Source organism: Medicago sativa, chromosome 8 (assembly GCF_051527215.1).
Source record: "Medicago sativa cultivar Bolivia chromosome 8, Bolivia_mono, whole genome shotgun sequence".
NCBI lineage: Eukaryota > Viridiplantae > Streptophyta > Magnoliopsida > Fabales > Fabaceae > Medicago > Medicago sativa.
In genome coordinates this window covers 61653903-61725991 of record NC_140756.1, presented here as the reverse complement: position 1 = coordinate 61725991, position 72089 = coordinate 61653903, and the positions used below count along the sequence as shown (strand labels likewise).

Below are 72089 nucleotides of genomic sequence, written 5' to 3'. Positions count from 1 at the left end.
TCCAGAAACAGAAATAGTACTTATTATGAATGCTTGACCAAAACTAATTTTGCTCAGCCTGGAAATCAATCAAATGCATAAAAATTTGTCAATTGTTGGAACATGAATTAGTTCAAAAATAGAACTACAAGACTGAACAAACAAGAGCTACAACTAGCAACAAAAATAGAATAAAAACTAGCAGAAGCAACAAAAATCAAAATAAAAGAAGGGAAAAAAAGCTGAAAATTTGCAGCAATGCTGGAGATTTTCGTCGAGTCCTTTTTATATGATTAAGTGACCTTGAAAGACGAATATAAAAAATGTTAAGGGGATGTGTGATTTATGTTACTCTAATTATACAATATGTATTTCTATATTGGAATATACGAATTAATTTGCTTTTTATGAACTATCGTAAGTCCTTACAAAGTAAGGAGGAGCTATGTTTTGTGTTGTTGGTTTGAACTGTATCTCGTGACCATGCATCCTTGAGTTATGCGTCTCTAATTTTATTCATGTATGTGATAAATTCTGCTAAGACTTGGAAAGTCTGTGTAACTAAGTTCTTTGTTGGAAATATCTCTTTTACTGAGCAGTGACTCGAGTCCAACGAAAGGAGATAGACGGTATTAGGACCAGTGATCCTTTTTAGAGAACCAAGCTTTAGTAATTTTCGGTCTTCCATTGAAGAGTGATACACGTTTGATTTGGAAGGGTGAATTTTAAATTATACTAGAATGAGATCCGCGCGTTGCGCGAGTGTAATATAGTTAAATCGTAAATGTTCAAATGAATGAGATGCTAATATTATCTTAAAAGATGAAAATAGTGTATTAAGGGAATATTAACATTCTTCTTTATATATAAAAGTTTGTATTCTAAATTAACTTTAACAAAGTTATTTTATTTCAAACATTACCTTTTTTAGAACTAACTTAGAAACTTAGATCTGCTGAAACAAACAACAAAACAACAATTAAATTCTTACTTTGAATCACATCATAAATTATCGATTCTTATCATGCTTGAATCAAATAACAATTTGTTGATTCGTATCATCTGAGTTCTCTGGTCTTGTGATTTACCTAAATGACTTTGATTTATATCAATCTTCATATGAAAACTTTTGAATCATATCAAATATTCTTGATTCGTATCAATCTTCATGCCAAAACTCATTTTTTCTATACCTTTAAATTGTATCAAATATTCTTGATTCGTATCAATCTTCATCTGGACACTTCTGAAACGTATCAAATATTCTTGATTCGTATCAATCTCACAACTTCAGATTTTTCCTTTTTCACGTGTCTGAATCGAATCATACTTAACATGATTAGAATAGTATAGTTGTTTTTGTCACAAAAATTGCATTTGTCACTCATGTCTATATTTAGCTATACCCATACATCTTCCAACTCATAGAATCAATTGCAAATAACATTCTAGAGTCTCCAAACCTCTCTCTCCACTTGTTCTTCCGATTAAACACTTTTTCTAAGTTTCTTTGTGGATTTTAAGTCATAGAGTGCTATAGGAATTGTACATTGGTTTCTTTTGAGAAATTTGATTGAGGATCAAGGGTCTAACGGAAAAGAGGGATTTCTTTCCACCATCGAGGGGAATTGTGGGGCTCTTTCTAACTTCTCAAGTTCAAGGGGATCCAAGCTTCAGACATAGAAAAGAAGAATTCAAGGAGAATTATTACAACAAGCTGTAGTAGACATGCATGGTGATGCTATGAAAGCTTTTGAGAAATTAATTGCTCAAAAGAAAATTATTCTAAAATTGGAAGTCGAGCTTTCAAATCGTAAAAAGACGAACATGCATCTCTAGTAAATGAAAAAATTGTAATTCCTCTCATTGACCCACCTAAAGCAAATTCATCCAAGTATGGTTCAAATTGGATGGATTTTGCATGTTTTGAAACTTGTCCTAATTTACATGAAGATATATCAAATCTTTATCACGTAAACTAGAACAAGCCCCCAAAGTTATTTCTCATTCAGAAAGCTGAGTGTTCAAGTCAAGGCTCAAATATCAGAGTTTCAAGGCAGGATTTCTTCCTCCTCTTGTTCTCTCCAAGGTATATTTTTATATTGTTTTGTTATGATGTATGTTGCCATGGGCCGATAAACCTTTTGATTAGGGTTCCAAGATGAAATCCCTTCTTATTTGTTGGATTCTATTAATAAAGTTTTTATTAAGTTATACTTTTGTTGTGCCCGATTTAAATTAGTCAATGCTTGTTCATTAATGCTTTTTCAAAAGAGATCCCTGCATCGTAATCTTGAAAATTGATATGTATATAAAAGTAGGATTGACAACCCAAAATTATTATCCGTTCATTAGCTGTTCTAGTTACTTATTTCATAATTATGTTAATGAAATTCAAGTTTGAAATATAACTGTTTCTACTCTCTTCTTTGGACAATGCCGCAACATAACCTAGGTTAGTACGAAATATATGTTGTTGTGAGAAGCTTTGTATGAGTTTTTAACCGTTGATTTCAGTAAATCATGAGTAGGCAACTCATAGTTGTTTGATTCCTAAGTTAATTCCAATAAAGACGAATGAGGATTCAAGGATTCCCTAATTGTCGTTAATAAATTGAATCACAAACCTAATCTCACATTGGGCAGGACAATTTAACCGTACAAATCTATTCAAATCTATTTTATTTTCACTCTTTGAGATAAGTTTTACTAATTAGTAAGTTGATTGACAATCCATGTGGAGAATGATAAACTTACTACTTTATTACTTGTTACGATTTGGGCACTTGTCAATTTCGTCCATCAACCACTCCTAGAACATCATCCTAGAAGCATTGAGAAGAAAGGAGTAAGTTCTTGGTATTCGATGAGTAATTTATATAAAAGGTCGAAATATATTTTGGCTCATTATGAGAAATGAGGTATATGTCTTATTTCTCCACTCATTCCCATGTTTTATCTTCATGTGAATTATTAATTTGATTATTGCCACGTGCTTGTTTGATTATTTCACTTCACCATAAGTTTTGGTTCTTAGAAGTGCATTTACTTACCTTTGGATGCGCTGTTATGTTATTATGCATCACAAAAGTTCTATATGTGTAAAATCCTTTTAGTTATAATTGTTGCATTCCTTAATTTCAGTTTTAGGCATGTGTTTCATGTGTATGTATGTTTCTTGTTGCATGCTTTCTCATATCCAAAGCGCTTATATTGCATGCTTACTTGTATTCAATTGTGATTGCATACTTGTATATATTCCTACTCTCTTCAACTATCCTTTGTCAAATGTTTACATAGTCATTTACCTCCTTTTGATGTTGTCAAAGGGGGAGAAATTATGTTGATCTACATATAACTAAATAACTAACCTAAGTTCCTTAAAAAAAAAAAAAACTAACCTAAGTTGTTGGCCTAAGTGTTGCCCACTTATATGATATGATTTGCATATGCATATGTAGCTATTTTTGCTTTTTTGCCTCTTTGCTTGTATGCCAAGTTTCAGGGAGAGCTAAGTGCTAACATCATCAACATTAGGTTGACATAATCAAAAGGGGGCAGAATGAAGTATCCCTTGATGTTGGAGTTGTTTTGATGATGTTTGATTAAGACTAGGTATTAAGTGTTTACATGTTCATAATAGTATATGTTAAAGCACCTAGCCATCCATAATATCAAGTTTCTTCAAAGTGTCTTATGTGTCAAGTTTCATTATGTGGCAAAACTCCTTTTTCTATACCTTTGAATCATATCACAAATTGTTGATTCGTATCATGCTTGAATCGAATCACAATCTGTTAATTTGTATAATTTGAGTTCTCTGGTCATGTGATTTGCCTTAATGAATCGTATTAGTGTTCTTTGATTCGTATCAATCTTCATATGAAAACTTTTGAATCGTATCAAATATTCTTGATTCGTATCACACTTCATGGCAAAACTCACTTTTTCTATACCTTTGAATCATATAAAATATTCTTGATTTGTATCAATTTCATCTGATTTTTTTTGAATCGTATCAAATATTCTTGATTCGTATCAATCTCACGGCTTTAGATTTTCCTTTTTCACGTGTCTGAATCGAATCATACTTAACATGATTCGAATCATATAGTTGTTTTTGCCACAAAATTGCACTTGTCACTCATGTCTATATGTAGCTATACCTATACACCTTCCAACTCATAAAATCAATTGCAAATAACATTCTAGAGTGTCCAAACTTCTCTCTTCATTTTCTCTTTAGATTAAACACTTTTTCTAAGATTTTTTGTGGATTTTGATTCATAGATTGCTAGAGTGCTACAAGAATTGTACATTGGTTTCTTACAGGAAACTTGATTGAGGATCAAGGGTCTAAACGAAAAGAGGGATTTCTTTCCACCACCAACGGGAATTGTGGGGGTCTTTCTAACTTCTCAAGTTTAAGGGGATCCAAGCTTCAGACATAGAAAAGAAGAATTCAAGGTGAAGGAATTTCAACAATTCCATGGGAGCTTAAGTTTCGAAGACTTAGAGAATCTTTAATTTAAAGAGTTCTTGAAGATTGGTGGTGTTTGGGTTGCTTAGGATTGAAGATTAGGGTTATCAAGGGAATCTTTTGTAATCACAACAATTTGTAAACATTTTTCAACAATAGTGGAAGTCCTTGATAAAGGCGTTTTCTATCAAGAATGGTGGAGGTACCCCGAAGCAAGGACGAAAAGGGGAACCACTATAAATTCTGGTGTTCTTCTCTTCCATATCCTTTTAGATTTTCGTATTGCTAATTGTATATGAATTTTATGTTTGAAACCATTTGATTTGATTGTGATTACTTTTACTACACTTAACCTAATCTTAATTACTTGAATTAAGATTCTTTCCAATTCCATTTTATCACAATCAAGCTTCAATTTAGCTTCAAACTATTAATTTATATACATTGTGTTTATTAGTGTTGGTGTGATTTATTGCAAATAGGTTTGGTTTGAGATTGTTTAGTTTTAAAATTTGTTTGCTTGAATATTGATATTTGATGTTCTTAATAAGATTCAATATTTAAACCCCCCAATTCAACTTTAAATCTTAGTTATTACTCATTGTCTTAGAATTGTTGTCATTGTCTCGCACGAATCCGATAAGTCATAAGTTTTCAGTTCACGCTTTCACAAACTCTTGAAAATCGAAAAATGCTATTCACCCCCTCTAGCGCACCTTTTTTTTTTTCTTCATATAGACCAACAAGTGGCATCATGAGTTTGATCTCTTCTTTAACGGTTAACTACCGGATGAGTCGATAAGACGAACAAATAGCCTAAGAGGGTGTACAATAGAGCTCCAATTTTTGTGGGAGAAAACAATGACTATTGGAAAGAATGCATGAGCGTCCATATCCAATCGGTATACATGGAAGTTTGGGACCAACAAGTTTCCGGACCTTCCACTGACAGAAACTTGTTTGTAGTTAATTAAATTACATATAGTTGAGTATATTTGACGTATTTTAACTAATATTTAAAATAAAATTACTGGAAGGGTGAAACTAATAATAATTAAAATGACACTGACGGTCATTTTACAACTAATTCCAAGAGGATTTAAACTTTATCTCTTGAGGTTACAAAGTCAACCCATTACCACTGAGGTAGCACCTCATGGACCAGAATTCATTTTTTTCTTCCGCAAATCCGCTTCATATGAACATTGTTTTAAAAGTCAAACTTTAACCTATGATTTAATACGCAAGAAAAGCATGCCGAAAATCAGGAGAATAAATGCATCTTTAAAACGAGTCTAAAACATTAAAATTATTTTAGTAATTTGATATATAATTTCTAATATATTTTAAATTTATATCACTGTGACTTTTTTCTTTTAACATTAATGCACCGTTTTTTATTTAAGAAAAGTCCTTAGAAAAACCGTGACAATTGAGGCTGAAGAGAGTGAGAAGTGATCGTTGGTGTACAAGACATGTTAATGAGCAGTTCTTAAGACGTTTTTTTATGAAAATTAACATATGAATGAATCAAAATCACATCAGAATGGTTACTAGAGTTATAACAATTAATTAATTAATATTACATATACCAACAAAATGCATCTTCTTTCGTTAGCCCTTTTAATAAAAGCTTTATAGTTATGATTGGTTGATTGGATTAATTTTGGGATGTGTGACATTTAGAAAAGTACCCTGAAAAGTGGATGTGAATGAGTACAAAACACGTTGAAAAAACTTACGTTGGTTTTTAGGGTTAATCGATAATACTTTAATTCCTTTGGGGAGTTACAAGTGGTATTAGAGCAGACCTCTCCCAGTACGATATAGTTTAGGGACAAACCAAACTGAAGCTGGTGGACATGTAATGTTCGAGATTGACAAGAGCAAGAAGTGGTCTCCAGTGCGCAAGACATTACAATGAGTGGCTCATGACACCTCTTAGGCGTACCAAATTTACATCAAAATGAGAGGGATCCTTAGATCGAGTAGGTATGACACTGCATGATTGAAAGAAGTCTTGTAAGAATTGATACTATCTATACCGACAAGATGCATCTTCTTTTTGGTATCCCATTCTATAATTCCACAGTTAAATATGTCCGACTTTGAGCAATTATGAAATTACCTTATGGGGAGTTTCCTATAAAGCTTGTGAGTGAGGACAAAACATGCTGAAAAGACCCGTGTTGATTTGTTTGGTCAGTCGGCAATACTTAAAGTCACATGGGGCGTTACAATGTGGTTGAAGGATGACTTATGATAATTGATTGGTATTACCTTTATCCAAAAATTGCATCTTCTTTTCAATAGTCTATACCATAAGAATTTCATAATTAAGCATGTTTGTTTTAGAGAAACTTTGGGATGAATGATCCTTTGGGAGCTACTCAAAAAGCGTGTGAGGATAAACTAGGCTGAACAAACTGTTATTGATTAGTAGGGACACTCGTCAATACTTGAAGTAGTTTGAGAAGTTACAAAAACTGCATCGCTAAACTATCTTAAAAAGTGATAGAAAAAATAAATCTTGTATGAACAATTATTTTAAATGACATGGTTAAGTAGTGGAAAAAGCAGGAAAAATGACAAAAACAATTCTTCAAAGTGAGTCTATCCTTCTCCATAAATGAAAAGCAATTTAAAATCTCGTTAGTGAATATAACATCTTATTTTAATATGTATAAAATTTGTAGGTAGTAAAATAAAATAAAAGACCAAAAGGGATATATTTGAAAAGACTAAAATTAAACAATTATGTCTCCGTGAGCATAGCTGAGTTGCCAGGGACATGCATTGTTATATGCAGGGGTCGGGGTTCGAACCTTGGATACCCCAATTATTCATCTTGAAAAAAGGGTGATCTCTAGCCACTAGGTTACCTAGAAGAAAAAAAAAATTAAACAATTATTTTTAGAGTAAATTACTCTCCCCTCCCCCAAGTGAAGCTTAAATTTTACTTTCCTCCCCTCCCCTACCCTCATGTTATAATATACACTTCCCTTTTTTGAAAGTAAAAACCTAAAATAAATTATACTCTTCTCCCCTAATTAAGAGATGTTTGGATTATAATTCTCTCCCTTAAGAATTATTTATGTAATTCATTTTAATCCATTTTTACATCCTTCAAAATAATACATAAATAAATATTTTAATTATATCTACAAATTTTGATTTGCTATTAAAAAAAATAATTCATTTTATTTTTAATTTAAATGTCAATAATAATAACAATTTGATTATTTTATCATTAACAAAATGATTTAGAATATAATATACATTTTTTATTACACATTATGTCATTAGTTTTATTAATTTATTTTGTATTGTATCACATTTTATAATAATTTTTGAAACTATATCTTAATGATATTGTATATCAAAAATAGAGAAAAATATGATTTGAATTTTTATTATAATAAAATGGATTCGCACCCTTTTTTACCGTTCCGTGTGTATTATAAGTGTAGATTTTAACGTGGGGGGGGGGGGGGGGGGGAGTGTAATTTTTTCCAATATGTTTTGCTTAAAAGGGGAGGGGAATGTATACTTTGACATAAGAGGGAAGAGTAATGTAATTTAAGCATCTGATCTCATGAGAGGGGAGGATGATTTACTCTTATTTTTATAGGAAGTTGAATCAAAACTCTTAATAATTGTAGGGATCATTATCATATTTAAGTCTATGTTTAGCATTCAACTTTATACTAACAATTTGAAATATTTTCAAATAGGGATATGAATACAGAGAAATGACCAATTCGCCTTAACAAATGAGCGTATAAATCCTCCTATATGTATTACTACTTTAAACACATTTGTTAGTATTTTCTTATTAAAAATTATGGTGAAATTAGTCTCTAAATAAAACCATTCATGTTTAGCTCTCAATTTATCAACCAAATTGAATGCAAAATATCAACAAAAATATTTTTACGAACTAAATCTAATAATATGGTATTTTAATCCAATTAAAATTATATTTAACCATACTGCTACATTTGATATTCACCAATGATATTTTAACCAATAAAATTTAACATAATACCTTCGTGCCTATATATAAGACCCTCCAGAGAATTTCCTTTGTTGATTTTTATAAGATCTCTCTCAAATTTTTAAGTGTTATAATTAATTCTTTACAAACATACCCTAACCGTGTTACATCGTTATCTACAATATGTAACAAAATACTCTAATATAAACACTGACTAATTATCTCTTCTAAAGAGTAAACTTGTAAAATTTTACAAATTGTCAATAAATTTATGACTACAGTATATTTTCTTGATTATTGACTCAAGGGGCTCCTATAAGACTACAATATGGATAAAGACGTATGGAAAACATATGGATAATCCTGAGATTAAATGGAGTTTGAAAATTTGATCTTTGCTTTCTCTAAATATTAAAGGGGTAAATATGTTTTTGATGTTTATAAATATTTTAACTTTTTATTTTAGACTCCTAAAGTTTTTCTTTGACTTTTAGTCTCCCGAAGTTTTTTATCACAACTTTTAGTCCATGATTTTAAGTCAACTCAAGTGTATTAGTCAAAATTTTGGTTTTTTTTTTCGCAGCCATGTTTAGTACATTATATAATTCTCTATTGCAAAAGTTTATTTTTTTTTAACAAATGATGAATAAAATATGAATTTCTATGTTCTTGGCGCTTAAAATGTCATGTTTATTTCATGTTTTGTTGAAAAAAAATCAATTTTTATGGAGAGATTATTATAATATTCTAAATATTTATGCAAAAATTCAATATAAAATCAGAAGGGTACACATGAACTTACTTAAAAACAGGGATCAAAATTGTAGACAGAAAACTTTTGAAGGACTAAAAGTCAATTGTTTTTAAGGGGACTAAATAAAAGGTCAAAATATTTATATGAAACAAAACCATATTTAACCCAATATTAAAAATCATTTTAGTATTTTGATATTATGATTCCTACATCATTATTTTTCACAAGTTTAATTTGTATACTTTAGCTAATCTTTTGAGACGATCCATAGGTTAAATTTCAATACCTCTCTTAGTCTAGATTCAAACATTGGTTCACCATATATAGAAAGTGTAGCCCCTGCTGTTAATTTTTTTTATATATTTCTTTTAGCAACAAAATAATAGTGAAAAAGAAATCACTTTTTTATGGTAAAAGTTAATAAATTAAGTTATATTTAATCCAAAAACTAAGTAATGACGTATTACATATTAATCACTTACTCTTAAAGCTTATTAGGTCTAGCTAATCACTTAACCTAATTTTTTCCCTCTAAATGCATGTCATTAATTGCTAATTGCTAATCACTTTAACCCTAAAAATTTGAATTTCAAATTTTGCCTTGCCATTTGTTACTGCTTTCCACCTCGGCAATCTAAGTTCAATTTTTAGTAATTTCCCACCCACAACCGATGCATGTATCTCAAGAGGCTGAAGGATGACATTTAATATACCTTGACCTCATTTCTATGTTTCCAACGTGATTGTTATTGTTCTCAATGCACTTATTATTCTACTCTCTTTCCCATGCCCATGTACACCATGTGTTATATATACTGTGTGTTCTGCTATAAATTACTCTGATTTCTTTTTCTCCCCATTTTTTGCCTCTCTCATATTTCTCATATTTCTATCTCAATTCTCTTTCCTGATAATTTGTTCTTCTCCCACGGTTCATCCATGATTTTCCCTAAACCCGTTTGCACGTTTGCAGGAGGTTTTCAGGTTGTTGCTTCATGTCGTCTATTTCGGATAACCAGGAATGCTGGCAGGAGTAGGTTTGTGCGTTTTCAGTTTTTTGTAGCCTGTATATATATGTTGGTTTTTCTTCCCTTGGCTATGAGCAGGCCTTTAGATTATTTTGTAGAGTTATTTTCTGGTTTTGTTGAAGCAAACTTCTGTTATGCTGCTAATTTTATGCTTTTAGTGTGTTTTGGATGCAGAAGAAAGTTTTGATTTGCTGCTATGTTGTTTGTTTAAGTTCCTTGGTGTCCATGTTTCTTTTAAGGTTCATGTTATTGGTGAGTTAGCAACCTGTTTTTGGACTGTGTATACACTGAACTTTTGTTCGTTCTTAATTTTATTTATTTTGCACCAATTGTTTCAAAATTTTATTAGTCCTTCCGTTTATTGATTACAGAGACAGGAGCTGTTAAAACTTCATTCTATATTTTGTTGATACAAATTGGGTTTATATACGCATCATGTATAAGGTATTAGTAATGTACATGCTTCTTCTTATGTAAAATATTTTATTGACTGTTTCGTGAAACAAAATAATATGAACCATCAAATATGTAGATATAAAATGTAAATGGGAAAATAGCCTTGCAATTCAAAATTTTGCTGAATCTTTTGGACTATTTTTATTCAATTGCTTTAAACACTTTGATAATTAAGGAGATCCGGTGACACGGAGATGATGGAATCGATATATTTCCCCCTCAGAATGTTGTGTTTCAAATGTCATTAAGAAATAACTTACATCATGAATAATATACTTTTTCATATTCATAGAGAACTTCCATTTCTTACATCTTTCTTTTTTTTTTAACAGCCAAACTTTATTAACACACTGCCTAACCTACTCAAGGCGAGAAGGATCAGCAGCAAAGCAAACAAAAGCACTAGCATGTAGGCAAAAGTGCTGAACAGCCAACTGAGGAACAAAAAACCAAGAAACTAGCCAAGGTTACACAGAGGGTTATACCAGAAGAAAAAAACACCTAAATAACCAACCCGGAAAGCTAAGTCACATAGAAACATCAATTCTATGTAATTTGAAACATTTGGTGGTCCTTATGTGCAGTTTTTATTTGAGCAGCTTTATGTTTGGAATATCTTCCATTATTGAATATTTATTTGTTTTGTTGTTGGGATGCATGCATGATTTGGTGTTTTTAGTTTTTGATCTTTAGATGTTGACCCTTTTGTACCATATTCGTAGATAACCTAATATTTACCAAAATAATACATTGTACAATATCTCTTCTTTTATTATATTCTATGATATATGCAGGCTTGATAAGCAAGTATTTTGGTTGGAAACATTTGTAAATATTAAAGTATATATTCTTTTGATGTCGTATGTGTTCTTTAGAAACTCTATTAATTGAAGTGACTTTGTACTTTGTTTTTCTTTTTCATGGTAGTAGAAATTTAAAACAATTATTACAAGTTAAACTGTGATATTCCACCGTTAACGCAGTAAATTAAATTGACCTGTGCAACAACGTAATACTATATTCTTTTTTCTTTATAATTAAGAAAATGAGAGTGTTCTTTTTTAATTATGAAGAAAAAAAGAGAATAATTGTCCCAATACTTATATTGTGATTAAATAAATAAATAGTCTTTAATATATTAATGTTTTCTCTATCAAATGACATTAAGGACATGTTGAGACGAATTTGATTGCGATATTTGATCTCTAATAATTTAATTTGTGTTTATTGATAGATGCATGCGTATCTTACGTGTCAAAGATCATTTATCAATTTCTATTACGGTCGATAGGACCCGTGCGATGCACGGGTCAAGAGTCTAGTTACATAAAATAGAATTATGGAGTCAAAAGAGAAGTAGTAACTACACCCTAAACACAAATAGATTAAATACATGCATCTCTTTGCACTATATTAATTAGCACCGACATTTAATTTTTCTTACATGACAATAAATTGTTTGACTATGAACAATTTAAGTCTCTTTTAAGTAAAATTTGAAGATATATTTTTTCTTATGTGACAATTATTTAAAGCGGTGGATGGAGCTAGAACAAATTATGAGAAAACATAGTAACAAAAATTAGAAAAACATATCATAGTGTTACTCTTCCAACAGAGAGTCATGTTTACTTCGATCCCATTGTTTGTTATCTTTTCAAGTCTTTGCCTGTTCATTAATCAAATGGAAACAAAAGAAAATGAGGAAGACGTAGTGATGGCTAATGACAGTGATCCAACTAGTTACGTTGAAACAATTAAAACCTCGAATCATCATGATGAAGAAGCTCTAATGAATTCTCAAAGCAATAACTTCGAAGGAAAGTTCAAAGAGTGTAGAAAGAATCACGCTTCCAGCATTGGAGGCTACGCTCTTGATGGCTGTGGCGAGTTTTTACCCGCTGGAATTGAAGGAACCATCGAATTTTTCAAATGTGCTGCGTGTAACTGTCACCGAAATTTTCATCGGAGAGAAAATGGTGTTGTTAATGAAGAGAATATTTCCCTTCCTTTTAACAACCCCCGTTTCCCTCAGCCGACTCCCTTCTCGACGGTTTTTCAAACTCCGACCGGTTACCAGCATGTGACTGGGACTTCTAGGGGGACAACTACTTCTATTCCTTCTTCAGTTGTTCATGATGAGGCCCACTTTCCAAGGGGTGATCTTGGAGAAGGTGTTGTTGAGCCAATCTATCATGGTGATACTTATAGTGGTGGAGAAGGGTCGTCAAAATCAAAGAGGTTCAGATCCAAGTTCACTCATTATCAAAAGGAAAGGATGCTTGGTTTTGCTATGAAATCGGGTTGGAAGATTCCTAAGCAAGATGAAAATGTAGTTGAACAATTTTGTAATGAGATTGGTGTAAAGTGTAAAACTTTTAGGGTGTGGATGTATAACAACAAACACACCCTTGGAAATAAGCATTAGAAAATAGTAAACAATAATAATAACAACAACAATAATATGTATTGTTATATGTTCTAATTTCAACTTATATTTCATAATAATAACAACAACAATAATATGTATTGTTATATGTTCTAATTTCAACTTATATTTCATAAATTTAGATGATATGTGAATGCTTAAAGTGCTAGTTGATGTGAGGAAATATATTTTTCCTTTTCGTTGTGTTCATGTTTCATTTGAACTTCAAGAAATATTATTAATGAACTATAGTTGAAATTATATGTTTTACTTTTTTACATTTATTTTTATCTAGTATTTGTATTTATAAATTTGTGTTTGATCAATATTCTTGCGGAACATGGATGATATAAGTTGGAACAATGAGGGATCAATTGGTTTATAGTTCAATTGTGTGTGCATGTGTGTGTTGAGTTTTGTTTATTTAGGATAAAGTTAAAAATAAATATGTTCATTTTGTTATGCAAAAATTGGCATAAATTGTATCAAGTATGCTTGATGCTGAGAGAATTTTGTTTGTGGATGAAGAAGCTTTAACTTCTCTGTACCATCAATGTATTAATTTTTCTCCTCTCCTCATTCTCCATTTTTCATGTCTTTCTGTTTAAGCTTGTCTTTGGAATTTTTCTTTCTTGATCTTAAGTTTAAAGGGAAAACCTTTACTCGCACTCCAACTCATTGAAAAAAAAGTTCGGGAATATTTGAGTTCTAATGACTATTTTGGTCATCTCCTTCATGCATCTTAGTTTTCCTGGAATCAAATTGACTTCATTATTTCTATCAATATTGTTTGCTTTATAGATTTTCTTGTCTTTCCTTCTTGTTCATATAAAAGAAACTAAGAAATTATCAATTGATTAGTATATTATCAGATTTTTCAAGTCTATATGTGAATTAGTTGACCAAAATTGAGAGGTGTTTGTTTAGATTTTTTGGTTGGTCAATCAAAACCAGTTATAAAAAAATTGAAATTGTGATTACGTCATGATTTTTCATGTAGTTAATAAATATAAATAAATGTGTTGACTTAATCTCAATTGCGGTTGTAGAAATTACAAAATATTTAACGATATGATCCTGTTTACACGGACTACAGTTATCACCCATTAATAGGTTTCTTGATCTTTCCAAGGCCTTCACAAGTCTTCAGGTGTCTTGCTTTGCCGTTTTGCATGATTTCTTCGTGAATTACATCAAAACATCATAGAATTGCTATGTTTCGGGAAGAATAAAATTACATGACTCAAATATAGAAAACATTATAAATGTCCCGAAATCATAAGCAATGTTTCTAATACTCCTTTATTCTGGATATAAAACCTACTGAAAATGATTGATGAACATACTAAGAATAATGTAAGATGACCTATCATCAATAACATATGGTTACTTAGGGTTTAAGAGAAGAAAACTAGGCTTTATGCACTGATCCAGCTTGGAAAACAAGCAAAATCCACTTTATGCCCGCATGTGGGCGCCTAGAGTTACACGCAGGGGGCCTGAGGCAGCAACCCAGGCGCAGGAGCACATGGGGTAGGTACGTGGGCGCTTGAGGCAGCCCCTCATGTCCTTTTTATTGCGTTTTCGTCCCGTTTTCGTATATAGATCCTGCTCATGGATTAACGAAAATATGCAAAAGTTCTATTTGCCTCTGCCATTCTATGAGTCTCTTCCTTTTTACGTATGGCATCGCCACTCCCTTTGGCAGCATCCACTAATTCGGAACTTAATTTGAAAGCCATATTTTGACCCGGACGTTTTCGGGATGTGCCTAATAACCAACGAATGGCAAGTGCTTTTCCTTGTGAGGATCCTATTTCAACGGGACCTTGATGAGTTGTTCGTTCTTTAGTCTGAAAACTCCTAGGAACTTAAAATGAATTTTATTCACTTTGTATTGTCTTCAATAACCTTCTAAGAACCATTGGTCTTTAATTTAATATCATTGATCCTTTCATGTGATGTCTTGATTTGTCGATTTACATGATTTCTCACTACTAAACACTCAAACCACCTATGGAGTTGCATGATATAGGATAAAAGTGAATTACAACGACTCGAATGAAAACAATACAATATGTTTCTCAAACCATTAACAACTTCTCTATCTATCATCTTATTTGCCTACAAATTCAAAGAAAAGTACTAAAAAAACATAGCTAAAATTGCATATGATGATCTACCATCATACCTCATAACAATGGTTGTGACAAAGTTCTTCAAAGTATTTCAAATAGGGAATCCTTATGATCTAACTCCAAAGTGTTTGATAACCTACTTTCCCAAATATATCCATCCTTAACGTCGACCACGTTATAACCTTGAAAATACCTCTATATGTGTGTGTGATGATATATACCTTGAATGTCTATTTAGAATGCTTCAATCTCGTAGCAAGGTACAATCACATGACGGCAAAATTCCTTGTGTAACACCCCATTTTCCCAACATAAAAATTTCATCATAAATCAGAGTATTTTAAAATCATAACAGAGTGTCACATACTTCTTGAAAAATCATAAAATGGATAATAATAATTATCTCTCAAATTCAACATCAAATTCTAAAACCATGCAGCGGAAAATAATTCAGCATACTAAGTCTTGGCACGCAGGCCTTATCAAAAATCTCATAAAATGGTTCAATACTCAATCATAAAAGGGTTCATAAAAGACACGTAAGGAATAGATATGAAAGCAAGTCCCATCCAGTTACGTATCAGAGCACCTAGACACAAAGTGAGGAGTCCACTCACGAACACTTCTAGTCTTTATTACCTGCAAGTTACCCATACGAAGGGCAACATTTTCAAGCAGAAGGGGGTGAGATCTCACAGTCAATAAATTAAGCATGTAATTCAATAAAATGCATTTAACAACATAAAACATTATTAACATATCAAACATTTATCATTTAGCATATTATCATTTCATAATCAAATACCATCATCATATATCATCATCATTAAATATCATGTTTAACTTAACACTTGATTCGACTACACGTCTCAACTTGACAATGCAACCCTTATCAACTTAACAACTTAACAACTTTAAACCATCGTGAAACTTCTTGATATGCAAATGCATGTGGTACCAATCAGCAACTTAAATGAGCGTAATTAGGCTCTCGACATGTGAGTACAAAGGCTGTCGGGCCTAAAGCCCCCAACTTTAATGAGCACAAAGGCTGCCGGGCCTAAAGCCCCCAACTTTAATGAGCACCAAGGCTGCCGGGCCTAAAGCCCCCAACTTTAATGAGCACAAAGGCTGCCGGGCCTAAAACCCCCAACTTTAATGAGTATGTAATGGACTCAATCTTACAACAACTTAGTCAACAACGTGGACATCTTATACAACTCATAATCATGGACAACTTCTTAAATTCTGACAACTTAGACCGACTCATGCAACTTCAAGACATTAACAGTCAACAGCAGAAAACAGCAGCAAGATACAACATACAATAATACTTGAATGCATTAACACCATCTAAGGAATGAATTACATCAGCATAAATATCATAAAACATCATAATATCACTCATGCATCATCACTACTAATCTCAGTCACCTGAACAGACTTCTGGAACTTCTGGAAGTATCCTAAATAACCCTCTTTCTTACTTCTAAGGTCAACTCACGACTACACGTGCGAAAGGATCGCATCGGGACAATTTTGGGCAACTAACAGCCTAACTCGCAGTGGCGAGTAACTTTGCTCGCAATGGCGAGCAAAGCGTGCACTCTAGGATTCCTAAAGTCCTTGCTCGCAATGGCGAGCTATGCTGCTCGCAATGGCGAGCTTACAGGTCACTCGCAGTTGCGAGTTGTGTTGCTCGCAGTGGCGAGCTCTGGTTCCTAGCTCGCAGTTGCGAGTGTTCTTACCCGTAGTTGCGAGCGATGAATGTCAGTACGGCCAGAAACCTAAAAATTACAACGTTTCACCTATCTTCATGATTCTTTCATCCAAATAGCTTCTAATTATCATCTTAGGCAATATCTAAGGTCTGTACACTAATTTGGCATCAATCTAACATCTTTTCATGGTTCAATCATCAAAATCGGTCTTAAACCTAATTACCAATTCTCACCAAAACTCAACCTAATCATGCTAAACTCATTTTACAGAATTATATCCTTAATAATATTGAAAGTTAGTCTCACCCTTACCTGGTAATTGAAGAAAATCGACAGCCTCCTCTTGTTCTTCTCTCTTTCTGACTTTTTCTCCCTTTTCTCTAAAAAACGTACGTTCTGCCTAAAAACTTTTCTCAACCTAACTCCTTCTATTTATAACCTCACTCTAATTTCTCTTTACACCTCTAAAAATGCTCTTTTCACATCACAGCCTAAATTCTAATATTTTTATTTTATTTTCATATCTTATTTTATTTAATAATAAAATAAGTCATAACAACTTCACAACATCATATACTCCACATAATTTATTTATAAATCATATAAACCACTCAACTTCATGAATCATAAAATTCACACATATCAATCATGAAAATCACTTAAATCATATATATAAATATATTCCTAATTAATCAAATAATTAAGACGGGCGTTACACCTTGACCAGCCCCATTGGCTTTAGGAGATACGTATGTGTATCTTGGAATTGTATGTGATTGAAAGTAAGAGTATCTTCTCTAAGCTTGTTCCACTTGCATGGATGTGGTAAGCTAGTCAAGTCTGATAGTGAGAGGAATGACAATATGAGAAAATCTACAGAAAGATATGTTTCATTCTTTAAATTCATGTAAATTCTAACTTCTTGCTATTGTGTTTCTTGAGGACAAGCAACGATTTAAGTTTGTGGTTGTGATGACGGAACATCATATGACATTTTTGGCTATGCTTTTAGTACTTTTCTTTGCATTTGAAGACAAATAAGTTGAGAGATAGAGGAGTTGTCAATGGTTTGAGGAACAAATTGTATTGTTTTCACTCGAGTCGTTGTAATTCGCTTTTATCCTAGATAATGCAACTCCTTAGATGTTTTGTAGTGAGAAATCATGTACATCGACAAATCAAGACATCACATGAAGGATCAAGGATATGAAGATTGAATTCAATGGTTCTTCGAAGGTTTTTGAAGACAATAAAAAGTGAAGAAAATTCATTTCAAGTTCCTAGGAGTTTCTAGACGGAAGAACGATAAAAAATGGGAGAAAATAGCAAGAATTCGCACCTCAATGGATGCCTTAAGCTCCTGGCCATGCGCCATTTGTGCATGAGGTAGTGTTTCTACTGCCTCAGGTGTTATTAGCTCCCATGTAGGCGCCATCTGCGCCTGACTGCGGGCAAAAATTGCCTACAACTTGTTTTCCAACTTGGATCGGTGCAAAAAGCCCAGTTTTCTTCTCCTAAACCCTAGTTAATTATTTTCTTTAAATAGAGACCCTTGCACTCATTATTATGGATTTATAACACTAACGGTTCAAAGCAAAAGTCAAACATCAGAGCTTCAAGGCAGGATTTCTTCCTTCTCTTGTTCTCTCTAGGGTATGTTTTTCTATTGCTTTGTTATGATGTCTGTTGCCATGAGCAACTAAACCTCTTGATTGGGTTCCACGATGAACCCCTTCTTATTTGTTGGATATTATTAATAAAGTTTTTCATTCAGTTTATGCTTTTATTGTGTCCTATTTAAATTATTTTATGCATGTTCATATTGCTTTTTTCAATTGGTTAACCTAATTGTAATCTTGAAGAATGACCCGTAGGATAAAAGTAGGCACTAACAACCCGAAATTATATTAGTTCATTTACTTTCTAATTATTTGCATCTTAAAGAGGTTGAGAAATTCAAGTTTGAAATCTAACTGTTACTACTCCCTTCTTTAGACATTGTCGTACATAACCTAGGTTAGTCCGACACATAGTTGTTTTGAGAAGCTTCATGTGAGTTTTATCTGTTGGTTTTATTAAATCATAAGTAGGCACCACACATAGCTGTTTCTTTCTTAAAGTTTAATTCCAACAAAGGCGAAGGGGAGATTCAAGGATTCCCTAATCACCGTTAATAATCTGAATCACAAACCTAATCTTGCATTGGGTAGGGAAATTCAACCCTGCAATTCTATTCAATTTTATTATACTTTCACCCTGTGAAATAAGTTTTGTTAATTACTAAGTTGAACGACAATCCCTGTGGAGAACGATAAACTACTTTATTACTTGTTACGATTTGGTGCACTTGTCAATTTCGTTCATTTATCATCAAATGTATTAATTTTTCTCCTCTCCTCATTCTCCATTTTTCATGTATTTCTGTCTGAGCTTGTCTTTGGAATTTTTATTTCTTAATCTTAAATTTAAAGGAAAAACTTTACAAGCACTCCCACTTATTGAAAAAAAAAAGTTTAGGAATATTTGAGTTCTAATGGCTACTTTGGTCATCTCCTTCATGCATCTTAGTTTTCTTGGAATCAAATTGACTTCATTATTTTTAGGCTAAAATGCACTTTTGGCCCCCCAAGTTTCACAAACTTGCGATTTTGGCCTCTCAAGTTTGAAAATAGCACTTTTGCCCCTTTAAGTTTCACCCCTTTGCAAAACCATGGTCCCCGTTGGTTTTGACTCAGTCAAAACTGATGTGGATGACATGTCACATGCTAACTGTGTAATTTTAAATTTTAAAATAAAACAAAAGGCACATAATTATAAATGAAATAAAATAATTAGAAAATGAAAAGAAAACCCAAAAATCATCATATTAAACCCAGAAATACATATTCAAACTAGAAATACCAAAAGCAACAATAATAATTGGTATGAGTTTGGATATGAGTTATAAAGGTTGCGTTTGGTTAGGTTTGTTAGAATGATTTTGATTTTGAGGATGAAGATTAGGGTCGAAGATGAAGAAGATTTTTCCAATGTTTATTATAAGTTTTAATTTCATTTTCTATTTTTTTAAATTTTAATTAATTTCCATGTGTGCACACAATTGTCAATATTTTATATAAAAAAAGATCCACATCAGCTTTGACCGAGTCAAAATCAAGAAGGACCATGGTTTTGCAAAGGGGGTGAAACTTAAGGGGGCAAAAGTGTTGTTTTCAAACTTGGGGGGGGGGGGGGGGGGGGATCGCAAGTTTGTGAAACTTAGGGGGCCAAAAGTGCATTTTAGCTTTATTTTTATCAATATTATTTGCTTTATAGATTTTCTTGTCTTTCCTTCTTGTTCATATAAAAGAAACTAAGAAATTATCAATTGATTAGTATATTATCAGATGTTTCAAGTCTATATGTGAATTAATTGACCAAAATTGAGTGGTGTTTGTCTAGATTTTTTAGTTGGTCAATCAAACCTAGTTATAAAAAAAAAAAATGAAATTACATATAGACTTAATCTCACGTCATGATTTTTCATGTAGTTAATAAATATAAATAAATGTGTTGACTTAATCTCAATTGTGGTTGTAGAAATTACAAAATATTTAACGATATGATCCTCTTTACACGGACTACAGTTATCACCCATTAATAGGTTTCTTGATCTTTCGAAGGCCTTCACAAGTCTTCAGGTGTCTTGCTTTGGCGATTTGCATGATTTCTTCGTGAATTACATCAAAACATCATAGAATTGCTATGTTTCGGGAAGAATAGAATTACATGACTCAAATTTAGAAAACATTACAAATGTCCCGAAATCATACGCAATGTTTCTAATACTCCTTTATTCTGGATATAAAACCTACTGAAAATGATTGATGAACATACTAAGAATAATGTAAGATGATCTATCATCAATAACATATGGTTACTTAGGGTTTAAGAGAAGAAAACTAGGCTTTATGCACTGATCCAACTTGGAAAACAAGCAAAATCCACTTTATGCCCGCATGTGGGCGCCTAGAGTTATACGCAGGGGCGCCTGAGACAGCAACCAATGTTGTCCCAGGCGCAGGAGCACATGGGGTAGGTGCGTGGGCGCTTGAGGCAGCCCTTCATGTCCTTTTTCTTGCGTTTTCATTCCGTTTTCAATCGTTCTTTCGTCTGAAAACTCCTAGGAACTTAAAATGAATTTTATTCACTTTGTATTGTCTTCAATAACCTTCTAAGAACCATTGGTTAGTATATTATCAGATTTTTCAAGTCTATATGTGAATTAGTTGCCCTAAATTGATTAGTAAATTATCAATTTGTTTAGATTTTTCAGTTGGTCAATCAAAACCAGTTATGAAAAAATTGAAACTGTCATTACGTCATGATTTTTCATATAGTTAATAAATACAAATAAATGTCTTGACTTATTCTCAATTGCGGTTGTAGAAATTACAATATATTTAACGATATGACTCTGATTACACGGACTAGGGGTGGACAAGTTGGGCCGACCCGCCCGAAACCGGCCAACCCGTAAGCGAAAAAGGACAAACGGGCGGGCCGAACCGGTTTAGGCGGTTTGGGCGGGGGAAGAAAACGGGTTCTGCTGGGTAAAGATGGACGGTCGCGGAGGGTGTGGATAGCACCAATACAACCCGAGCCCGAACCGAATTTGTTACAATACAGCCCAATAGCCCAACAGCAACTTGGCCCACTTAACCTAGTAATACAGCACCAACCCATTTAACATCACAAACCCTAACATTTTCAACTTCATCTCTAGTTTCTCTTGGTGCGCAGTTGTAGTTGTGGCTTGTTGCTTCTTCAATTCTTCATGGCCCTATCTTTATCTCTCATCCCTCTCTTCATTTCTTCATCAACTCTTCTCTATTTTTGCCGTGTTTACCTGAGTTCATCCAAATTATTGTTGCTGTTATGAAATCCAAATCCATAACACTGGTTTTTGCGTGAAAATGAAACCTTACATCCAAAAAATTTCGATCTGTTAATTATTTTGAATCCAATTTTTTGTATACTGTTGAACCGGCACATACCGCCCGCTCGACCGTGAAAACCGGTAACCTGCCACCGCCGTAACCGAAGCTTTTAAATGGACGGTGGCAGATAGTAAATCTCAGACCGACGGTTTGGACGGTTCCGGATTTTGGGTCCGAACCCCGACCGGAACCGTCCGCTGTCCACCCCTAACACAGACTAAAGTTATCACCCATGAATTGAGTTGTTATTTTAGAAACTTGGTTTTCATTATACTTTTGAAGTAGCATTTGGAAGCAACAAAAACCAAGGAACTAAAAGCATCTAGAAATCATATTCTTCTCTCCATTGACAAATAACAACAACAAAAAAAGAAGAGATAAAAATGTGGGGCCCACGCAAAAACATTTTCTCCACAAATTGAACAAAAAACATATGAAAAATTATTGTTGATGCAATCACTATTGCAGTTGAAGAATTTTTTTTGTTGGCAAAAACAAAACGATATTTATTCATTCAAATTAATAGAGTACATCACATCAGATACAAACATCGCTAAAAAAGTTAAAGATAAATTTGCGAACAAACTCACAACACCCAAGTTAATAACATAGAACGACAAAATTGCTATAAATAATATGATAAAATCTATGTCACCGAAATTTCCATACTTTCGGATTTGCAACGTTGACGCCCTAATCATTAATTGAACTTGTAGTTGAATGATGTCGATCTTTCAATATGAACTAAACGAACACCGCGACAAGACGCGAAATCAAACGCCACACAAGATGATTAACAAGACAACGTCGCAATTAGACGACAAAATCACGAAAACACAAGAGGAAAAACTTGATCTATGTGAAAACCACTTATTTAGATCGAAAGAAAAGAGAAAAAAAGACGTAGAGAAGTGGTTTTTGGTCAAAAAATGACCTACAACCACCCCTCCTCGACGAATGAAGAAGAAAGAAAGTTTATAGAGAAGTTGAAGTTTCTCTCACTAAAAAACCAGGGCCGACTGTTGCTGGTGAAGAAATTGTAACACCTTGATTTCCACCCATGCATTTATAATTATGCGAGCAAGGTAATTTTGATCATGGGTTTGAATGTACTCCAGGTATTTTTTAATGATAGATGATTAGTGGAAAAGTGCTTCGATATAGATATATCCCACCAAAAATGGAGAAAACCAATTCTGGTGTTCCTTTCATATGCAAGAAGCACTTGGCCGAGCGAACCCAAAAGAGAAAGATTCATGTCATCAACTTTTTTCGCATATAAGAGAGATAAATCCCAACTAGGCGAGTGAAGTTAGAATGTGAACAACTCGATATTGGTTTGAAATTAAGTTAACCAAGCTTGTTGTGTTAATTCTTCAACTGCTTGATCTATATATTTATACACCATGCAATTGGTCTGTTGAGATGATATTCTCTTGTGATAAATATAATTATTGATTAGTTATCTTTGTACAATACAAACATTGTGATGATCTCTATGCAGATGATGACCATTTGACAAGGTCGTACCGTTGTTGCTGAAGTGCTAATTATAGCTTTTACATAATTACATGTACCGTTTGTCGTACTATTCTTATCTTCTCTGTACAAGGTGAGACAAATGTAAAGATTTCAAAATTGATGTTTGCAAGGGAAACTTGAAATTTCTTTCTTCAGAGAAGTTTAAGTCTTTGGATTAGATAGAAATTTAATCATTCAAAGACATTCCTTCGACCAGATAGTAGGATTGGTTCATGTGTACTGAAATGAAGTACTAACCAGATAATTATGGGTTGTGACTAAATGGTCTAATTGCTTTTATTCATCGATGACCAGATGATTCAATGTTGGTCGTCGATGATACGCTTCCTTCACCGGACGATGTAATGTTTTCCTTTTTCATTCATCAAATTATTTTTAAATTAGTCAAATTAGATCCGTAGGATGTCTTTCCTCCCCAAAGCCGTCCCTTAGTTAGGTAACGAAGAGAGGACTTATGTGTTATTTTATTTTACTTAAGGATCTAGCTATATATATATGTTCGTTCTAATTTCACGTAGGATATACATTAGAATTTTTCACGTTCAACAATAGTGTTATGAACGTGTATTCAAAGTTGTTATTCGAACGATAACGGTGGATGAACAAAAGCAAAGTTTAAGTTGTTTGCCCTGAGGGGTGAAGATCCCATGAGGAAGCTTCCATGCTTGATGATGATGTAGCACTTGGTAGATATCCCATGAGGAAGCTTCCATGCTTGATGATGACGTAGCACTTGGTAGATAACATACCAAGGATCAAGTAATTATGTCGAGTAGATTTTAGTTGTCATATAAAATTAGGTTTTGGATGTATAGACTAGCATTAAGGTTGTTGGAACAAAATTGGTTTGTACAATCCCCTCTAAGGTTTTGATGATAATAAAGTATTAAAGAATAATTGAATATGCTAATATATGTTCAAGGGTGAAGGACCATAGATTAAAATTCAACAAGGTCTGAACATGTATAAGAGCATCAAAAGCACACGAGAAGCTCAAAGACTATGGTAGGAGATATGAAGAAAGGTCAACCAAAAGTCATCTCCTTGGATCAGAAGTAAGGATGCTACTCATAAGCTGAAGATCTACATCAGACTCTGAAGACCACCAGACTCTCAAGTACAAAAGATCTTGAGGGACCCAGACACCATGTCAGATTCGTCCTCTTCGGTAGATGTCTCTATCAAAGTCTGATCGTACAATTCGTCCTCTTCTGAACATGTGTAGAAACAAACATGGAACTTCAAGAACAAAGAGAATGAACAGAAAATTCCAATTTCAACAAAGGAATTCCGAATGTCTAATCAACGACATTATCCATATCAGACAAAGAATGAGGATTCATTTGTGGTAGAATGAGGAACGATGCGATTGGCCCATAGTACTGTGTGTAACTCATTGACCTAGTTTCCCTTTATGTTGTCTACTCGTCGTCGTGATCCTCAGTCGATTATCTAATTCAGGCCGCGCACTGGTTTAGGGATGCTCGACAGAAGTGAAGTGATGTTTGATCTTCAAATCGTGAAGTGATGTTTGCTCCCATATCTTTAGCCAATCTTAGGCATTCTAAGAAAGCTTCATATTCAGCTGTATTATTGGTCATCCTGGAAATAGACCTAGGGAGTCTTTGACAATGAGGCCATCTTTGTTTTCGATGATTACCCATGTGCCGCTGCTATTTGAGTTCAATAATCCATCAACGAAGAGGGTACGAGTGGTTATTTTTTCATCCTCATTAGGTGAAGTTATCTCAACTTCAAAATCGGCGTGCACTTGTGCTTTAAGTGTTTTCATGGCTTCGAATTCCCGTGCTTTAAGCATTTTACTATTAAAATAACAAGTTGATTTAATAAAATGTAATTGTTTCTCTTAAAAAAAAGGAAAAAACAAAACACAAAAAGATAATAGATTGAATTCAATCTATAACGACAATATATCTATTCTATTATATTCTATAACAACATATATTAAAGGCTTAAATACATTTTTGACCCCCTATCTTTATCAAACTTGCGGATCCAAAACAAACACAGAGGGAGGCGAATGGAATGCAAATCCAGAACGAACACAGAGGGAGAAGAATCGAACGCGAATCCAGTCAGTACAGAGGGAGGCAAATCAATTTCAAATGGAAAAATCAATTTTTTATTCAAAGAGGGTGCTAATGGTTTATGAAGAATGACAAATGATATGTTTTCTGGGTTCTGAGTTATGGTTTTGAAATAGGATGGGTCAGATTTGATTATGATGGTGCAGAAGGAGTTGGATGTGTAACCGAGTTTGGATGTGGGTTAGATTAGAAAGAGAACAAAGAAGAAATTTAAGGATGATGACGAGGATGAACTTGTGAAGAGGAAAATGAAGGATGAATGGTGACAATGAAGAAAATAAAGGTGAAGGAGGAATGATTATAAAATCTCCTTTTATTTATTTATTTTATTTCAAATAATAATAATCTATAATAAGTTGGCTTTTTTATTTTTTTAATTAAAATTTACACACATGGCATCCTACTCGTTCAATTGAGTTGCCACATGTGCATTGACCGGGTTAAAATCAGAGTAAAGGGACAAAAGTTTAAAATGGGGTAAACTTAAAGGGCAAAATTGTTATTATTTTGTATAGAGGGTCAAAATCGCAAGTTTGAGAAATATAGGGGGATAAAAATGTATTTAAGTCTATATTAAAGGATACACCTTTTTGATCTGGGCACTTTCTTCCATATTTACCCTTCATTTAAACTATTTAATTATTTGAATTAATTGCACTTTTCCCCCTATCTTTTGTTAATTGTGCAATTTTGCACCCCCTCTTTTTTTTTGAGCGATTTTGCACCCCATAGTTTGCCAATTGTGTTTTGTTCAAAATCATCAACAAAAGAGGGGAAAAGGGGCAAAAGATGGGGTGCAAAATTGCTCAAAGAAGAAGAAAAGGGGGGGGGGGTGCAAAATCGCAAAATTGGCAAAAAGATAGGGGGCAAAAGTGAAATTAAACACAAGAAGGTCCATGTAACCAGAAAGGGGGCAAAAAGATAGGGTGCAAAATCACACAATTAGCAAAAGATAGAGGGAAAAAGTGCAATTAAGCCCAATTATTTTTATGATATTATTTAGATTATCAATAATAAAAATTAGTTAAATCTCATTAAAAGATGAATAATCCACAACAATAGAAACAAAAATGGACATTAGAAAAAAAAAATCTTATTTTGACCTAGTATAAAAAATACTTATGTTTTGATGTAATATTTTTTCTTTCAATTTTATCATTCACTTATTTATTTTATCATTCCTTACTAATAAAAGCGGCTAGACAGTGTCTTTTTGGTGGTGTTCGGGTTCGAACCCCGGACCTCACATATTATGTGTTGTTCCTAATAACTGAGATAAACTCATGAAGACAGCGGCAAGATAGTGTCTATTATTGATAATAAATACTCCCTCCGTCCTAAATTATAAGCAAAAAAATCTCATTTTCTTTGTCCCAAAATATAAGCAAAAAAGACCAACTTTTATGTTATTTCAAAAAAATCATCTTTTCCAAAGTAAAATTAAATGCAAATTGCATTCTTTTTTTTTGAACAAACTAAAATGATATATATTAATCACAATGACGCACCCTGGACAAGGTGTGCAAAGAGTGAATCACCCAGCAATATTTACAGAGAATGTGCTAAATTGAAGAAAGCACCAACAAAAACAAAAATAACTAGTGGACACCATACATAAGAGATGATGTTTCCACCAATCATGGTAACTGTAACTAAAAGCTGTCTGTTGAGATTTGTAACCGTAACAAATTGCATTCAATTTGTTCTTCTTTCTATTCTCTCCATAATCATTAACCAATAAGAATTGTTTTTATATCTTTCCATAAAACTTATTTAAAGAAGAACACAAAAAATTATACCTCAAACTACTATGTTTTTGTTTTCTTAATAAGTGTGAATTTGTGTTTTTTTGCTTATAAATTGGGACAGAGGGAATATATATATATATATATATATATATATATATATATATATATATATATATATATACATATAGGGGTTTGCTAGAACACACCCACTAATTTTTATGTGGGAGTGTTTTAGCAAAGCTACACCTTAGGGTGTAATTAACCACTTTTTAGTTATTTACTTGCTAAAACACTCCCACATAAAAACTAGTGGGTGTGTTCTAGCAAATGCCTATAGGATTTGCTAGAACACACCCACTTGTTATTGTTAGAAGGTGTGTTATAGCAACATACACCTTAGGGTGTATTTAACCACTTTTTAGTTATTTACTTGCTAAAACACTCCCACATAAAAACTAGTGGGTGTGTTCTAGCAAACCCCATATATATATATATATATATATATATATATATATATATATGAGTTGTGTTACAAGACACCCTTTGGTGGTGTCTTTTATCAAGCAACACCTTAAGGTGTGATTTTCACTTTTTAGTTATAACTTTGCTAAAAGACACCTTCATAAAAGTAAGTTGGTGTCTTTTCGCAAAAGCTCATAGAGTAACTTGATAAAAGACACCTTCACAAAAGGTGTCTTCTATCATAACCCTATATATATATATATATATATATATATATATATATATATATATATATATATATATATATAGGGGTTTGCTAGGATACACCCACTAGTTTTTATTAAGGTGTGTTTTAGCAAAGATATAACTAAAAAGTTGTTAAATACACCTTAAGGTGAATGTTGCTAAAACACACCTTATAGAAAATAAGTGGGTGTATGTTAGCAACTCCTATAGGCATTTGCTAGGATACACCCACTTATTTTTTAGAAGGTGTGTTTTAGCAAGTTATAACTAAAAAGTAGTTAAATACACCTTAAGGTGTAGCTTGCTAAAACACTCCCACATAAAAACTAGTGGGTGTGTTGTAGCAAACCCCATATATATATATATATATATATATATATATATATATATATATATATATATATATATATATATATATATATATATAATACTCCATCCGTTTCAAAATAAGTGTCGTTTTAGCCAATTGCACATATGTTAAGGAATGTAATGAAATAATCATTAGACATAACATTTTTATTAAACTGCCATTACTTTATAAGAGAAAAGTTAAAATTGCATTGAAAATTATGTGAGAGAAAAGTTGGAGTATTTATTGAGGGTAAAGTTGGAAGAAAAAATTAAAGTTGTATTAAAAATGTAAAATGACATTCATTTTAAAACAAATTTTTTTAGTTAAAATGAGACTCATTTTGAACCGGAGGGAGTAACAAAACAAAATCCTACTATCTACCACCTCAAGAATGGTTCTGTGGCACCAATGACACCATTGCTATCCCCCTCAAGAACCTTAACACAACGAAGGTCAATTTAACTATTGTTTAGTCCTCGATATCATAACTAAGTCAAACTCAAACTTCTTCACTGTTTCTTCTCTCTTTCTCTTTTCTTGTTCCTTCCGACCGATCCTTCACCTTCATCTCTCACATTCAATCACTCTCAGATTTCACACTCTTCAATGGCTTCAATCTCCCACGCGATCACCACCACCAACAACCCCTACCTTAACCTTCCTCACCAAACTCAAATCCGTTCCTCTATATTCAGACTCTCTCATTCCAACTCACCTAGAGTTTTCAAGAATGTTGGTGTTTTTGCTGAACATAGAAATTTTTCTTCAACTTCCATTGATTTCAATGATCCTGATTGGAAATTCAAGTTTCAGCAAGATTTTGAATCACGTTTTCGTCTTCCTCATATTACTGATATCTTTCCCGATTCTCCTCCTATTCCTTCTACCTTTTGTCTTAGAATGAGGTTTGTTTTCTTTTTCTTTCAACTTAATTAACTTACTTTCAGTCTATGAAGCATGGACACAGACACCTGACACTGACACACCAACACGAATAATAATTTCAGAAAATGACATAGTTCAATGTAATCATAGGTATCTTGTTGGTGTCGGTGTCGGACACCGACATCGCGTGTCTGACCCCGGGGAACATATAATCCGAGGAGTGTCCGTGATTTATAGCTTTCAATTGAATTTAGTGTATCTTGTGATAGTGATACAATGTGTTTGTTGAAGTTGCTTGTAGTTTGTTGTTAGTCCCACATCGCTCAGTTTCTCTTCCCGGGCTGTTGAGTGTATAAATATGCTTGACTTTGAGCTAGCTTTTGGGATGAGATCCAAACCTATTTAACGGTGTTTTTATCTTAAAAAATATTGGGTAGGGAAAATTGTTATGAAATTGATAGGATACTTAAGATAAGGTGCACTCATGTGGTGACCTTATGTTGAGTGTATAAGCATTGTATGACCTTATATTGAATGAATGAAGATTTTCAGTATTATCTTTAGTTTTTTAGATAGGACTAGTTAGAGTAATTTAGTACTTGGTGATATTCATCACCGATCAAAAATTAAGGTGACATTAATGATTGTTTTATAACGGTTCTAAGGTGATTTGTTTATGAGAGAATTTGAACTCCGTTTTTTAAGTTACAGTGACAAACTCTTACCACTGATCTAGCATCTAATATATGATTTTTTTTTTGTGATAGAACTCCGATTGGTAAAGATATTCCAGGTCATTATACATTGGATGAGGAGTGGAATGGATATATTAATAACAATGATAGAGTGCTTCTCAAGGTATGATTGTTTATGTTCTTCCCTTAATTAATGTTGTTTTAAGTTAAGTTCGTTTAGTTAGCTTAATCAACACATGTTTCTTTCATTAATTTTGAATTGAATCAGGGATTTGCTGTATATTTTAGCTCAAATTACTACTATTATTTGATATAAGTAAGTTTTAGGTTGGTTAGTGATACAACTTAAATTGAACTTATAAAGCTTAAGTAATTATCAGTTTATAAGCTGATTTTGTCGGATCAAGTTGGAGTCAAAATCTTAAATGGTACCGAATATTATCCTAGATCCTCGAGGGGGGGTAGTAGGGGAAATCCAAGTCTCGTATATGTGGAATTCTAGAGGTATGACCTGATATGGTTTATAAAGTTTAGGGGTGCAGTAGGGAAAATCCAAGTCTCATTTCTAGAAATATGACCTGGTAGGGCTTATAAAGTTTAGACAATTTTTACCTTAGAACTTGGTTTGTGAGATTGAGTTAGACTGATCCCTAAAATGGTACCTGAAATTATCCAAGATCCATTATTGGGCCACTGGTATTATCTACGCACATGGCCCAAAGACCCTACATGTGAGGGGATGTATTGAAAAAAACTCAAGTCTCACACTGGCTATAGATTGGACCTAAATAGGACTTATTAAGCTTAGATAATCTTCATCTTACAAATCGGCATTGTTACGTTGAGTTAAAACTTAGGTTGTGCTAGTGGCTAGATGTTTCAAAGTTGTTTATCTGTTTAGTGTTTATTCTCACACTTGGACTAACTTATATAGTTTATGCATTTTGTTTTATTATCCTGGTATTGACGTCTTCTGTAATTTGTAATGAGTTGATGCAATTGAATTGTGCTTATGCTACTGTTAGACATTTATTGATGCTCTCATCCAATAGCGTTTAAAAAAAAACATGATGTGGTTCTGAATGTTGATTTTCCATTTGCTTTGGTCTTTCAGACAATCAACTATTCATCGCCTAAATCTGCTGGTGCTGAGTGCATTGACCCCGATTGTACTTGGGTAGAACAATGGTAAAGCGTTTGTTTCCACAATTTTAAACATTTGCAGTCAATTATATATGATTGTTTCTATGTTTCCATATTTTGTCTTGCATCTTAGAAGGTAGGTTTGAAATGCCATTCAGGGGATGTAAATTTTCAATATGTAGTTTCTCATGTTAAATTGCTTCTTAAAAAGTTGTACTAAAATCACGTTGGATGTAATATCAGTGGTTAAATCCATATTAATATGACTTCTGAATTCTGATAACCATTTTGGTCTTCACTTTTGATGTTTTCTTGTATGTTCTGGCTAAAATTGCAGTCAGCCCTTCTTGGTTGATTGAATTCTTGCAATGTTTAGTAATGCATAGATACAAAAAAAAGTCTTATTCCACTATCATCTTGATGAATGTATTTGTTCTATTGGACTATGTCGAGAAATAGCACGACTTATGAATATTACTTTAGCAGAGCCTGGAAATCTGATACGATAATTCGATAATAACAGTAAAGGAAGTGTTCCAAAACCGACAAAATTTGATGGACTTCAGGGTGTGTATATCATAATCACCTTAGAGCTTCTTTGATAACTAACTTTTTTTTCTTGGTTATCAGATAGTTGTTACTTTTGAGGGGTAACCTTGGCGCAACTGGTAAAGTTGTTGTCATGTGACTGTAAGGTCACGGGTTCAAGTCCTGGAAACAGCCTCTTGTGTAAAAACAGGGTAAGGCTGCGTACAATACACCAAATGGTGGGACCCCTTCCTGGACCCTGCGTATGCGGGAGCTTCAGTGCACCGGGTTGCCCTTTTTTTTTATCAGATAGTTGTTACTTTTATTTTCTGGTTTCAATATCTTTGTATTTATTCTTGAGATGTAAAATGTTGTTTTTCGAAATTAGCTTATATGGTGTGAGTTGTTGAAATCTTTCTAGGGTTCATCGAGCTGGGCCTCGGGAAAAAATATACTATAAACCAGAAGATGTAAAGGCAGCAATTGTCACATGTGGAGGGCTCTGCCCTGGTCTTAATGATGTCATCAGACAGGTTAGTTTTTTTATCAAGTTATTTTTCAGAAAGCTTTTGCTTTTCGTAAATGAAAAGAGTGAAGTTTTACACGTGCATTGGAATTTAAATTAGGGAGAATTGATTAGATTAAATGTAACACTCTAATTTGTACTGGTTATTATTTTTAATAATCGTTTACTATTCATATTACTATTAGTCATCACTAAAACTTTATGCAGAATAAAATGTTCATGCCTAAGCTATTGACCAACTAACTTTAAATATATCTTTGCTGTCATGTAACAGTCTTAAATATGTTATATGTTTCCCCTCCCCCTTCCTTTACATTTAAGTATATAATTCTAAATTGTTTTATATCTTGTAGTTAAGGAAATTCTAAGTTCACCTCACATTTAATCGTAGTGCTAGTTAATATGTTTACTAAATTATTTATGTCTGATTGCTCAAGTAATGAATGCGGTGCAGATTGTAATTACACTTGAAATATATGGTGTGAAAAAGATAGTGGGGATTCCTTTCGGCTATCGTGGATTTTCAGACAAAGAATTGACAGAAGTGCCGGTAATCTTGTGCCTCCGTCCTTGGTATTTTTGGTTTAACATCAGTTGATTCATCTAAAGATATAGTTAGTCAAACATGAGTTTCCAGTTTCCAATAACAATTTAACTATAGTTAGATATCCTTCACAGCTGTCGAGAAAAGTGGTTCAGAATATTCATCTATCTGGTGGAAGCCTGTTGGGAGTTTCACGAGGAGGACCTGGAGTTAGTGATATCGTGGATAGTTTGGAGGTGCGTGATTGACATTATCTATCAAAACCTACTTGATGATTTCGTGTGAATCATGGTATCATATTTGTCTCTTATTATATGTGTATTATTGATTTGTAGGAGAGAGGGATCAACATGCTTTTTGTATTGGGTGGAAATGGCACACATGCAGGTGCAAATGCAATTCACAATGAGGTGATTAATCCTCTAGCCTTGCATCAGTCAATGCTTCAGTTTGGATTTTGTGATCTATTCAGAGTTTCTTTTGCAGAAATAATATGTTAGAAACATATTGTTCATTGAAATTCATGGAGAAGTTATTTTTTCATTTGCCTTGACTTACAATACCTTTCTGTTGTTGACAATGACAATGACATTAGTTCGGTGTTTAGTGTTGACAATGACATTAAGCTGAATGTTAATGCTTTGTTATCCCAAATGTGCATTATGTGTGATATTGAAGAATCTTACATATCACTTGTTCATTTTATGTACTGTTTTATATTTTATGCTTATCCTGCTAATAAGTGGTTATTTTTTCGGAACTGAGATTTATTTCATTTCTTTTAGTGCTGCAAAAGACGGCTCAAGATGTCTATCATTGGAGTGCCGAAAACTATTGATAATGATATTCTATTGATGGATAAAACATTTGGCTTTGATACTGCAGTGGAAGAAGCTCAAAGGGCAATAAATTCTGCATACATTGAGGTAAATTACAGCTTATTCTCTGTCACTCAATGCAGTAATTGCTTCTACTCAATACACATTTAAATATTGGCATTTCTTTCCTCATCTTTTATTAGGCACATAGTGCATATCATGGAATTGGGGTTGTGAAGTTGATGGGCCGTAGTAGTGGGTTCATTGCAATGCAGGCTTCCCTATCTAGTGGACAGGTTGACGTATGTCTGATTCCCGAGGTATGTATGATAAAATAAATTTGATGGTCTCGCTTTATTCCTCATACTGATAAACTGATACAAATTTTGTCTTTATTTCTAAGGTACCTTTCAATTTACATGGCCCTCATGGTGTTTTGAGGCATCTTCAGTACCTTCTAGAAATGAAGGGATCCGCCGTAGTCTGTGTGGCAGAAGGAGCTGGCCAGGTAACTATTAATTTATAATTAACAAACTACTCCCTCCATTCCAAAATAAATGTCATGTTAGCATTTTGCTTTCAAAATAAGTGTCCTTTTTACCTTTTAAATGTAACATTAATTAATTTATTCCAGTTTATCCCGAATTAATATTGAGTGCATCACTTGACCCAAAAAAAAAAAAAAAACTAAAAAAGGTATTGACTATATCACTTTCAAGTCATTATTATACATCAATATGCATTTATGACAACTGTTAATAGTCAATATTTAATGATAATTGTTACATTTATTCATTCATTTATTGTTTTTCTTAGGGCGCGTTTGGATTGGCTTATTTTTGAGCTTATGAAAAATAATGTATGCAAAAAAATAAGCTTTTATGTCAATTCATATTTTCTTTCACTAACGAAAATCTTCATAAGTTTTTATTTCATAACCTACCTTGACAAGCTTATAAACAATACATAAAAAGCTTATTTATTTGCATAAGCTCAAAAATAAGCCAATTCAAACGGGTTATGAGAAAAAACTTTGAACGACATTTATTTTGGAAAGTAGGAAATAGCAAGTTCTTAGCCATGTTATTTTCAGGTCATAAGGACCTTACCAAAAAATGATTACTTCAAAACATAGAAACTAGCTAACTGGTACTTTATTTGTGCAGAACTTACTTCAAAACACCAATGCTAAAGATGCATCGGGAAATATTGTATTTGGAGATATCGGTGTATATATTCAACAAGAGGTTTGTATTTATTGTTTATGGTGCTCAAAGTAAACCAAATGGGTTGATATATGATGATGGAATGAGTGTATATTGTTGAATTTGTTTTACCTAATTAATGTTAAAGAGAAATTTGAAGAAATAACATTTAAAGTTTTACACCGACTAGAAAAATGATAATGTTGATGCAACCGTAGCTCAATGTATGCAGAACAACAAAATTTATACCTTTTAAGTCAATTGTGATGATTGTAGTAATTATGATTACTCAAGAAACAATGTAATTTAATTAGTTCTGATCATGAGGTTATTTCTATTTATTTCTGTTAAATATAATTCAATTACAATTTTTTGGGTGTAATTCTAAGCCTTGTTTCTTAGTGTGGTTCTATGGAGTGTATTGTAGTGCTACTTTTGTATCCGTAACAAAGTGAATCAAAGCGTTTATTTCTTCTGCAATGTAGATAACTTCATTTAATTTTTTTATTTAAACAACATATGATATGCCTGCAACTTTTGTATTTCAGACAAAAAAATATTTCAAGGAGATTGGTGTTCATGCTGATGTAAAATATATCGATCCAACATATATGATCCGTGCATGTCGAGCAAACGCATCAGATGGAATTTTATGCACTGTACTTGGACAAAATGCTGTAAGCTCTCTCAATGCCAACTATATCGATTTTGTGCTTTTCTATTCAATGAATTCCACCAAGCACACAATACTTTCCTGCATATGAAGCTGAATGTGTCACGTTGATTCACTCTTTTGCATTTCAGGTTCATGGTGCATTTGCAGGATACAGCGGCATTTCAGTAGGTATATGTAACACTCACTACGCTTACTTCCCCATCCCCGAAGTAATATCGCATCCCCGATTGGTGGACCCGAACAGTCGTATGTGGCATCGATGCTTAACTTCAACCGGCCAACCTGACTTCATCTGATAATTATTTACACTTTCCAATAAAGTCAGGAGGTTTTGGATTTCAAACTTCCAAAGAGTATATCATAGGAAAATAGCTTCAAATTATGTCCGGCAAATTTGCCGAAACAGTCATATCTCAAAATAATAGGAAGGATAACATTTTTTCCTTTGAAAATTTGGTTATTTGTATAGCATGGCAGTTTCATAGTCGTGCCTGCAGCATTCAAATTAACATTTTAGAGGTATCATCATTTAGCACTATGTGCTTAATTTTGATCCATTTGTAATTGATCGATTTGTAACATTTATGTATCTCATATTGAGGACAAAATTTAATGAAATACACAGGATAAAGAAAGAACATAGAATTATGAACATGTGAATTGTTTGATTGAAATTCATTACTATAGTTGAGTGTAAAAATGCACATATTTTAAGAACTTGTGACATAGTTAGGCTTTTATACAAACAAAAACTATAGTAATTGATATTAATTTCTTTTAGAAATAGAGATGATCTCTAATTTCTAACTGTCAACGTAGCAAGTGTACTAAATTCAATCATAAAAAGAAACCAAATTTGAAAGCCTCAAAGCTCAAAGCACAATGATACCCCAAGAACTTTGGGAAGCATCTCTTCTACATAAAGCTGTAGTTTGCTGAAAAAGTTTATATACTTGCGTAAATGGAACAAAAATGAATTTGGAGAGATTTTTATTTTTTTATATTTTTTTACAAGAGAGGGCCGAAGTCCAAAAGAGAAAACTAAACAATTAAATGAACATTTCTAGGCATACAAGCTCCAGAGATGCCATCAAAGAGGAGGCTATTGAGCTCACTAGGAGGGGTCTACAATAGAATAAAATTTCAAGAATTCATGGTAAGGTTGAAGTTGGCAAGCCAATCAACACTTCTGTTGCCTTCTCTCAAAGTGTGATGAACCTGAATCCGCCAATTACGATTCAAAATATTTTGAATAAACTGAATAAGCACAGAGGTACCATGTCGATAAGCAACTTTGAATCACTTTCAACGCAAAGCTGAGAAATAACGTCCCTCCAAGCCAACTCTAGACCAAGGTACATACCCCACATCTATGCATGAAGAGCATCACAAGCGCCAATCTTGCTGACAAAACCTTTGACTCATCTACCATTAGCATCCCGAAGTAGGCCTCCATAATCCGAGCGATCTCCATTCTCTTTGCACGCTCCATCATAATTGAGTTTGATCCATCCCTCTTGAGGATATTTCCAACCAACATAAAATGTTTCAGTGTGCCGAAGATCAATTTGAAACTGATTAAGAGTACAATCTTCAATATCATCAGTAAACTTTTGGATGATCCTTGTGGAATTCTCCGGTCTCTGGAAATTTCCCGCGAAGACTGTCTTATTCCACCATTTCCAAATATACCAGCAAGTAGTCATGAAAGTTGTCTTCCACTTAGAGTTGGGATCTCTGTTCCAACGCTTGTTGAGGTTTGTAAAAACCCAATTCCTGCAATCAATGGAAAAAAGTTAGTTATACAATATGAAGGTACAAGTCTGATCCATACCAGAGTTGCATAAGTGCAGTCTCTGAGTACATGAAGAGTAGTCTCAGCCTCACTCCCACAACAAGGACAAATTGGGGATATGCCAACACCCCATCTACTTCGACGATAATTAGTTAAAATGCGATCATGATCAACCAACCAAATGAAAGGTTGAATACGATGAGGACCCTTCCAATTCCATAAATTTTTCCAATCCCCTTCAGTATTAGCATGATTCCCGTCTTTCATGTCATAAGCACTTTTGACCGAGAATTGTTGCATACTCGTGCCTCCCCAACCAATAATATCAGGACCATCACCACTAGAAGGAGTAGGGGAGAGCTAACTCCTTTTCAGCTATGTTGTTAGGCAAGTTATCAAAAAGGAAATTTTGATCCCAATTACCAGAAGAACTCATCAGATCCTTGACAAGAAGAGTGGTATCCACATACGAATTTGTCGCTAGAGTAATGAGGGAATTGTTGTTTGGACCCTATTTATCCAACCAGAAATTGACACTATTATCATCTCCTATTTGCCAAATGACGTTTCTTTGAAAATCATTCCACACCCTAGTAAGAGCTATCCATAAAGGAGAATGATAAGGTTGAGAGGTTATAATTATCTTCAAATCATTATTTCTCCTATATTTACTGTACAACACCCTACACCAAAGGTCATTAGGCTTGTTAATAAGGCTCCAGAGGATTTTCATGAGGAAAGCCTCATTCATCAAATGAGGCCTTACATAACTCACATATGTTTGGTCATTCCAACCATCTTCAACAAAAGAACATGGTGCTATTTTATCCAAACTTTTCCCAAAGGTTTTTCTTGTGACATGATTAACTTCAGCAAAAAAGTAACTTTGATCTGCCTCGACATTTTCAACCAAGCTATCATCCTTCAGATTACAACTCTCTAGTGCATAGATGAAGGAGCGACACCTATTCCATGTATCCATTCTCTTTCTAAGAGTAAGTTGAAGTTGGCTTTTGACGGTGGTAATAGATCCCACAGTTAGATTCACTTGGAGAGCACCAAGAGAAAACCCAGTATTCCCTTCATAGTTCGACAGAACTATATTGTGACGTTTCAAATCTGTACCACATTTCCCAATCTTCTTAAGTAAAGATTGAGGCATTAGATTGACAGCAACACCACCATCTACGTTGACTCTAACATCATCAACTTTGGCTTGAATGAATAATGGTTGAGATGGCTTTTCATAAAGTCATTTGGTTTCTCGAATATGATTTTTTGTTGATCACCACAACCATAATCTGTTACGTAGCAACACATGGATTTATATTTCTCCATGTCCTCTAGATTGTAATCATCTTTTGATTCTTCGACTTCAGATACCCCGTTATATTCTGCAGGCAAAATGGAAACCACATTGCATACAACGTCGAAGTCTAATTATGAATCCATTTCATCATCTCTAACAGGATTTTCCTCGATAGGAGGAAGAGACAACCTCTCTTTGATAGGTCTAACTGTTTCAACCACTTTTTCTTTCCTTTTAGGGCCAATCGCTTTATCATTAGTACTTGCAGTAGAACTTTTTTTGGACTTGATACCTTCTCCATTGAGTTCGAGTCATAGGATTTTTTCCCTTTGTAATTATTACTATTACAGTATACGTACTTCCTTGACTCATTTGGATTTTCAGTATCAGTAGTAACATTTTTAGTAACAGTGTTACTAGTGCAGCCTTTCACCACATAGTTTTTCCCATACTGAACATATTTATGGGTCGAATGAACCCACTTCTTCACAGGTGCCTTAGCATGGGGCACAAAAGTTTTCCCAAGACCATTCTTATTAACATAATTAGTGGTCGAAGAGTTATTGATGAAAGTAATGCAACTCTTGGTAGAAGAGAACTTTGGCCTATGATCATCAGACCATTTTCCACTTTTCTTGGATTTTGGAACAAAACCTTCAAGGCTTTTGGTAACCTTTATGTCGAACACAAAACTACATCTGGGGCATAGCATGACCTCAAAGTTTTTCAACCTGCACCGATTGAGAAAATTGACCAGTTCCTCTTCAGCTAGGGATAAGCCACTTTCGCCTTCTCATCAACCTGAGATTCTGAGATGACTTCGTCAACACTTTTAGGGCCTCCAGAAGCTTCTGTCATCTCGCATTCAACAACATCAATATTTTCTTCAACATATAGCTTTTTGAATGAAAAATTTGTTTGAATAGTTTATCTTAAAAGGTAATTCTAAGTATTTCATCATTTTGTTATAATCTTTTTTGGACACTAAAATTTTGAAAAAATCTCTAAAAAAAATGTTTTTCAAATAGCTTTTCATAAAAATCATTTTTGAAAGATGTCACTTTAAAAAAATATGTGATTTTTACCTTGTAAAAAGTCTAACAATGAATATTTAAACAACTTCTACTATTTTTGAGTAAATTTTTAAGTAATCCATTTTTAGAAATAGAAAAGAGAAATCCATTTATTTTATAAATTTATAACAAATGGGCTCTATATTTGTTTAATTATTGTATTCATTGAAAACGATAAATATAGTTTTTTTGAGTTTGTTACAATTTGAAAGTAACCAATATTTTTTTTTAAATGAAAAAGTAATCAATATTTATACATATAATTTTAATCAAAATTCCATATAAAATATAATTTATAATTTACACGCGTTAGTGAAATAAAAAAAGCAAAAAAGACGGCACGTGATTGCCCATCTTTTTACTAGTGTAGTATAGATAATATTGTGTTTTTTTTTTTGAAGGAGATAATATTGTGTTTATTATCGTTTTTCAAAAATAATTGTTTCTATTATCGTGGATACTCCTATTTTGATGGAATTTAAAATTTTAAAATAATATTTTTGACAAAAAAATTTAAAATAATATTATTATAGTATAAAATAGTATAAAATCCAGCCCAAATCCCATGCCTTCTCTATATATATATATCATATACTTGATCGCGTTTTTTTAGTTTCAGAGTTCATTGGTTTTCTTCCTTCTTCATCGTTTTCTATCTCTCCCTCTTTCTTCACCGTTTTGAGGTATTTACATTCCTTTTCAACTCTAGTCGATTACTGAATCTGCTATGTGTGTTTGTTGGACATATATTCGAATCTTCTCGACTTTCTGGGATTAGGGTTTATAAGCTTTGAATTGTGTTTATTTTAGGGTTTCAAGCCTTTGAATTGTTTTTTTTTTTACATAAAAGTAACAAAAGCTTTGTTTATAGAATTTCTACTCTTCATGGATCTATTGTTATTGTTATAAGTAACAAAAGCTTGTTCATAAAAAGAAACCTCACCCATTGTTTCTTATTTCATATAAAATAAACAGTTTATGCAAGGGCGAGTCCGAGTGCTAGGAGATACCTCAAGGTTTTTTATCATAATGAAACGGCAAGTTTTTCTCTCAACAAAGTTTATTGTGCCTTTAGTTTTTATGTGCATATTTTAATTCTTTAGTATCAATGTCTCTTAACTGGCAGACAGTGGATGAGAGAACTTATAAACGTAATGCTGAAATTATAGAGATGATGAGGCGCTCAAATGAAGCTTACTTTCAGAAAGAAAAGGAGAAGGAAGGAGAAAGAGAGCTTCCAGGGAAAGAGGAGCAGAGTTACTGAAGTACTTCTTCTAATAATAGGTTGGAACCATGTGTGTTATTACTTATTAGTGGGTTATGCTATGCTCTTGGCTAGAGAATTGTATCGTCTATTGTGCAAGAGTTTGGCTATAATATTTTATAATTTGAAAATATATATTTTTCGAATTGAATCCAAATTTTTTAAAGTATAAAAAGAGATACTGATGTAGATTAATATCTTATAAAATTTCATTAAAGTCTTAAAAGCATATATATAATAATAGTTATTGAGAGGAGAAATTTGTTGATTGAAAATAGGAATTATAAACAATAATCGAGAGTCATTAGATCAATCAAGCTCACATATTCTATTATACAGTCTATGCACTATATCTTTTTGTCTCTTCTCTCGCATCTTCCTCTCACCTTTTCTCATCCTCTATCTGGTTTTGCACAAATAAAATTAAATTTGGAGATTGATCACACTATGCAGAGGACGACTCAAAACCATTAAATAACTTAGAAGAACAGTTGTTTATATATTATTTTGATGACGGCTCAAATTTAAATAGGTCGAAACTGACAAACTCTTTGGGTCAAACCCAACTAATGGAATAGAGCACAACTATTGACATTGTTGAAATCCAAAAAGAATTCCTTTAACATAGGTGTCATGTTTGGTATCAAAATTTCATCTTCTTTGAAGCTTTCAATAAATTTCGCTTCTGTATACGGGATTTCTGATTCATATGAAAAAACATTGGAATCTTCATTATGTTGGGGAGATTTTGCTTTGCCCAGTGTAGGTAAAGGACTAAGTTCAGTTTTTAGATCAGGGATTTTTGATTGACCAACAAGAACCCGAGCCTTGCTGCTCTCTGGCTGATCAAGCTGCAACATTACCGCATTAGGAGAACCCAAGTTTATGATGTTTGTGAAACATCTAGCTTCTCCATCAACAGATGATTCAAACTTTGGTGACATGTACCGAGAGCTACCGACATTGGAGTTCCGATTATTTGCTGGTTTATTGTGATTGTGTTCTCCTAGATATGTCACTTCATAAGTGTCATCTCCATCTTTTATTTTTTCCACTTGTTTTCTTGCTAAACAATCACTGGAACTGCTACATTTGTAGTAGCTTCTGCAAAATCATTCATTGATTATTTTTTATATCAAACACTGCTAAATTGCAACATTTTAATACCTAAAATCATATAAACACATATTTATATAGGCTATGATATTACAAAAAGCTATGCAATCCAACTCCGTACCACAATAAGTGAAAGATTTGTTTAATATATACATAATAAAAATCACTATAAATGTAAGGGAAAATATGAATTTTAGAAATATAAGGTGAAAGATTTAAATATGTTTTTGATTCCTATAAATATATATTTTTTAAATTTAGTCTTCGTATTTTTTTTTTTTTTTTTGCTTTTGCAAATATACCACTTTTTTATTTCGGTCTCTGTTATTTTATTTGAATTCCTGCCAAATTTATTCATATGGAATATTTGACTTTCGTACATCAAGATAAGTGTTAAAATTATTATTAAAGAAACCAATGTTAATATTGAATAAATTTGTGGGAACTAAAAGAAATACCAAGGATTATAGAAAAAAGATAGGGAGCAACAAAAACAAAACAAAAAATCAAAGAGGCTAAAAGCAAAAAGTGATGCATATACAAGATCTTAAAATATTTTATTTTATTTTGTAATTATTTTTTTTTTCAAATGTGTCGTTCAGTGAAAATAAGACTAACAATTTTTTATTTTTTCAAAATTGAAAAGAAGACACAACTATGACTAAGACCATATTTTTCTCATTTAAATGCAACTCTTTGCAATGGGAACCACTAATTAAAACCCTTGGTGTGGGTGTGTGTATTAAGAAAAATATATGAACGTTAGAGTTTTGAATGCTTAAAAACCTTGGATGTGAGGACCCTTTAATGGGTTTTTGTCCATATTTTCTCCATCTCCATGAATCCTCTGAAACCTTATCTGCCCCCACATAGCTCACCAATGATACTTGATTATCATTTTTTCTATAAGAAAAGAAAGGTAAAATGATTTTAGGTCACAAGGAGTTAACATATGTAAAAAAAAAATTAATAATTTTAATACAATGAAATATACTTATATGTAAAATATATTAAATAATAGGAATCAATACTTTACCTTTTTCCTGATTTAAATTTTGGTCGTTTTGGTTTTGTACTTGGTAAAGATCTAAAACTAGTTTGTGGTAGTTGAATTGGTAGTTGATTATGACTTCTCTGGAGTTGTTGTGGAACTAATTCATGGTCGATTTCACGTCGAAATTTGGGGATTGTAGTATTATTCTGGTTGGCTTGAACCTGTTGTTGTTCGGCAGGTAATGAGAAATCAGAAACGGCGGGATATTGATTGAGTCCATTAGCACTAGAGTTAATCATGGTTGTGGTGGTAGGGATTATAGGACTAGTGGTGGTGGGGGTGTTGATAGTTGTTGGGGGTGTACTAAAGGTGATGGCAGTGGTGATGGGGGTAATGGTAGTAGGGGTAGTGGAGTTGGGAATAGTGATGGTGGAGATGGGGATAGTGGTGGGGGGATTGAATTGGAGCATCCATTGTTCTAGCTCAGTGAACTCACTTGGTTGCATATGTTGGTGTTCAACGTGTGTTGGGAAATAAGAAAATGTAGAATTTTGATCAGATCCATGAAAACTAGTGTTAGTGATGGTATTGGTGGTGATATGAGTAGGTGTAGTAATGGTCGAGGGGGTGGGGAAAATGGTTGTGGTGGTCAACGCGGTGGGGATAATGGTGGTTGTGATTGAAGGGGTTAAGATATTGGTGGTAGTAGGGGTGGGGATAATTTTTGTTGGATTGGAACGAATTACCAATTTGTCTAGTTCAATGAAGTCATTGGGTTTAAGTGGGGTAATTGGGATTGTGTTATTTTCTTGGGTAAATGTAAAATCATCATAGCAATACGGTGTTGTGTTTTGAGGGGATGTGATGTTATTTTTCATGGTGTTGGTTATTGGTAGGGTTTGAGGTGGAGTTTCAGAAATGATGGCAGGAGTAGTAAAGGTGGTAGCTTTGCAGCTACGTACAATAGAAAAGAGATCCCAATCATCGTTTTCCATGTATGTGTGTGTGTGTGTGTGTGTGAGAGAGAGAGAGAGAGAGAGAGAGAGAGAGAGAGAGAGAGAGAGAGAGAGAGAGAGAGAGAGAGAGAGAGAGAGAGAGAGAGAGAGAGAGAGAGAGAGAGAGGAGAGGAGCGGGCAATTTGATGGTGGAGTATGACCAACTATTTATAATAAGAAAAAGTATATTTTTAATTAAAAATTATAAAGGGGATTTATATTTCCGTAACTGTTAAATTATTTCTGATCTTTTTTTAATTATTTTATTTTTTATTATTAAACTCATAATGAGAAAAAAAATATTACGAGTCTTTTTAATCACGAGTAAATCACAGATTTAGTTGATTAGATTCAGAATTAATTGTTCGCAGAACCTATCTCATCTAACAATGCCTAGATTGTTATGCTATATATTTTCATAGTTATCCTGTATCGAGCCTGATATCTCCTATTTGTGTGTAAGTTTTTAAATGGTCGAAGAAATCTAGAATTCCTATGCTTGTGATTTAAGAAACATATATTTTTTATTAATTTAGTGTCACTTTCTTTCATTTACAAATCAATATGAGTCACCCATGATTACATAGATGAGATGGCAAGGGATATCTTCTACCTTGATTAAAGATCTTGGGTTTGAATCATCTTTGAGAATGCAGCAATGATAAATCTCTTGAGTGTAAGATTTTCCACCAATGCGGTCCTACATGGCTCGAGGGATTATATTTTGTAGTTTTTTTTTTGGTGGTGGCCGGGATTCGAACCCCGGACCTTGCATATTTTATGCATTGTCCATACCAACTGAGCTAAGCTCACGAGGACTATATTTTGTAGTTTCACTCAGAGGATACCCAATTCACACCCCAAAAATTTAATACGAGTCAATGATCACTAAATGCAGTTTGTCGTGATTCATGCATCCTCAAAGGCATGCCTTCCATTTGTGTCAAAAACCTGCATTTTAAGATGCGTTTATTATTGTTTTCTTCCTTTTTTGACTAATTTTATATTTCCAAATATCGGTTTTTAAATTTAATGCACACTTTTCTTTTAATGAGATTTGTCGTAACACTTAATCTTATATTATTATTATATATATGAATTGACTTTTAATTTCAAAAATATACTCCCTCCGTTTCAAAATGAGTGTCGCTTTAAGCAATTGCACACAGATTAAGGAATGAAATAAAATAATTAGACATAACACTTTTACTAAACTGCCCTTACTTTATAAGAAAAAGACAAACTTAAAGTTGCATTGAAAATTGTGTGAGAGAAAAGTTGGAGAGGGTAAAGTTGGAAGAAAAAAATTAAAGTTGTATTGGAAATGTAAAGTTACATTCATTTAGAAACAAATTATTTTGGCTAAAGCGACACTCATTTTGAAACGGAGGGAGTATTAGATTAATATGTTATATTAGTCGTTTAAGATCTATTTTCTCTAAGTTTTTCTTCTTTTATCAGAAAGAGGTGGTGTTGGGACACTTTGTGGCACGGAATCCCCCGTGTGCATATTTTTTATTCCTCTTTTAATATAAATAAGTGGTTTCCATATGATTCAAATGTTTTTTTTTTCAATTTTTTTTCATGATTTCATCGTCGCACTATGACATTGCTTGATTTTCCATTTTGGTGTGATCTTCATTTTGATGTCGTGTCTTGTTGCGGTATTTATTTTGTTTAGATTGACTGATCAAATTTGATCAGTTATTGATTCAACAAATGACTAGGTCGTCAACATTGCAGATCTTTAAGCGTGAAATCCTTATCACTTTTATTTTGTCACATTATTCGAAGGCATTTTTCTATTTTTTGCAATTGAGTTGAATTATGTGAGTTTTCTCGTAGATTCATACTTTTCATTATTGCGATGTTGAATTTATGATTTTATCAGATGTAACCGACTAATTTGAATGGATGGATATCAATATTTTTAGTAAAAAAATATTAAAAAAAGTATTCTACTCACTAAATAGGTTTATCTGTTTATTTATTTTTATCAAGTTGTTTTAGTTTATTTTTCATAATTGCTCAGAAAATAAAGGCTAAATTAATCCAATGGTCCCTCAACTAATTCTCAGTTTTCATTTTGGTCCCATAAGTCTTAAAATCATCAATTTGGTCCCTCAATTTCTGAAACAAATTTCAAAAACGTCATTTCCGTCAAATAAGTAACTGTGCCGTTTTTTGATTTGATTTTAACCATTCGATTGAATGTCCATTGTATCTATAGTGAACCGTCAGCACCTAATTTTTTTTTATTTTTGATAATCTTCTCTCTTCTTCTTCTTCCTCAATCTGTATCATCATTTTTCCAGAATTTTTTTTTCTTCTAAAAATACAAATCCAAAGAAACACAACACAACACAAAAATATCAATTTTTTCCAGATCTCCTATCTAATTCACCCATTAATTTTCCTTTATTTCCTTTGTTCTCCAATATCACTCATATGCTCCTATGTTCTTCAATCTGCACAGAAAACTCATCAATATGACACAGCCCAAAAAAAAAAAAACCTAGAAGAAATTCCCTCGTGGTGATTTGTGCTTCCTTGAATGATTTTCGTCCAGAGTGAAACTCAATTTCTGGATTTCACGTCGCGACTGCAACAACAACACTGAGGGAGAAATCAACGATGGTAATGGTAATTACAATGATGGCTGCAAGAACGGCGAAGACAACCGCAACGATGGCGACAACAAGTTCAGATCTGGCATAGAGACAGAGATGTGAGAAACGGAGGGAGAGAAGTGCAGTGGCGGAGGAGAGAGAAGCGGCGGTGATACTGAACGTAACTATTGGTACTGGGTTCTTGATCCACGATGGTACCCTTTTTGGTTTTAATTGTTAAGAGTCTTCGGAACTTGATTTTCAAAAGGCACCTAAAAGGTTTTACATCTTCATTTTGCGGTTTTGTTCCTCATTTCCAAAATTGATGGTGATTCCTGCATCTAATTTGTTGATAGTAATTGAAGTTAAAAAATTTCATTTTTAGATGAAAGAATAAAAGGAGAAAAATTTAACGAGTTCTTTGGGTGCTTTGATTTGAGACAATGATAAAATTTGATGTTCAGATGAAAGAAAAAGGGAAAAAAGTTTGATTATAGGTTTAATATGAGTTTTAATCTGAAGAAGATAATGAAGATAGTGGAAAAGGAGAGGATTTTAATTTATTGTTTCTGGTTTGTTTTTCCTTCTTCTGGGTAAGTTTGAGGTTTTTATGAATATGAAAGATGAAGGTGATGAAGATGATGAAGGAGGAAAGGAAGAAGATGAAGAAAGAGGGAATTTTTTTTGGTGATGGTGGTCCACCGTTACATAAAATGGACCTGCAATCTAAATGCCTGAAATCTAACCGTCCTCTTTTAAAAGAAAGATCAAACGGTTTAAATTAAAATAATTAATAGGATCTATGGTAGACCACTCTTAAGGTTGGTTCACCATAGACATTTGGGGGTTAAAGTTATCAGCATGGACTGCTTTGAATAACGGAGCAAACGTTGAGGGACCAAAATGATGATTTTAAGACTTATGGGACGAAAATGAAAACTGGAAATTAGTTGAGGGACCATTGGATTAATTTAGCCGAAAATAAATTAGTAATTGATGACTAAATTAACAAGTGCACCGAACCGTTTTCAAGTAATAAAATAGTAAGTAAAATAGTCTTTACGGGGATTATCATTTCAACTAGGCAACTAGCTAAACCTAAATAAATAGTAAATAAAAATCAAATAAATGGGGGGAGTTTGCAAATTTGTTTTGATTGCGCAAAGCAGTTAAGTTCATTCATTTCAACTAGGAAACTAGCTAAACCTAAATCAATAGTAAATAAAAATCAAATAAATGGGGGGAGTTTGCAAATTTGTTTTGATTGCGCAAAGCAGTTAAGTTTATTGCAGAAAATTAAATGGTTTTGAATGGATATTTTAGCGGTGGCTAGGATTCTTCGAATTCCCTATATTTTCATGTTGGATTAAAGACAAACAATGATTAGTTATGGGTTCTATTCAAGTGATTGAGTTTTGGAATTTTAACGTCCCTCCAGCTATCAAGTTGCTCCTGCTCATCACCATAAGATTATACGCACGATACAAGGTATAGGGTCGTCAATCCTACAGGGTATGGTATGCCTTTGTAAGGTTATTATGATAGGGACTTACTCTCCCACAGGTAATTGAAACATAATCACGGTATTCCAAAATTGTCATCTAAAGGATACACGTACATCTATGAATCTTAGAAGTACACCACATACCATGAATGGTTCTTAGTACACTACAAGAAAAACATTGATTTGGGACGGAATTTTCCATCACACAATAGTGTAAATATCCGTCCCAATTGAAATCTAGGACGGAAACAAAGTTTATAATGCAACATTCAGAAAAGTTGACCATAAATATCTTATGTAGCCTCATATATCTATGATCAGTTTGAGACTCTAGGTATGTCACACTCCTTTGAATTTGTAAAAGCATTATGATCTTTGCATATAAACATAATAAAAATAATGTAAGATGACCTGTCATCAAGTACAATAGAATGTAACTAAGCAAGATTTAATTTGGAACAAGTCACCCATGCCAGCCCCTTTGCATATAAACATAATAAAAATAATGTATGATGACCTGTCATCAAATACAATAGAATGTAACTAAGCAAGATTTTAATTTGGAACAAGTCACCCATGCCAGCCCCTAACAGAAGCATTCAGTTGTTAATGACCCAGAACAACATGTTGAATGAGTATCAAATAAGCATCTTGAGCATCTTCCTTTCGCGGATGTCACTGTTTACAAATGTCTACAAATACAAAAATAACTTGAGTTGGTCCAACGTGTTATTCCTACCGAAATAACTACAAGTGAAGTGATTCCTCAATAAGACAGAAATCATACCAACGCCACATCATCACAAGAGCAATTTATTTCAGAAACTCAAATAGCCAAAGAGACAGTAGTGACTAATCCTCACTTTTTGATTACATAGAACGAAGATGCATAGGCTCTTTTTACTCATTATCTTACAAATGATTAAAGGAAGAAATTGTATCAAACTATTAGAGTCAATTCCTATAACACTCGTTTTAAGGAAGAACCTAAGGGTTGTTGAGTAGCAACATTTTCCCTTTGGGGTGTTCCTTTTCTTTGTTTTTTCTTTTAACCTATTTTTAGGGTTTTGGTCGCCCAATATGTTGGCCGATATGACAGTAACAAGAAGAAGCTAGAGGGGGGTGAATAGATTTTTTCGGAATAAAATGTTTACGAAAGCGTGGTTTTGAAAATTCCATTTTAAAAGCGTATGACTATTCGAATTCGTGCACAAAGTACAAATGATTAGAGATATACAATATGTTGTTTTTGGATTTCCAAACTGTTGAATTTGGATTTCCAAATTCTATTATATACCGAAGTTGTTACTAGGTTGAGTCACGACCAGGTCGCTCTCTTTAGGACGTTTTGTGGCACTACCCAAAGTTGTGCAAGGTAGACTATCAACCACGCCTCCTCCAGGATAAAACAAGCCCAGCTACAACTGTTCGATTAACTATTGCACTGTAGAAAATCGTTCGAGAATTACACCTTCAAATATGGTACTAAGACCACTCTTTAATACTAAAACCACTTTAATATGGTATTATTACCATTATATTATGGTGTTGAGACCACTCAAATATGGTGTTTCCACCATTCTAACCTTTAAGTTCTCCAAACTATCAATATGGCACTACGACCACTCAAATATGGTGATACCACCATTTCTCCTCAAATAGAAAATATTGAAATAATTTTTATATTCCGTTAAGATCATTCTTAATTCCGACGGGACATTGTTTATTCCAAATAGGGACTATGATCTTAAAAGTACTCTTTATTCCGAAGGGACATATATTATCGAAGGGACTATGAACTTAAGACCATTCTTAATTCCCAATGGACATTAAACCGAAAAGGGACTATGGTCTTAAGAACACTCTTAATTCCGAAGGGACAGAAAGGAGTAGAAAAAAGAGAAGGACTTGTTAACACAAGTCGAAGAAGGGAACAAGTCAAAGGAGGGAGAAGAGAGGAAAGACTCGTCAACACAAGTCAAGAAAGGGAGAAGAGAGAAAGAGTTCCCGACAACTCAATGAAACTCTTTGGTGTGTGGAATGCACTGTGTGAGCTCTCTATTTATAGAAAAAATTCACAACTAATAAGTGAGAAACTTTGGGAACAAGTAATACATTACTTTGTCATTAAGTAATTCACATATTAGATCTAGTACAAAAATATCTCAATTGAGTACCAAAATATATTATATTTAGTACAAAAATATATTATATTATGTACCAAAATATATTTCAGATCAAGCACTAAAATATATTAGATTGCCTACCCAAATGTTTCAAATTGTGTTCCAAAATATTCTAGATTGCGTTCCAAAATATTTTAGCAAAACTTGGGGACTAAGAAAGCACATTCTAATAATATATTAGATTGCCTACCCAAATGTTTCAAATTGTGTTCCAAAATATTCTAGATTGTGTTCCAAAATATTTTAGCAAAACTTGGGGACTAAGAAAGCACATTCTAATAATGATTAATATTTAATTTATCATAATATCAATATTTTTTTCTAGTGCTTATGTACCTCATTAATTAGAGGTACACCCCCACTATATAAACACTACTAATGTGTGTGTTCCATCCGATGTGGGACTTCCACTTTTTTCAATTCACACAACACTAGTTCTACCCAATATGAGAATTTGTGTTTAGTCTTTTTACTCAATTCAACTATAAACTGTGATATAATCAATCAAAAGTTAATACTCTTTTCAATCCACAAAACCTATGACTATGTGATGAGGGAGCATCATATGATATTTTTGACTATGTTTGTAGTACTTTTCTTTGCATTTGATGAAGACAAATAAGATGAGAGTTAGAGGAGTTGTCAATGGTTTGAGGAACATATTGTATTGTTTTCGCTCGAGTCATTGTAATTCACTATTATCTAAATCATGCAACACCATATGTGTTTTGAGGGTTTTGTAGTGAGGAATCATATAAATCGACAAACCTAGAGATCACATGAAGGATCAAGGATATCAAGATTAAAGATCAATGGTTCTTATATGTTTTTTGAAGCAATACAAATTAAAGTGAAGAATTCACACATGAGAGGCTACTTCATGTGCCACTGCTCATGAGAAAGTATTTGTCACTGCCTCATGCCCATCCTGCACCCAGGGATACGCGTTGCGCATTTCTGCGAGTTAAAACCACTTTTTGCTTGTTTTCCTTGCTGGATCGGTGGAAAAAAAACTCAGTTTTCTTCTCTTAAACCCTAAGTAATTGATGAAAGATCATCTTACATTATTCTTAGCATGTTTTTCAGTCATTTTCAGTAGGTTTTACAAGCAGAATAGAGGAGTATTAAATCAATTGCTTATGATTTTGGGACATTTGTAATGTTTTCTATATTTGAGTCTGTAATTATATTCTTCCCGAAACAAAGCAATCCGAGGATGTTTTTGATGTAGTTCATGATGAAATCATGCAAATCGGCAAATCAAGACATCTGAAGATTAGTGAAGACTTTGGGAAGATCAAGAATCAAGAGACCTCAAAAGCTTTACAGAGGGAGTAATTATGTTCCCAGGTTCCAAGAGATATTATATGGAAGCAAACACCCAAAAGGATGGAAAAACGGACATTTATGCATTGAAAAATAAGCCCATACAACAAGACAATTTGATATGTTAATGGCCAAACCGAAAAGGCAATTGACATATTATATGACTTTCCAATCAACATAGGGGGTGTCGACTTTAGTTTGGACATCGTAATAGCTGATACCAGAGACACATATGATTTCCCAATTATCCTAGGGACATCGTTCTTTGCTTAGTTTGGTCTTATTTTGGATGGTGAACAAGGGGGAACTATTATCAGAACCCCAGAGGAATACCAGGTGTTCGATGTGACTTATCCCGTGTATAAAGAAGACTTGAGTCAAACACCAGAATTACTTCTTAAAGGAGTTGTGGATGCATACGTTAGAAAAGGAGTCGAAGAAGAAGAAGCAAAAGGATGTCTGCTAGATGAAGATTCTGACTTTGAAGATGAGGAGGAAGACACGGAGCCTGAAGTTCAGGGGCTCCCGAGCACAAGTTAGACATATTCGTCATGCTCGAGATGTAAAACACATGCTAAATATGAGGCAACTTATTCCATCAACCTAGTGACCTGAAAGAAGCGTTGAATTGGAGGCAACCCATCATTTTATTTTCCACATTAATTTTCCTCTTAAATAAGCTAAGTTGAGATTTCATTTCTAAACAATTTTCTTTCTTTTATTGTTGCTAATCCTCAAGTATTATCATATAAAATTTTATTTCTTGCATTACATTTATTACCTTTTCATTTATGCTTAATTTGTTTTAGTGTTAGAGAGTTATTTCATAACATTTACAGTGGAGGCTAATTTACCTTACATTCAAGAGCATAATAACCTTTGGGGCTTACTACTGAAGGTACTCATATTAGTCACCATCTCTTTTCTGAATAGCATAACCGGTGAGATTTTGAGCCAAATATTCCCATCCATTCTACTACTGTAATTATTTCTATCTTGAGTGTTTCATCTGAATGTTATTTTTTCTCGAATTTGCGGCTGTTCTTTACGTCGACGATCATTTTATATTACACACGAGGCAAAAAAAATTGGTACCTTGAGTCTTTCACGCCACCCTTTTATATTCTTATTCTCCATTGTGAAACCCCTTTAGGCCTTCAACAATAATTCCTTTTGTTTATACTACGTGACGGATCGTGTCACAGTTCTGAACCTTAATGTCATATATTTGATTGCTCTTGGGGTTAGATAAAAATGTTTACAACTTGGTATGGTTTGAAGTTAAGTTTGGGGTTTCTCTTTGGAATTAGCAATATTTTAAGTTTGGGGTGGGGTACTAGTAGAACTTATTTATCAAAAAGAAAATGTAGATTACCATGGGTCTACACACAAAAAAATATAGAAAAAGGAAAAAAAAAATCAAGAGTCAAAAACATAAAAAAATTTGGTCTATATGTTGAAAAGATAAATAGTTCTACTTAGTACCCATCTTGTTTGATTCAAGGAAGGAAGGTTGGCAGTACATCAATGTTTAGTAGGAATCCTTCTCATGCTCTTTATGCGTTCATTCTTCAATGATAGATTCATTCTTTAATTCTGCACACTTGAACATATATTAGTATTCTAATTATTCTTTAATACTTTGTTATCATCAAAACTTTAAAGGAATTATATGAATCATTTTTGTTCCATTAAAGTTTAAATAGAGAGAGAAAAAGGAAGAGAGAGAATAAGAATATAATGTGAGTATGAGAGTGAAAGTTGTTAAAAAGTTGTGATAAAATTGTTGTACAAATATCATTTCTCAATGTGTTTATCCGTGTCAAGCACAAGATAGTTTTAGCAAAATCCAGATGGTTGATGCATGTGAGTTAGTGATGTAGGTAAGCTGGCTGTACGTATCGAAGATAAAGTGGTGCGCAAGAAAGGCTCATCGCGAATAGTGCAAATTTGGCATCCGGCGTCAGATTGACTCGAATTATACCTTTTCGAGAAGGGAATTCACTCAAGAACATAACATATGACTATGCCAAGATGTAGGGGTAAATTTAGCCATTTTTATTATTTCAGCAACTTTATTACTTTTTCTGTTTTGTTTTAGTTTGTTATTTTCGGCCCATTATGATTGGTTATTTTCCTAGTATTTAAACTAAACTTTCGTACCCTAAGGGGCAGTTTTTTTTCATTCAATAAAAATATAGAGAACTTTTTTCAATCTGGTGGATTCCGGAATGCCCTTTTACTTGCAACTTGTCTGTTTATCTTTTAGGTTTAGCGCTTGCTAACCTTGCATCCGTTCTGCGAGAAAACAACTAAAGTTTCGTGTTAGAAATTGATAAACAGTTCTAGATTACGTATAGGAAAGGGTAATTTTTAGCCTATCAAAAGATTCAAATTCACAATGCATGGTATAAGTTTACATAGCTTATAAGGCTATATATAGATGCCTCCTCATTGCAACAAATGTTACGGTTGATTAAAGCCAAGTCGTCAGCAATTGATCTTGCTGCTACATAACCAAGTACAAAGTGAAATTAAGGTGGATTTGTTGTATTCACAAGGATATGATATAGACAGTGGCTTCTGAGTTCAACATGTTGCTTCCACAAAAGCGGGATAGCGGGATAGCATATAGCGGTATGACAAATGACGGTCATGAATATTTGATCATTTTTTGGACAAATTACATGAATAATATTATAGAGTATAAACAAACTTTTATATTTCTCAAAAAAAAATGTATATTTAATATAAAATTAAATATAATACTCAAATATCATGAAACCTTCATAAATCAAAATACCAAAAAGCAAAAGACAGGAGAACAAATAAAAAAAATCATAAAACAAAAGAGACCATAAAATAAAAGAAAACAGAGAAACCATACAACAGAGGAAGAAAAAAAAGAGAGAGAGAAACCGTCAAACAAAAGATAGAGGAACAAACACTACTAAAAAAGCAAAAATTATTGAGAGAAATTTTGAGAGGGAAAATGTGAAATCCCTCTCTAATTCCGTCACTAAATTTTGCGACTAACGAATTTGTGAGGGATTTTATTTTTTTCCATCACTGATTTCTCTATCTAATTTTGCTTTTTCTAATAGTGAAATAAAGAAAGAACAGAGGAGGAAGAAAACAAAATGAAGTTGAACCGTGGAAGAGAGGAAGAGAAGAGATCGTGTGAGAGAAAAAGAATTACTTGAAAAAATGTTACGGGTTACAGAATCCCCAAAATATTCTCAATTTTTTTTTTAAAAAAAATAGGATAAATTTAGAAATTTCTTACTAAAATCAAATAGCGGCTAAAGCGGCTACTATCCGCTCTGTTACGCTGCTATAGCAGCTGAAGCGGCTGCTATTTGGTTATGCGCTGCTACGACGATTAGCGTAGCGGTTCATCGCCACTATACTACGCGCGGCCGCTATAGCACTGCTATTGGCCACTATTAACTACTATATTACCTGGAAATGGTAATGACTGAATAGTGAGTTTGGGTTCTACAACGGAAGATGAGGATACTACTGATACCATAATGAAATTGAAAAATGAGAATAAAGGTAGTTAAAGTATCAGCGGTAGCACTTGAACGTGCTTCACACTTTTGTATATTGTTCTGTGTTTATTTCTTTACACTTACAATTGATCCTATATAATATAAAGCCTAACGGTTACCTATATATGATATTAAGACTATTAAAGAGTACACCTTGGCTTTGACTAAACCAACGGTAATACATATAAAGGAAATAACATTATTTTCCTTTATGAGTATTATTTGATTTTATTCCATGAATTAAGGCAATGCATTCAGATAGATTATTTTCCAATGGTTTGTTTGACTTGTCTTGATTTGATTCATTACTTGATGAATCTTCTTGATTCTTTACACCCCCCTTCAAGGTTGGCAGAGAATATGGATGAACGCCAAGCTTGTATCGAAAAGTGGAAAAAGAATCTTTGGCCAACGGTTTGGTGAATATATCTGCAATTTGTTGAGTTGTAGGCAGGTATTGAAGTTGGAGATGACCGGTTGCTACTTTTTCACGGATGAAATGATAATCGATCTCAATGTGTTTGGTTCGAGCATGAAACACTGGATTGTGAGCCAAGTGAATTGCACTTTTGTTATCACAAAAGAGGAGCGGACGCCGTTCAAGTTTGATGTCGAGATCATGGAGGAGATGTTGGAGCCATGTCAATTCAGCAGATGTGGTTGCCAATGACCTATATTCAGCTTCGGTGCTCGAACGAGAGACTGTGGGTTGCTTCTTTGAGGCCCAAGATATGCAATTTGATCCAAGAAAGATGCAATAACCAGTAGTGCTTCTCCTAGTAGTTGGACATCCTGCCCAATCTGCATCACAAAAAGCATTAAGTGTTAGAGAACTTTGAGATAAATATCGAAGTCCATGTGTCAGAGTTCCTTTGATATAGCGCAAAATGCGTTTGACAGCACGCATATCCTTTTTTGTTGGATTTTGAAAATGTTGGCACACGACATTCACAGCATGTGTAATGTCTGGTCTTGTGAAGGTAAGATACTGAAGAGAGCCACACAAACGACGATATTCTGTAGGATCAACTGACTCATGATCATCAGATAGTTCCACGACTTTCTGAACAATAGGAGTGTTGATTTTTGAAGCTTCAAGCATTTTGGCTTTCTCCAAAATATCACGTGCATATTTTGTTTGGGAGATTGTGATACCACCAGAAAAATATTTTATTTCAAGTCCTAAGAAATAATGCAGTTGGCCCAAGTCTTTGAGAGCAAAGTCGTTATTTAGACGTTTGGTAAGACTAGAGATGAAGGTTGGATTGTTGCCTGTAATGATAACGTCATCTACATATACAAGTAAAAGAATGAAGTTAGTGTCATGACGATAAATAAAAAGTGATGAATCAGCTTTGCTACATGTAAATCCAATAGAAACAAGACAACTAGATAATTTATCAAACCAAGCACGAGGTGCTTGTTTAAGACCATAAAGAGATTTATGGAGTAGGCAGACATGATTAGGATACTCCGAGTTTACAAAGCCTGGAGGTTGTTCCATGTAGACACGTTCATTTAGTGTGCCATGTAGGAATGCATTCTTCACATCTAATTGTTTGAGAGGCCATTTGAAACGCACAGCTAAAGCAAGAATAACTCGAATGGTAGGAGCTTTGACAACTGGGCTGAAAGTTTCACCAAAATCAAGGCCAGGAATTTGTGTATATCCCTTGGCTACCAGTCGAGCTTTAAATCTGTCTATAGTGCCATCTTCTTTCATTTTTGTTCGAAATATCCATTTAGAACCCACAACATTGGCACCAGATGGGCGAGGAACAAGAGACCATGTATGGTTGTGATGAAGGGCATCAATTTCATCGTGCATAGCAGTTCTCCAATTTGTGTATTTAAGGGCAGTTTTAAGAGTCTTAGGTTCTTCGGTTGAGATAAGAAGGGCATCATGGGATGTGGACGGTTCTTTGATAGTTGGACAGTCATAGATTTTTAGGTACGATGGAGGGTGTTTGTCTCGAGTTGGTCGACTAGTAGTTGGGATGGGATTGACATGGTTATTGGGTAGAGAAGGCAAATTATCAACTGAAGGAGGGTCAACAATTGTAGGCGATGAATGAGATGGTGGAGAAGATGTGGTTGCCTCCGGATTAGAGGTTACATGGTCTAGGTTGGTGAAAGTTATGGGCGGTGGAGTTGAATTAGGTGAAGTGGGGTCAATTTGATCTAAGACTAAAGGTTTTGAAGTAATGGCTGATGATTCTTCGGAAGCTAAAGTATCCTTTGTATTTCCTGAAAACCATTCATCATAGTTAGGAAATGTAGTAATGGATGAATCATAAGATTGTGGGTGTGTGGAATTTGTATGAGATAAATAAGGAAAATAATTTTCATTAAAAACTACATGGCGTGAAATGTAGACACGGTGGGTGTGTGGATCAAGACAACGATATCCTTTATGAAGTGGACTATATCCTAAAAAAACACAAGAAGCAGTTTTTCTAGAAAACTTATGCAATCCAGGTGTCTTTAAATATGGAAAACATTGGCATCCAAAAATTCGAAGTCCAGAATAATCAGGATGTTTACCAAAAAGTTTAAAGTATGGAGTTTCCTTACCAATGGATGAAAGAGGTAAACGAGGCATCAACCCAAAATTTTAAAGGAACATTTGCATGAAAAAGTAAAGTTAACCCTGTTTCTACGATGTGTCGATGTTTCCGTTCAGCAAGACCATTTTGTTCTGGTGTGTATGGACACGATAATTGTTGAGCAATGCCGCTGTAAGCAAGATGATTCATAAACTCATTGGAGGTGAATTCGCCACCACCATCACTTTGAAATATTTTGATCTTCCTGTCAAAATGTTTCTCAACAAAAGCTTGAAATTTAAGGAAGCATGTATAAAAATCAGATTTATTTCTTAATGGATATAACCATGTGTATCTAGTAAAATCATCAACAAAAATAACATAATATTGAAACTTTTGAGAGGAAATTGTGGGGGCTGGTCCCCATAAATCGCTATGAATTTTTTCTAAAGGAAAATGTGAAATAGAATTGGATTTAGTGAAGGAAAGTTTACAACGTTTTCCAAATTGACAACTAGTACATAATGTATTTTTTGTTAACCAACTTGAAACGTTGATGACTTTCTTATTATCTAAAGTTTGCAAGAAACTAAAATTTGGATGTCCTAAGCGAGCATGCCATGTCTCGGAAGATGCTTCTTTAATAGTAGAAAGAGCTTCAAAACTCTCCCCCTTTAGAGCATAAAGGTTGCCTTGTTTATGTCCTTCGGCTAAGATCCTTTGTTTCTGATCCTTAATGACAAAACCATTAGAGTTAAATTCAAAAATACAATCATTATCATTAGTAAGTTGACTCACTGATAATAAGTTCTTTTTAAGATTTGGCACTACCAAAATATTGTTTAGATCAAGCTTACCATGTGTAGTTTTAAGAAAAAATTTTCCTTTATGAGTGATGGGTAAAGCTTGCCCATTTCCAACAAAAACTTTGTCAGTGCCAAAATAAGGTTTAAGGTTTTGCAAGTTACCTCCTTCATTTGTCATGTGAGTGGTTGCTCCCGAGTCAACATAAAAATTGTGATCATTAACATCATTCGGGTAAAGTGCTGCTAATGCTTCTTGGGCATTTTCTTCTACATTATTGTATTCATACCTGTAATAACACTTAGTAGCAATATGGTTTGTTCTACCACAAATTTGGCACGCACCCTTGTTTTGTTGCCTTGGTGGTGCTTTCCAATTGGTATTGGAATTTGGTGGAAATCTTGACTTTGAGGCTTGAAAATTGTGATTTTTATTTGAACGATTTTGAGTATAATTTGAAGAGCCATGCCCTCTAAAGTTGCCTCTACCTCCACGCATATTACTTCCTCTTCCTCTAAGGCTAAGGAAGGCTTGATTATGATCAACTGCGGGCTTTTCTTCAACAAGATAAACCTGTTCAAAATTTTGCAATGACATAATAAATTGATTAAAGGAAGGATATGGAGGTTTTGATAAAACCGCAATTCGAAATTCTTTGTAATTGTTTCCAAGTCCTTTCGAAATTTGAAAAACTTTGTCTACATCTGAAAGTGGCTTCCCGATTGCTGAGAGCTTGTCACACAATTCTTTGAATTTTCGGATGTATTCATCCAAGGATAGACTCCCTTTTGTTATAGCATAAAGGCTACTTTTTAGTTGAGCTTCACCATCTTCAGTGTTGGGCAACAACTGCTCATGGAGTGAACTCCAAATATAGTGGGCTGTATCCCCTCCAAGGATCATGCTAAGAGTTTCTTCTTTCATGTTTCCAAGGAGCCATGAGGTGAGCAATCCATCATTCAATATCCATTGTTGTGCATCTGGATTTTTTGTTTTGGTTCCAGATGAATCGGTGATCTCATCATCTGGTTTAGAAGTGCTAGTAATATGGTGTTCAAGGCCCAAACTTTTAATCAAAGGTAACATTTGGGATTTCCATAGAAGGAAATTTGAAGTGGATAGTTTGATTGAAACAAGGCTTGAACATTGATGAAATGACTGAATAGTGAGTTTGGGTTCTACAACGGAAGATGAGGATACTACTGATACCATAATGAAATTGAAAAATGAGAATAAAGGTAGTTAAAGTATCAGCGGTAGCACTTGAACGTGCTTCACACTTTTGTATATTGTTCTGTGTTTATTTCTTTACACTTACAATTGATCCTATATAATATAAAGCCTAACGGTTACCTATATATGATATTAAGACTATTAAAGAGTACACCTTGGCTTTGACTAAACCAACGGTAATACATATAAAGGAAATAACATTATTTTCCTTTATGAGTATTATTTGATTTTATTCCATGAATTAAGGCAATGCATTCAGATAGATTATTTTCCAATGGTTTGTTTGACTTGTCTTGATTTGATTCATTACTTGATGAATCTTCTTGATTCTTTACAGCGACCCCTTCCTAGACTCTGGTATGCGAGAAGCTTTAATGCATCGGGTTGTCCTAACCTTTTTTATATAGTAGTTAATATAGCTGAAAGCTAAGAACTTAACAATCGTTACATTACATTCAAATATCTTTTTATTTTTCTTTAAAATATAAAATGCAAAATTTTGATCTCTTTGCTTTTGACAAATATTTTATATGTTTATTTCCTAAAACCTCTCGGATTCAAGACATGTCTCTTTACAATTAGACCAAACATTTGAGTTGAAATCACCGCTTTATGTTTATTTATTTTATAATCTCAAATATTTTTATGAAAATAAGGAAAGCAAGATTAAAATTTGTAACGTGTGTTGCAAAAACCAATTAAGGAATAAGGAGTTTGAAATCTAATCATAAAACAATATAGTTGTAGCATGCTTTGACTCAACAACATATTATTTCATAAAAAATGTTTATTTCATCCACATCTCCTCAACATTAATAGTTGTATTATTTAATCAAAACGCACTTATTCAACCAAACCAAAAGAGCTTTTGTAAAAAGAGAAAATGGCTAAAATTTCATGACTAGAAAAGCTTCATCGTCATGGAAGGACTTGTGCCTCTTGCTTGCATGTGAACTTTCAGGAGAAGAATTTGGATATAATCCATCCGTTGTTTCTTCATCACATTTAGAGCCATGCCATGCAGAATCCAGCACTCCGACAGGGCTTTCAGGTAAACTTGTTCCAAAGTTGATGCTGCTTAAATCAGAAGAATCTTCCATCCAGCCCAAATTTTTCATCAGTTCAAGACACTTCAAAGTTTTGTCCTGCATAAGAAAAATTCCATAACTCAATAAATAGTATAATTTTCGGTTAAACTGTAAAGATGATATTAAGCTATGAAGCGCTAACATGAACGGTACATGACATTGATACTAACCTGTAAATAATAACAATAATTTAACAAAATGAAAGGGATTGAATGTAACTATATATGTTTTGGTGTCACTAACAAGCAACAAATATCAATTTTCCAAGGGGAAATCAACAAAAGCACATTTGTGCTTTCCATATAGTCTTCACATATGTCATGTATCGTTACATTCAATTTTTCTATTTTTTTAAAATTATTATCGGTGTCAATGTGTTAGTGTTGTATCTAGTAGCAATACTTCATAGGTTTCCACCATCTTACCTTCTCCACAATAGCAAAACGAGTCAAAACTTCATCAATCCCATTTGTTTCCAATTCCTTTGAAACACAAATTGCAGTTGCCGCAGCAATTTCAGAAGGCTTGAATTCCAAGAAATCAATACCTGAATCGATTTTCCAATAAGATTAATTTTTTTGGAATATTAATTTAAACTTAATACAAAGATTAAATTTAAACATGATTGTCATATGAGAGACATACATTTAGGTGTTTTAAGAATCAGGTCTATTGAATTCAACATGGACGACCCTGAAGGAAACTGCTGCTCAGAAGTAATCTTACTAAGGAAGTAATCTAGAAAGGAACATGGAGTTGAAGATTGCATTTTCCAATTCAAGAGATCTAATATCAATAGCTCCATTGTTGTAATGCCTTTAGTTTCAAATACAAACATTGATTCTCCTAACTGCAAATTACAAAAATTATTAAGGGGCAAAAATATAATAGAGGAAAAACATATACACAACAAATTAAATTTTGACAATATATGAAAAGTATACCTTAAAGTCTATAGATTTAGGCAATTTTTTACCCTCCTCCAGTTTAGCAGCAATTGACAAACATGCTAAAGCCAACAATTGCACACTCCAAAGATGGCCTCTCTAAAAAGGTTAATAAAACCAATTAGATTACATATGATAAAATAATAAAAATATAAGGAAACATGAACTTATAAAACACTAGTATGACTGTTGTATTTGATCTTACTTCAAATTTGTATGCAGATAGGAAACGGTCTAGGTAGTTCACAGCAAGAGAAAAAATACAGGGTCCAAAACCATAACATGCAGCAGCCTGTAGAATAAAACCATAATCATAAATAAATAAATAAATAAATAAATATATAAATAAAATTGAGATCATAAATAAATAAAAACAAATCATAGAAATCTATCAACGATTCAAACCAATACTACTCCATAACCAACTTCAAAAATTAATGAAAAAAAAAACACAATAAAATTATTTGAAAAATATAAGTGAAACGCAATAAGAAATCTATAGATTTAATTGTAAAGAAAATATTATCAAAATTGAAAGGTCAAATTTTTCAATGACTAAAACCCATTAAAAAGTTTTGAACTAACAACGTAAACAAATCCATAAAATTAATTAGCCAAAAAATCTTAAAGAGGTTGAAATAATTGTCTTTATTAAATTGAAAAAAAAAAGAACTTGGTTCAAAAGAATTGTTCATGAATTAAAAAAGAAAAATCAATAAACCCACCTTCCACATCCACTCAATAGCCTCCCTCCTAATACCATTCAAGTTCAAGTTCATGTTCAAGTTTAAGTCCCTAAATTTTAAGTTTATGTCCTCACCACGAAGCCTCTCAAGATAATCATCACGAGGTAAATGTTCACTTTCTCTCTTAACCAAAGACAAAACAGTTTCATTTGTAAGTACGCGAAAAGCCAACAAATTTTCTGATCCAGTGTTGTTATAACTCAAACATGGATTGTTAAATGAAAGACTAGACTCGTCATCAACATTACTTTCATAATTATCTAAGCATTGAGAGATGTTTTCATAGCACATAAAGTTTGATAAATCAAAGTTATCGATCTCTTCCATCAGTGTGACCAAAAAATAAGTTAAAAACTATGCAAATCAAAATAAGAAAACAATGTTTCAATGGAAGTAACAAAAGAATTACACTTTATGAAAATAAAAACAAAACAAAAAAAAAAAGCATTAGACATAAGAGTTTAAAAAGTGAGAGGGAGGGTGAGTGAGAAATGTGGGGAATGGAGTGGGGTTTATGTAGGAATCCTTAAGAAACGGAAAGAAAAATAAAATATTTGGAAAACCCAAAATAATAATAATAATAATAATAATAATAATAATAATAATAATAATAATAATAAACATTTTGGTGTTTATAAAATAGAAAATAATGTATTTTTTTATATAATGTAGTCAAAATTAACGTAGTTATAATATATTTTGTTTAGTGTTATGTATTCGATTAACTGTAAATATGTGCTATCTTTATAGATTTGTAGCGGAAAGGCGACACAACTTTTTTTTTTATATCGATTTCATAAGATCTATATTGATGTTAAGGTAGACTGAAATTGGTACACAAAATTTAGAGGAAACCAAAGTTCGTAGAAAATTTTTAGTTGGATTAAAGATGAAAATTTGTATATTTAGAAGGATAAAAAAACATATATAACCCTTTAATATTGAAGGTTGACTCAAATAAATTATGATATCTTTAATTTGATATCGATTTAGACTATTGATCTTATCTCGTGGAGAAAAATAGTTAACAATGTATATATATTTATAAAGTAGTCAAAATTAACGTAGCTATAATATATTTAATTTACTATATTCAATTTATTATAAATATGCGTTAATTTCATCATATTCAACGTCAAAACAACAAATAATCATTACGGTCTAAACGGGTCTTCAGGTGCTTTGAACACCAATATATTCATACATGGTACTCTCTCAACTTTTTTTCTATTTTATGTTGTATACTCGCATAAAGTAAGAGATTCTAAATTAATATTTATATATATATATATATATATATATATATATATATATATATATATATATATATATATTTAACCTATGAATCATATCTAGCTAATGAAATAAATAGTGAAGAATGTGTGTGCGCGCACGTGCACACACAAAGTAATCAAAATTATTGTGGTCGTAATGTATTTGTTTTACTGTAATTGTAATAAATTCACCGTAAGTATGTATTAGTAAATTATAATATACTTTAGCCTCTTAAAAAAAAAAAAAAAAATTATAATATACACATCGAGGAGTAATAAATATGAATGAGTGTTCACGTGCTCAAAACACCAATCCAAGTCCATGCATGTACTCGCTCAGTTTTTTTCTTCGTTTTTTTGTTTAAGGTAACTCACATAAATTAAGATATCACATGCTCCAACAATGAATACTAGTTCATAACATAATACTCCATTTCAGCACAAATATTCTGAAGCAGATAAAATGTTTCCTTAACTATTGTAATAACATTCTTAAGAAACACGCTAAGTACAAACCATCTATCTTTGCTTCTATAAGCAACACGCTTCTTGGTCAACTCTTCGCATGAAACAAATCTTCAGAGAATCATCAGGAAACTCACGCTTAAAAACAAACTCCAGGAAAGCGGAACAAGGCACGCTATGATGTTGTACCAACATGTCAAGACATCTTGTCCGACATCTTGCTAAAACTCTTGTTTTAAAAAAATGCAGCCAATACATGTCTACAAACCTAACATTATTTAATTTTACTGTCGTTCGCAAAATTTGTCTCCTCTAAAGCGAACTACCCTGAGATAACGGTACTTAAAAAGGTGACATACCTAATAATTGTGCCTACATGCCCGAATCAGGAAGTAACTAAGATAACGAGTATGCTAGTTAGCGAACCATAGTGACTTTATGACTTAAATCATCCCAATAACTTCACTCTTATTTCATGCTTTGTAAGGTAGATGAGATAGGGATGCCCGTTTGTAGAACTACCGGGAGGAACATAAAGTTGACGTCTTTCTAAGATTCAATAGACGAAGGTACCTTTAGGACACTGAGAATTTAGGAACCCTAATATCCGTTATTGTTTCAAATACCTCTGAGAAAGTAAGAACCTAAACGTACCTCTATATATGCGCGTAAGTGTATCTCCTTACAGGACTAACAACTCTAAACATTGAAACTCTGGTGGAAGGTGGCAATTGACAGCTGGAGGAAAATGAACCCATACCTCTAAGAGCTTGTAGGTAGTAAAACCCCATGAACTCATCACTTAGATAGAAAATGCTAATAGCTTATTAAGATCTTACTCTTAAGTAATTCCTAACAAATAAATAGAGGAGATTTGAAGATTCCTAACCGTTGTTAATATTCTGCAATCAAAACAGGTAAATCTTGCTCTCTTGCAAACAGATCAAATTGAAACACCCTTTACCCTTGTCTTTATTCGTTTTATTTATTGGTTTCCTAACCAAACCATTGAGGACATTTTGGAATTCAAATTTGTGGCAGGATTCAATGCCACATTTGTCTTGATGGGCCTCAAGGTTTTGGAGTAATGATAACATTAGTTGTGCAGAAGTGTCCTTTGAATAGCTATTTCTAATTTTTGGATCTTAGACATGTACTTAAATGATCTAGGTTCATGTTTTCAATTATGTTGTTTCTTTGATAAAGAAATTATTCACAACAGTTAGATATGGCACCCCTTCAATTCTAGTGATGTGGGAAAACTCCAAGGGTCTGATCTAGACCATCAGATCATGGTTTTAAAACATGAGTTAATCTTAATCATAGGATTGGAAACGTTTGGTTTCCTTTAAAACGGTGTGTTTATGCCACTAAAAGGTGAGTGGGGTAAAACACCCTTAATGTTTCTGAAATTTCTTCCCTCGTGTTTTTCCTTCACATTAATTGTATCTCCAACAAGGTTCATAGTTACGGAGACTCTGATCGTTAAGAATTTTAGCTTGTTGTTGTGTTTTCTTCCTTGAGATTCCTGATTCTACATGTTGATAATTTCTTTACTCTAAGAATTAATTTCCTTATTCTTCATTTTCTCCTAGATTGTATGATAGTTTAGTTCTTGTTGATGTGGTTTTTCTAGATTTACCTTTTTCCTCTAGGTTTACTTTCCATTCATTGGTGTTGCTTTATATGTTTTTTTTCCATGATCTCCGTATATAAATGGGGTTTATACTCATCATGGTGGTGACTGTGGTGATTTCGCTTTGTCTCAACCATCACCATTGGTGATGGCCCAGGTTGCCCCCCCCCCCCCCCCCCCCCAAAATCATTTGTCTTCTCATCACTAACTTTGACGTACGGCACTTCCCTCTGCTCTCACCAAGGGACTACAATTTTATATGTTATAATTTGGCATTGGTGGTGGAGGGATTCTCAACCCTTTCATACATGGGTGAAAGGGTGAGTCGTTGAGGACTTTCATCGAAAGTAATCGTTCTACTTGTGTGAACATGTGTAAGAATGGAAAAACCATTAATTATCTACCTAATGGTCTAATAGTGATAGGCCTCTATTCACCCATTTCTAATGATGAGTTTTATGGAATGTCTTCGGTCTTCTTAGAACATTCGATTCGTTTTAAAGTGTAAACCTTCTTGTGAATTGGTGAACTGGTAGACCAAGTCGCGGACAACCTTACTATGTAGAACTGAATATGCAACGTGCACATAAAATGCTCCTTCCCCGTCTTTGGTGAATATGTTTTCAGATGAATATGTTTTCATCTGAGACATAAGGGTTTGCTTACACTTTTAAAAAATCGAACTGAGGATATGATGAACTACCTGTCTTTGGTTCTCTCCCATATTCACCCTAAGTGTTGGGCGAACATCATGGCATTCCAGTAAATGTGTGTATACTTTGAGATCATTTATTGTTTTCACACATTCTTCAGTAATTTTGGTTTATTATGGGTTTCCATCAAGCCTTCAGATCCTTAGGGTTTGTTGTATCTCAAACCACAACAAAGTGTTTTTGTCCCTTTCACTAATTTTCTAGAAACCTTAAAAGTTCAACTACTTTATCGGGATGCCATTGACAAAGAAGGTCCACTCTGAAGTTTGCAAATGTGTTGCTCGTACTACCGCTAATTATTCCTTGATCCAAGATGATGAAGGGAAACCCAAATATGAATGTGCCCCAAAGTTCTATCGATGTTGGACCGACAAACATTTTCAAAAGAGGGGGGATCATATATAGTTTTTGAAGGCGGATAGTTGATGGAGCCAGACCTTATGTGGACCGATTACGAATACACCAAAGATTTTGAAAAGGATTCTTACTTTGACAAGAAAGACAACAATTATAAATTTAGAAATTGCCATATAGATACTTGTAACCTAGTATACTTTTAAGACAAAAATAAAACTAAACACATGTTAGTTCAATCATTAATTTTCTTTAAACTTGTATTGCTTTAAATTTATAATGTTTATGTACCCACCTTATCACCATTTGTTTGTTTCTTTGTTTTTTTCTTCTATACAACATGTTTTCCCTTCATTTTTTTAAGGAAGTACAAGAGGGTAATTTGAAGTCTAACTCTCAAACTCCACAGTCTCTCACCTCTTATATTCCAACGAATCTGAGGTCTTCGACTACTGCTCTGGTTGATGTTGTCAGGGTGGTCCATTAGGCCACTTTTTCTTATGTCGCTAACATCATTTATTTAGATAAGTTTCCTCCGACTAAGAAGAAAAAGAAAAGGAAAGTAAGACCCAGGTTTAAATAAGGAGAATACTAAGTCATCCCCTTCAACTTCTCTAAAAATGTTACAAACCTTTATAAATCCATTTTCATCGATCCTTATGCCCTTTCTGCCTGGGTCTCGGACACTGAATATTATATCATTTATGACCTCACTCGCTTAGGAGCCAAGAATCCCTTGTTGAGTGCATCCCATAGATAGGTTGCTAATTTTGTTTCATTGAATCATTCTCTGATGAGCAACGATGGAGAGTTCGACTTTAAGGATGAAAAATTGAGATCTCTTATAACCTTGCTCAAAGAAGAGAAAATGAAGCTCGAGCTCAAGGTTAGAAAGTTGGAAAATGATTTTTTGGATAAACAGTGAAAGATCAAGAATGTTATAGTTATGTAGACCGTGCAAATTAAGGTCAAGGGACAGTTAGCACCAAGGGATGCTTTGACGAAAAAAGTTGAAGGAGCATGTGAAGACCTTTAGGGAGGATAAAGCCTTAAAGAAAGGAAAGATGAATGAACTATAACAAGAGCTATATTAAGCCCGACAAGAACTGGAAATGACCCTTGAGAAGTGCCTATTAGATGAGGATGGAGGCTACAGAAAAGGGTTAGGAGGAGCTTGATGCGCTGAAGGCCGAGAAGAAAGTCTTGATGGATGAGAGAGATAGGATGGTGAAGTATATCAACAAGATTGGGTATGAATCATTCCAAGCACCATCGATTAGCTCAAGCACTTCAATCTAGAGGTCATCTTAGAGTGGGAAAATCTGGATTTCTATAAGTAGATCAAGAATGGCAATCGTATTGGTGTAAAATCTTTGTAAAAGTTTCCTTTAGTCCTGTTAAATTTATTTGGATTTTGAATATGTTCGCGGTGCATGTACCTGGTCCCGTTTTGTTGTAATATGAACATTGGCTTTCTACCTCTTGGATTTTTTGGGTCGTGGTGTGTATCCTCCTTTCTTTGAAATTTTTTAATTTGAATGTTTACTTGAATGCTTTTATATTTGATTTCTTTTCTTGTGTTTCTTTCATATTTTTGTTTACTCGAGGAGGTAGGTCGCCCTCGACAAAATGGTGACTTCTCGCTACCCTTTTACGGAAGGGTTGTTTCACGTAAAGGTTGGCTATTATGATAATCTTTCTTTTTTTCGGTGTCTAGCCGTAAAACAAGGTTCCTGGACCATCTTACAACGCTTATAGTTTCGAGAAGGTTTCACACATGGACTCTATTAGAACTAAGTTGTTTCATATGCAATATATTTTGTTGATATTTTGATGATAACAAAGTAAAAAAATAATTTATCAATTGGATGTGTATTTAGTGCACATGTAATTTAAGTGGAAACTAGAATACATTAATGACTATTTTCTTTACTGAGAATGACTATCTATTTTTTTTTATAAAAGAATGACTATCAAGAGGTTTTGGATTTAGGGGTAAAGAATCTTGGTGATGGAATGAAAATTTTCAAAGTAAGATTGAAATCAAAATGGAATGTTTCAAAATTGGTTTAAGTGCAAAAATACTAAAACTTGGGAAAAGTATAAGAAAGAGACCAAGAAATTAGTAAGTGAAGCGAGAATTAAGCTTTTGAAGCGTTACACCAATCCTTAGGAATCCAAGAGGGATATATATATGTACACACACACACACTTGCTAATGGACGGGAAAGAAAGACGAGGAACTGGGATCAAGTGAAGTGTATTATAGAGTGACAACGTAAGTTTTGGTTCAGGAAAATATCTAAAGGATATATGGAAGAAGTATTTCCACAAATTGTTTGATGAAGGATATCAGATCTTACTGGACACTAACAGGCTAAATGCTAGAGAGGAGGAGCTAAACTACAATTACTATCGTAAGATCCATGAACAAGAGGTAAAAGAATTAATAAAGAGGATGAGTAATGGCAATGCAGTTGGGCCAGACAGTATACCTATTGAAGTGTGGAAAAGTCTAGGAGATAGAGATATTTTGATGCTCACCAAGCTTTTCAACCAGATTATTAGGTCAAATCAAATGTCGGACGAGGGGAGAAGAAGCACTTTAGTACCAATATTTATGAAAAAGGGGGTATACAAAATTGCACAAATTATAGGGGGATTAAACTTATGAGTCATAACATGGAGTTATTGTATAGAGTGATTGAACGGAGACTAAGAAAAGAGACTCAAGTTAGTGAAAACTAATTCGGTTTCATGCTTTAGAGGTCGACAATGGAAGAATAATACTTACTACGACGTGTAATGGAGCGGTACTAAATGGATCAAAAGGACTTTCACTTAGTTTTCATTGATTTGGAGAAGGCATATGATAGAGTTCCTAGAGATATTTTGTGGAACTCCCCGGAGAAGAAATGTGTTATGGAAGTTTATATTCGAGCTATCAAGGATATGTATGAAGAGGTCTCGACTAGTTTGAGGACACGAGGTGGAGACGCCGAATATTTTTCCATTGCAGTATGATTGCACCAAGGTTCAACACTAAGCCCTTAGCTTATCACCTTAGTTTTGGATGTACAAATGAACACATCTAAGAGCGAGCATCAAGATGTATACTTTTTGCTGATGATATAGTTCTACTTGGACATTCGAATAAAGAGTTAAATGGGAGGTTGGAGACAAGTCTTAGAAATATATCGTTTTTTATTGAGTAGAAGCAAGATAGATTAAATGGAATGTAATTTTAGTTAGAGGCAAATCATTTCTAGCGTAGAGGTGAAATTTTGAAATCATATCATACCACAAGTTACACGTTTTAAATATCTTGAGCCTATACAAGTAAATGACGAAGAAATATAAGGAGATGTAAACCATCGAGTCCAAGTTGGGTGTTTGAAATGGAGGAGTGCCTCAAGTGTTTTATGTGATGCGAAAGTACCACTTAAGTTGAAGGGCAATTTTTATCGGACAACGGTGCAATCAACGATGTTGTACAAGACAAAGTGTTGGGTGGTAAAGAACCAACACAAACATAAAGTAAGTGTAGAAGAAATTAGGATGTTTTGTTGAATGTGTGGCAAGACTGGATGTGATACAATTAGAAATGATGACATTAGAGAGAGAGAGAGAGAGAGAGAGAGAGAGAGAGAGAGAGAGAGAGAGAGAGAGAGTTGGGGTAGCACTTACAGTAGAAAATATGGTAGAAACTAGGCTTAGGTTGTTTGACATGTAGAGAGAAGACATGTGGTTTATGTAGTTAGGATAGTATGGAGGAGAGTTAGAACATTAGAGGGTAGGGTAAACCTAAAAAACTATAAAAGAAACAATTAGGAAAATCTAGAGATAAATGAGTTGGAGAAAGACATGGTGTAATATCCCGCTTAAAATTCTAACAGTATTTTATCAGTTAATTGAGTTTGAGAAAAATTAGGGAAAAGGGGAAAATATGTAATTTCACCTAAGGGCTATATGTAGGCAAAATCACATAAGTCCCCTCATTTCTCTACTCACTTACACTCTCTAGAAAATCACAATTTTCTCCTCTTCTCTCTACTCTCTCACGCGCCCTCACTCCCTCTCCATTTCAACTCATCAAAACTCACCAATTCCTTACCAAAATCAACATGCAAATGGAGTAATGAGATCCCTATCATAATGGAATGTCATTGTAAGCTTTAGACCACCATTTAATCCCCTTAAGAATCTGAAATCATCAACACTAGAAATGAGCAAGCTTGTGGTTTGCATGTGGAATTTAAGAGAAGTTTGTGTTATGGTTGGATAATAGAAGCAAGCTTTGAGCAAGAAATCAGAAGCTAGGGTTTTGTCGGCTTGGAATTGGAGCTTTAAAAAGATTTCAGAATCTGTAAAGTGAGTTCGTAGTAGATTAGAACCTACCTCTAGGTTTGATTGTGTGTGAATTGTGAGAAAACTTAATTTTGTGATATTGCATGATAGTATGAATTTCCCCTATGAAATGTCTGTATTGATTGTGTTTATGTTTAGTTTACAAACTTAAGAAATGTAATTTTTGATTGGTTAGTGTTGGGGAAAGTTTAAACATGAGTTTGGTGGGAGAAAAGTGAATTTTAAAGCCGAAAAACAGAATTTTGGGTTCAGGTACTTGATTACATGCTTCTGGTAATCGATTACCTTCATCAGATTTGGACATGTCGAATTAACTAGTAATCAATTACCATCATATGGTAATCGATTACCACCCCTTAAAAACTCAAAATTTTCATTTCAAATCACTTCAAATGGTTTTTTAATTAATTCATAACCCCCTCCAAACTTACCCTAATACTAAATGAGTACTTAAAGTGTAAATTAACTTTTAGGTATGAAAATATTATCACCCGGGTAAACTCTAAATTTTAGAAATGGGAATCCTAATGGATAAACTTGGCTTAGATAGTCAAGGCTAGTTAATATTAGATTGTTCAGAACATGTTAGATATATGTTATAGAATAACATTGCAGATGATATGTGTCCTCGCAGGCTCTGGGTTAGGCTGGGTGAGTTTTTCCCTAGTTGGTAAACCACACGTAGTTAGAGGAGTCCCGCATTAGCCTGATATGATAGGTATTCTTGCCGGTTAGTAGTGGTATGTTGCTGG

The 72089-nt window shown here is 33.5% G+C and overlaps 3 protein-coding genes, 1 long non-coding RNA gene and 1 pseudogene across 4 annotated transcripts; 3 read left to right on the top strand and 2 right to left on the bottom strand.

Moving 5' to 3' along the window:
• The first annotated feature begins 9830 nt into the window (after positions 1–9830).
• LOC146900246 (uncharacterized) lies at positions 9831–11324 on the top strand. Its single transcript, XR_015022174.1, has 3 exons — positions 9831–10490; positions 10610–10682; positions 11027–11324. It is a non-coding gene; the product is annotated as an uncharacterized LOC146900246 (long non-coding RNA).
• A 950-nt stretch (positions 11325–12274) lies between these two features.
• On the top strand, positions 12275–13143 carry LOC146900245 (zinc-finger homeodomain protein 2 pseudogene; annotated as a pseudogene).
• Positions 13144–28904: 15761 nt separating this feature from the next.
• On the top strand, positions 28905–36138 carry LOC146900244 (ATP-dependent 6-phosphofructokinase 5, chloroplastic-like). Its single transcript, XM_085731813.1, has 13 exons — positions 28905–29323; positions 30071–30161; positions 31113–31186; positions 32091–32202; positions 32650–32745; positions 32874–32975; positions 33075–33149; positions 33525–33665; positions 33761–33877; positions 33961–34065; positions 34724–34804; positions 35311–35439; positions 35567–36138. The coding sequence occupies exons 1-13, from the start codon at positions 29025–29027 to the stop codon at positions 35732–35734; spliced, it is 1590 nt and encodes a 529-aa protein (XP_085587939.1). The 5' UTR covers positions 28905–29024; the 3' UTR covers positions 35735–36138.
• Positions 36139–41399: 5261 nt separating this feature from the next.
• Positions 41400–44075, bottom strand: LOC146900243 (uncharacterized). Its single transcript, XM_085731812.1, has 3 exons — positions 43032–44075; positions 42782–42898; positions 41400–41983 (listed from the first exon to the last, which is right to left on the bottom strand). Exons 1-3 carry the CDS (start codon positions 43982–43984, stop codon positions 41446–41448), a joined length of 1608 nt encoding a protein of 535 aa, XP_085587938.1. The 5' UTR covers positions 43985–44075; the 3' UTR covers positions 41400–41445.
• Positions 44076–60547: 16472 nt separating this feature from the next.
• Positions 60548–62960, bottom strand: LOC146900242 (cyclin-D4-1-like). The gene is made up of 6 exons (XM_085731811.1): positions 62507–62960; positions 61987–62073; positions 61779–61880; positions 61480–61684; positions 61260–61381; positions 60548–60891 (listed from the first exon to the last, which is right to left on the bottom strand). Exons 1-6 carry the CDS (start codon positions 62852–62854, stop codon positions 60634–60636), a joined length of 1122 nt encoding a protein of 373 aa, XP_085587937.1. The 5' UTR covers positions 62855–62960; the 3' UTR covers positions 60548–60633.
• Between the last annotated feature and the right edge of the window lie 9129 nt (positions 62961–72089).

What these genes read in the sequence shown, in the direction of transcription:
- LOC146900244 (XM_085731813.1), top strand. Translation starts at nt 29,025, where the DNA reads ATGGCTTCAATCTCCCACGCGATCACCACCACCAACAACCCCTACCTT. An exon ending in TGTACTTGGGTAGAACAATG is followed by an intron (nt 31,187 to 32,090) that starts GTAAAGCGTTTG and finishes AAATCTTTCTAG; the next exon opens with GGTTCATCGAGCTGGGCCTC. An exon ending in GTGTATATATTCAACAAGAG is followed by an intron (nt 34,805 to 35,310) that starts GTTTGTATTTAT and finishes TTTGTATTTCAG; the next exon opens with ACAAAAAAATATTTCAAGGA.
- LOC146900242 (XM_085731811.1), bottom strand. Translation starts at nt 62,854, where the DNA reads ATGGAAGAGATCGATAACTTTGATTTATCAAACTTTATGTGCTATGAA. An exon ending in CTATTGAGTGGATGTGGAAG is followed by an intron (nt 62,074 to 62,506) that starts GTGGGTTTATTG and finishes TTTATTCTACAG; the next exon opens with GCTGCTGCATGTTATGGTTT. An exon ending in CTAAATCTATAGACTTTAAG is followed by an intron (nt 61,685 to 61,778) that starts GTATACTTTTCA and finishes TGTAATTTGCAG; the next exon opens with TTAGGAGAATCAATGTTTGT.
- LOC146900243 (XM_085731812.1), bottom strand. Translation starts at nt 43,984, where the DNA reads ATGGAAAACGATGATTGGGATCTCTTTTCTATTGTACGTAGCTGCAAA. An exon ending in AAATTTAAATCAGGAAAAAG is followed by an intron (nt 42,899 to 43,031) that starts GTAAAGTATTGA and finishes CTTTTCTTATAG; the next exon opens with AAAAAATGATAATCAAGTAT. An exon ending in AAAGGGTCCTCACATCCAAG is followed by an intron (nt 41,984 to 42,781) that starts GTTTTTAAGCAT and finishes ATGATTTTGCAG; the next exon opens with AAGCTACTACAAATGTAGCA.